This window comes from Abrus precatorius, unplaced genomic scaffold, assembly GCF_003935025.1.
Source record: "Abrus precatorius isolate BTA unplaced genomic scaffold, Abrus_2018 Scaffold8, whole genome shotgun sequence".
Classification (NCBI taxonomy): Eukaryota; Viridiplantae; Streptophyta; class Magnoliopsida; order Fabales; family Fabaceae; genus Abrus; species Abrus precatorius.
The window spans coordinates 19,143,748-19,215,836 of NW_020874428.1; the positions used below are offsets into that span (position 1 = coordinate 19,143,748).

A 72,089-nucleotide genomic window follows, 5' to 3' on the forward strand; every position below is an offset into this window, starting at 1 on the left:
AAATATTTATAAAATTAAAACTTAAAAAAAATTGTTAAAAATGAGAAACAAGATAAAAAAAATGACAAATCAGAAAATAAAAAAAAACATCAATAATTTTCTTTTCAAATGAAATAAATAATTTTTAAAGTTGAAATAATTCTTGCAGAATTAATTAGAAAGTAACAGTTTTAATCAACGGACGTCGTAGGATGCTAATACGTTCTCTAAGCGTAAACGACTCTCAAGCCCAAGCATGGTTTCAAAGATTATTTTATTAAAAGTTTCTCCAATATTTTTTTTCTTTAATAAACTTTGGTGGCGACTTCTTGTCATTGCCGTCCCGTCGTGCCCCCGTTTGCGACAAAAATGTTTTATTTAAATAAATTATATATATATATATATATATGCTTCATATTTAATTATAAAAAATATGAATGTATGTATTATAGATAATATTTCTATTTCCACGTCAAAATCAACAAAGATCTATGTCAATATTGATATACCAGAAGTTACTCATTTTATAGATTCATTCAGGTATTAAAATTATGTAAAATCTCTCTGTTATGTTATTTATTGCTAATTTTTTACTTTTTATCTTTACTATATTTTTAATTATTCATTATCACTTTATTGTAGGGATTTTAATGATGTACATATTGCTGACAATGTTGATAATACAAGATCTACCATTCTTTTTAAGTTAGAAAATTTTAAAAATATATCTGAAATTTTGATAATAGCAAAATCAAAGAGTGATATGGTAAAGTTAATTTTTTTTATACTTTGTTTCTCTTAATAAAATTTTTAACTAATTTTTTAATTAATTTTCAGAATGCCATAATTAGTTGTATTGCAACTGTGAACGATATATTGCTTAAAAATAGTTGGTATTATATTTTTTGCCCCTATTGCGAGAAGAAAGTTTCTTTCACAATTACAAATTTTAAATGTGAATCATGTTATAAAGATGTTGATTATCCAATGACAAGGTAATTAATTTATCACTATATATTCTAATTTTTAAATTTTCATGTTAAAATAAATTGAATTATATATTATTACCTTGATTTATATAAATTACATATTTCGTCTTGAGTTTGATGTTAAAAATTCTACAGATTCAACTATATTTGTTTTATTTGATGAAGTTGTTGAACAATTAGCACAAGTAAAGTTAAAAGATCTTATTGCAACATCCGAAAGTGTAAGCAAAAGTGTTAAGGTCTAACTTATTAAAAAATTTAATCAAATGATTGATTATATCAATAAAATATATTAAAATATATAACTATTTTTATGTGATAATTTTTTTAAGGGTGATGGTAAAGGGTTAGAGTTGCCTCCACAACTTTCAAAAATTATTGACACTTCACATATTTTTCAAATAAAAATGAGTACTTACTCTAAAAGTCGTGGAAGACAAAGTTTCACGACAAATAAAATTGTGAAGCCGATAGTAAAGGTAATATAGAAGATTAAATTAGAGTTTCATTACTTTTATCTTTAATGTTTATAGATATGATGATAAACAACTTTATTTTCATTGTCTAATATTTACATATTGAGAAAGAAAAAGGTTTAGACAATACAAATGCAATAACAAAAGAAAATGACTTGGCAATAAGTTGTTCATATATCTCCAACTGTGGAAACACTAAATTTACAAAAAAGAAGGAGAAAATTAATGTATACATTATAAATTTATAATGTATTATTCAAATTCTTAGATCATACAGTAATTTATATTTGATATTTTCTTTTAGGTTGCAACTTGAGGAACACGAAGCAAAAAATGGTGAATATAAGGCAAGAATGGAAGATTTCGAAGATTGAACCATTTTTATTGAAATATTGAATAAGTACTTTTAATATTGTGTACAATCTGAAAAGTAAAATATCACCACATATTTACGTCTTTTTATAAAATTATTTTATTATATATCTCTCTCTTGTTTTATTATGTATTGATTTTTGTTCTTAAACAAATCTTATATGTGACTTATATAAATTTTATATTATATCAACATCTGTAATTTTAATTGATATAAAAATTAATTTTTATAATAAATACAATCATTCTTTTGTTTTAGTTTTTACCTAAATCTTAATTGAAAATTTTTTAACAACTCTTTTTTTCTCTTATACTATTATTTTGTTTTTTTTATAAATAATTTCATAAGAATTGATATATCATAATTATGTATAACCTATTAACCGTAGACAATATTTTATTTATATTTTATATATAATAATTATGATGACAAATTTAATTTTTTTGAATTAAAAATTAACAACATTTATCCTTAATGATTTTGTTGCAATGTTTCTTTTTATAAAATATTATAATAAGAATGATAAATTCAAAATTTTCCAATTAAAACTAATTAATTATAACAATTAAACTAAATTAAACATTATTAAAAATCGTAACAATGAAAATAAATTTAATTTAATTTTTAAATCTTTAGGTAAATATTCCATTTCGATATTTAAAACTTTTATATCGTAATGAATGAATAAGTAAAGAAAATGTATCGTTTTAACTCTGAATTAAGTTTAAATATTATATTTAATTTTTATATATATACCATTTGTTTGAAAAGTTAACGAATATTTCTCTTTACATACTTTTAAAATTTCTTGAGTACGAAGTCTAAATCTTCACAACTATCAAAAGACTTTCAATATGAAAAAGATAGAGTTTAGTGTTTAAAATGTTAAAGAAGTATTTTTTATATTAACATATGAAAATATATTTATTTATTAAAATTTCATATTCTAACTATATGATTATTTAAAATTTTCAGATTAGAATATATGTTCTAATGCTTTTGAAAATTTTCCTGAGAGCATTCGATTGCGAATACAGAGAACAATGCTTCCTAATGAAAAAATTCAGTCATTTTATGGACTTACAATTAGTTCCCAAAATATAAATCAAAATATGGGTACTATACATAAAAATATGAAATCAATATAAATATTTTTTTATTAATATAATTATTTATTATGTTATATTCTTAAAATTATATATTTTTTAATTTTAAAAAATAATTAAATCAGGTTCACTGAATATTGACCTTTTTTTGTAGGACCAAGTATTGTATCAGGTAATGTTTAAATTACAAGAACATTCTAACGTAGCATCACTAAATTATACATATTTTAATTTTACAACACTATTCCAATATGTATGATATTGTTTGTAAATAAATTTATTTATATAACAATACAAAAAATAATATATTTTAATTTGCATATATTATCGTATAATTTTTTTTATGTATTTATACTGAAATTTTTATTATTGTCATTTTTAATAAAATTATGATAGTAGTAATTTATTTATTTATAAAATAAAATATTTGTTAATATCATCATTAAAATATTTTAACAAAAATAATTACAGAAAGCAATATTTGTGCTAAAATACTTATTTCGCGGATAGTTTACAGCAAGTGACTCCAAGTGGCATTTTTTTTTAAGAAGAAAATAATTTCCAATAAAAGTATGTTATGCAATGACAATAAAAAAAGTCAAAGACAATCGTTAAATTATGTTAAATTATATTTGTCAAAATCTGTATTTAGTCATGGTCAATTATATGTTGCATTGTCTAGAGTAACATCATCAAAATGAATAAAAATCTTTATTATTGAAGAGGATGACAAATATATATGATATACAAAAGATGTTGTATATAAAGAAATATTTCATAATCTTTCACAATGTAATTATATTTAATATAATAAATTTTTTATTATATTTAAATTATATATTTTATATTTTAAAATAAATTAATTTAATAAAAATAAAACAAACTCGTGCAATGCACAGACATATTTACTAATTTTGATGTATATTTCAATATTTCAATTTATGATATGATGATTAATACAATAATTGAATACTTTCTCTAAAATTAACTAAATTTAACGGTTATAATTATTTCACGTATATAAGATAATAGAATGCTCTCTTATTTTTTAGAATAGTGTAATTTACCTTATTATATATGCTTTACTTAAATACAAGTGTTATTTTCTATCTTAATAATAATAAAAAATTAAACCAAATTCAAATCTAACAAGATAAAATAATAAATATAAATTATAATATACTCCAAATATTTATAAACAAACATACAAATTCAATTAAATTAAAATTAAAATAACAATTTGTGATCAACAAAATAATAAATTTATGAGTGCAAAATATAAAGACTAGAATATAATTTAGTTTTTCATTTAAAATTTAATATATTTAATAGTACGTGGGTATGGAATAAAGTGGGTAATAATGTACTCATACCTGCATTCGGTCCTGTAATGTGCGAATATACATCCAAAGCTATAAACTATTTAATATTTGGAAGGCAAATTTTGTTTATAATAATTTTAATATATTATTATTATTATTATTTATACTTTATTAAAAATTATTGTATTTTTATATTCTTATATTTTTAAAAAAATTAAAAAAATATTATAACAAAAGATAAAATAACATATAAATGAAATAAATAAAAATTTAACAAAATACAAGCGTAGTAATAAATTTAGAAAATAGAAACATTATATGGCATTATTATAAAATAAAAACAAAAATAAAAATCTCATATAACATTTTAGTTAAATAATTTAATTAATAGATAGATTATCCCTCTTGTTTTTTCGTTAGTATTCAAAGTTTGTTTTCTTCATGAAGAATGAAGTCTCAAACCTGGGCCGGACACAATAATGGTAACAGTAAGCAAACCATTACAGCAGGCTGGAGTGAGGCAAGTATCCATTGAAATGTGAAATAGAAGTTGACGTAATTTTTGAGTGTTTAAAAATAAGAAAAGCTTATTTAATGATTAACCAACCTCAACAAATATGAATGATTTCGTGAATCTAACGCTACAATATACATCAATAACATATTTGATTTTTACATCCAAATCATATTTAACGTATTTTAAAACACAAGGTGTAAAACATAAATTCTAACATACCTGTGCCTAAACCAAGTTCACATTTTGAAAAGTGCAGATATAAAATGATGTTAAATTATATTTTAATATAAAAAATATAATATGATGAGATATAAATCGAAAAATGGGGTAGAAATAACAAAATCCCTACCGTGAATGTGTGACTGGAATCCAACTGAACAACCTGGAACTGAATCTCCGATGATGTCCCCTTTCCCTCCCTCTTTCCCCATTACCACTCATAATCCTACTAATACCCGTCATCTCTGAAACACTCCTCAAATTCCTCACATCATCATTCTCTCGTGCCTTCCACATGATCCTCTCCGACGTCAAATACAACACATCACACGGCTGAACATCGCTCCACCGTTGATTCCCCTTGTGGACCTCACCTTGCGGCACTACATTGATGCGATGCTCTAACCTGTGTGAATGCGATAATTCCCCGCTTGTCATTCCCTTAAACGACGTCGTTCCCGCTTCCTCCTCTCCCCTATGCAAAACAATCTCCGACAACCCTACGTCGTCGTTTTCTTTCCCAATTCCCCTTTCCACGTCCAATTCTTCCTCCCCCGCGCTTTCCACCAAAACGACGTCGTTCGCCTCCACCTTGTGGCGACAGAGCGGACACGTGGAGTGCAAATCCAGCCACGTGTCCACGCACTCTACGTGGAAAGCGTGCTTGCACTTGGGTAACAGCCTCAAAAACTCAGGGTCCTCGAAGCGCGTGAGACACACCGCGCAATCGAGACCGTCCTTTTGTCCCCTCAGCGATTCGAATTGGAATATCGGCAACGATTCCACGATGGCTCGTTCGATGCCGGAGTTCTTCCTCTCGTGCGTGGGTCGAGAATTGGGGGAAAATGTGAAGGTGTTGCCGCCACTGCAGTGCTTGATGTAGAGAAGCAGAAGGAAGGTGAGACAAAACGTGGCCGTTAAAACGCCAACGATAATGGCCGTGCTTGGCGTTAACGACACTGAACGAGACTTTGCTTCTGTTGAATTAACCGGCGGTGACGCGGCACTTCCATCGTATTCCAAACTTGAAAACGGAAGGGATGCGGTGTTAGTTTTGACGAAATCGGGGTCGGTGTTTGCGACGGTTAGAATGAAGGTGGTCGTGGTGACGACGAAGAAGAAGAAAATGGAAAATGTGACTGTTTGGAATGGCTTGAAAGAACATGCACCACCCATGTCATGTCTTATTTATTTTCTGTTTTTGGTTTTAGGGTTAAACAAAGTAATTAGTGAGTATGAACAAAAATGAATTTCATCATGTGGAAAAGGGCACGGTGAGGGAGAAGCTATATTGGGAGAGATTCTATGGTGGAAAATATCTATGCATAATAAGAGTAAGACTAAGACAAGTCCCTTTATAGTTACCCAATATAATTAATTATTACAATTGCCAAATACACGTTTATATTATTAAAATGAATATGTATGCATTTATAACTCAATTAAGTGTTTATTTAATTTTTTAAAATAATAACTTATTTTGATAAATTATTCTAAAAATTTTATTTAAAAAAGTTAAAAATACTTATAAAATTTATAAGTTATTGTTAAAATTATAAGTTATAAAAGCTATAAGGTTGGAAAAGTTATGGCTAAAACTGTCCTAAACTATTGGAATGATTATTTTACTTATATAATAAAATTATAAACATAAAAATATGGAATTGTACAACACTTTTAGGTTTAAATTAAACAAATTAATTAAATTTTATGAAAAGATGAATTATAACAAGATTGTGAGATATAATATATAATTAGACATAATTAAGATATTTATGCTTAGAGACTTATATCTCAAATTATTTTTAACTTTTAAAGTTTTGTTTAGTAAAATTAGCTAAAAACTTATAAAGTATAATCAGAATTAAAAACTTATAATTTTACAAGTAATTGAATGAAAATTGTTAATGAATATGCATATTATATTAATGCAATATTATAATTATAAGTTAAATACTACTTCAATAAAATTTCAAAAGTTAAATTTAAAAAATTATAAACTCCTTTTATTTTAATGTTTTTAAACAATTTTTTATTAGCTTATTTTCAAAAAAAATATAAATTATAATTTATGTTACTAAACATAGAATAAAATGTTTCTCATCATATAAGACATTCTTTTTCTTTATCATCCCGTCAAATTTTCAATCTAACTTTTTTAAATTTTTTTTATAAACAAAACATATATTATTAGAGAGTTCAAGGGGAACTCAAAACCCATATGCACAGATAAAAAATCTAACACTTACTTCATAAAATAAAAAACAAAAACATACTTATATAAAGTTAAGACGAATGCAATTTATAGGGTTTAAATACCAATCAGCTAGCAAAATAGCTTCTCCCTTATTAACTAGTGATAGTCATTTCTAGGACATCAAAATAATAGAATCTAGGACTTCCCTCTCATCCAAAACACCATTAGAAAACACAATTCTATTTCTATATAACCACAAAAATCACACTGCATTTACCCAAATAATTAATAAACAAATATCTTCTCTTTTACTACAACCAACACCAACTCAAGAAAGTAAGTGAGTCGATAAATTTGAAAGCAAAACTAGTGAGAATCCAAGCTAAAGCATAGTAAAGTATCATATTTGAGATAAAACTAAGCATGTTATAAATAAATGAGTTAGAACTTCCTCCAAACCATGACAAAAACAACAAGTTATATCATCAATTTGAACACCATGATCAATCAACAAACCTTTACAAATAAGTGCATTCAACAACAATTGTCAATTAAATACTAGACACTTAAGAGGGACCTTCCATTTTCATAGTTTTTGTAAGGCATCTGCCATACACTGATCTACACTATTAGGACCACCAAACAGTTTAAATAGCCATGAATACGCAGATTGCACTGAATAACAACCTGAAGAATCTGCCTTCTATACCCATTTATCTTCTTGTACTACCTTAATAAAGACTCTATCCACAAGTTTCAACAAAAGATCAAAGCTTGAGATCTCATGTTGAAAGAGTCCTCTTCACCAACTAACATCCCAAACACACATAGTGCCATCATAAAAATCATTCTCCAATACACAAGATTCAACATTCCTCGCGTTTGCAAACAATCACGGAAAATGCCTCACACAATCGCACCCCACCTACCCACTTATCTTTCCAAAAAAGAGTGTGCAAACCTGCACCCACACTCCTATCCAACTTCTCATCTAGCCACGAATTCCCTTGATGAATAACCTCCAGCAAATCATGCCACCACAAAGAACATCTGTTGTGGACTGATAGATGCTGAATAGAAGAAGCTAATCTGTCATACCTAACTTCCAACACCTGCACCCACAATGAACTAGAACAATTAATGCCTCGCCACAACCATTTACCAAGAAGCGCTCAGTTAAACCACTAGACTTTCTTAATTCCCAAGCCACCATTCTTCCGCGGTCTACAAACTGTGTCCTATTTCACCTAGGAGATTTTAGATCCATCATTAACACATTTCCATAAAAAATTTCGTTGGATAGTGATAATTTCCTTTATCACCGACTTCAGTGTCTTAAAAAAGGATAACAAGTGCAATGACATAGAATTAAGAACAACATTAATCAAAGTCACCCTGCCTCCAATCGATACATACCTATTCTTCTATGACGTCAATCTCTTTTTAAGAGCCTCTAACACACCTTTGCATGTACTAGGCTTCCTTGGGTTAACACCTAACTGTATCCCGAGATACTTTAATGGGAAGCTACGAATCTTACAATATAGGAACTTCGCAATCAAGTTTTCAAAGTCATCGTTAGTGTTAATCCCCAATACACAACTTTTATGAAAATTAATTTTCATACCTGACATTAACTCAAAGCTACGCAATACTGCTTTTAAAGTTCACAAGTTTTGAATTGAAGCCTCTCTCATAATTAGTGGGTCATTTGCAAACTGCAGCAAAGAAATATCTTGTCCCCTTACTCCAATCTTCACACCAGAGAATAGCTCACAAGCGATTGCCTTCCACATAAGAACTCTTAACCCTTGCGTTGTTACAAGAAAAAGAAAAGGGGCAAGAGGATCCCCTTGTTTTAGGTCCCACTCAATATGAACCTCCAATGTAGGACAACCATTAATCAAAGTTGATAGGCTACCCCCCACACACAAACTTCTATCCAACTGACCCATTTTTATGAAAATCCAAAGCTATGTAACATAAACAAAAGATATCTCCACTCCACCAAATTGTAAGCCTTCTCATAATATAGCTTTAACACAAAACACCTCTTGTTATGCCTTCGCACATAATCAACTGCCTCATTACCCACAAGCACACTATCTAACATGTTTCTTTCCAGGATAAAGGCTGATTGTTATTCTAAAATTATTCAATCCAGAACTCCTTTCAACCTATTTGCCAAAAGCTTGGAAACAATCTTATAAAGGCAACCTAGCAATGAGATAAGCCAAAAATCAGATATCTGTTGTGGGCAAGACACTTTTGGCATAAGTGCTAGAAAGTATGATAATAGAGACCTAGGTAGTTTCCTATTTCTAAAAAATTCAGTAGCATACCCATCACTTTTTCCTTGATCACTCCCCAAAACCTTTTAATGAACATAAAATTAAAATCATCATGCCCCAGACTTTTATCCCCCTCACACTTTAAAATCATCCTCCGAAAAAGTATTAACAAGCCTCTCATTCTGCAGAACAGAGACTCTCGATAAATCATTAACATCAATAGTAGGTCGAAGCCAACCTCTACTATTAAAATGATCCGCAAAATAAGACACCACACCTACTTTAATCTCATCAATATCTTCAACATATCTCTCCCCAATTTGAAGCGCATGTATATTATTTCGTCGTCTCCTCTCGTTAACACACAAATGAAAGAACTTTGTATTTAAATCACCTTCTTTCTCCCATTGCACTCGAGCTTTTTGGGAATTGAGACTCTCCCTATTCTTCTTAACCTTCCAAATATCACCCACCATTATCTGTTGACGCTCCTTCTCCACATTGGAAAGTTCCATCACATAATTTTTATCATTAATTAAGCTCAACTCAATTGTCAAATCATAAATCACCTTATCAATATTTCCAAACACTTCAATATTCCATTTTTTCAATGCAATCTTAACATTCATTAACCTCTGGCGAGCTCTCTAGACAACTCATGGAAGGGTAATATCTCTTTTCCACTCTTCCTCCACCATCTACACAACTCCCTTATGAGTCAGCCAACAGTTGTTAAATCGAAATGGCTTCGGGCCCCAATTAACCACTTTGTGCTTAAGAATAATAGGACAATGATCAGACACATCTCTGCTCAGAACCTGAATAAAACCATCTCCCCAGTAATCAAGCTAGGAACTAGAAACAAGGACTCTATCTAGCCTACTCATCATAGAAGCATCCCCCTTATCCATGTAAATTTCTTAGTCACAAGTGGAAGATCTACAAGTTCTATTTCCTGAATGAAAGAATTGAAGCCATTTATTTCAGAGATACTATGGTCTGCCTGACAACCCTTCCTCTCTTTCACCTATCTCACAGCATTAAAGTCACTTAATATACACCACAGAAATTTGTCAAATTCCCTTCTTGTCATGAGCAAATTGTTCGAAGGGTAAGTGTACCCATCGAGAAGTAATAAAAGGTTTTTAAATTAAGTTCTCGAAATATCGTCCCACAAGGATTGATTTTCAATTACTAAGAATTTCCTAATTCAATTGTTTAAGCTTCAAAGATACGAGATTAATTAAAAACAAGAATTTATAAAATCAATTATAAAACTAAGAGCAAAGAATACAATGCACGTCTTGATTAAACTTATCATAGAGAAATCAAATTCAGATTTAAACATCAAAATTCTATAAATTCATGAACAATAGTTCCCATAACCCTAGCTATGGACTTAATTATTAATGCTAAAGAAAAGAACTAAAACAATCATAAACAAAGTCATAATAAAAAGAAATAGCAAATTAGAGTATGAGATGTGTTCTCGGTCTTCAAGTACGATCGCTTGAAACTCCAAGTCTCCCCAAACATGTGCCAAGGATCCCGTGCAAGAGAGACGAGATCAAATGTATTCCCGAGCCAAAGCCAAGATAAAAACTGGGTCTTTTCAATGGTGCCTCCGGTCTTCCTTTTAATAGGGTTTGAAAATCCTATAAACTCTTTATAATTGGGCTTTCCACAGATGAGCACGGTCGTGCAAGGCCTTAAGCATGATTATGCATGGGCTCAAAGCACCCCGTGCTTGTTGGAAGGGTCTGGGCGTGCTGGCTGCTGTGAAGCTCTAATCTTCTATCAATTTGGGCCCAGAATGCACCAAAAATCCACTTGAGACCTCTTTATACCAAACTGCACAATTAATATATAAATTAGTGTAAAACTCAAATAAAATAAAGGTCAAATATGAATATATGGGCTGTAAAAGAGGGTATAATTACAGATTTATCACAAATCATCCCATAACTTTCTCTTCTCACTTAGTCTACACGATGCATAGACATTCACCACAATACATAGGTTTCCAGTAGCCAATACCTGCAAGCAAACACCTAGGAATCCAGTACAAGAAAAGGAGAAAAGTATTTTACCTTTAGAAGTATCCCAAAGTGAAAGCATACCCCCGCTTTTGCCAATAGAGGGCAAGGCAATCCAATCAAAATCCACAGAACCCCACAGACAAGCACATAAATTATGATTACATGTCTCAAGTTTTGTTTCCTGAATAGCCAAAAACTCCAGACCTTCAGAGCGAACAATTTCACAACCTTCTTTCGCTTGACTTCACTCCCTAGTCCTCGACAATTAAATGAGGCAATCTTTATTTAAAATCAAACTAAACTCCATGTTCTTTTGCAATCGTTCTGTCGCGTACCTCCATCTCAATTAATTTCTCTCGAACATGTTCATTGTTCCCATATACGACCAAACCAACCTTCTTGCCAATGTCTAGTAATCTCACTGCCACTACCTCATCGTCATAATCTGTAGTAGTAATTCACTCTCCCACATCCACTGAAGGATCAGACGGATGCGAGTGGTATGAGCTCTCGGAAGTATGAGCTGAGATTTCATCAGCTAGCAATACTTGTCTTCTAAATTGCGATGACATTGACGCTTCTCTACTATGATCCCTAAGGTTTTTTTTAGGGGGTTCTATGAAAACTGCGCTCTTGTATCTCTTCCCACCTTCATTATGTCAACTACTTTTCACAGAGTGTGCCCTTCGAAGGGATTCACGTACATTGACTCTCTCTTTCCCAATTTTGGATTGAAAGGGGTTGACTTGCGTTGTCCCAATTTTCTCCTTACCGCTTGACTCTGGATTCTCCCAAATCAATGCGTCTAATCCAAATGGGTTTGATAAATTCAACCAAACAACCATTACCTCCGATATCACCTTATAGCACACCCTCCTCATCACTAGAATATTTATCCAACGCTTCTAACTCTATTGAACCAACCACAGAGGAGTCATTGTCGTCCTCAGAAGAGTTAGCCATGCCTTCCTCTCTTTTGGCTACAACGTCACAGGTATGCTCTTCGAGCATGACTATTGAGTAGAAACGATCATTGACTTTCACTTTAATGTTTTGCTTGATAAGCTCAGCAATGGTAGTACTTAATTGTATCCTCCCATAATCCAATCGTTGCCTTTCTGCCGTGACTTGGTCTATCTGGATAAAATTACCAAGCGAGAAAACCAACTTACGGAAGAATAATTCACCCTAAGCATACAAAGGGACCCTATAACAACGTACCCAATTCACCCTCCGTGCAACTACCATACTTGGGTGCCACTCCCATAGATCATAAAACTATTTCTCCCACCACAATTTGTTGAACGATACTGTATCCTCTAAATCTACCCCCGCATCAGATTCCACCTACACCATGTCATCACCTATGGTTGTGAGATTAATATCCAACAAACCTTCTCGTAGTAGAGCCCCTCGCATATTTTTCAAATCCTGTTTTCTATGAAGGCATTCGACCATAGTACCTTTACACTCCTCAATCCGCCCCTCATCCACCTCAAACTCAAAGTGAGCCCAAGGTTTCTTCTTTTCCATCCACTTTTGTTCCATGTGTGTCCCAACTAGACAAGGTGCTTTAAGCTTGTCTGCATACGTATTCCCTGACGTCTTTGTCACCCCTGTGACAAAGGAGTGTCTCATTCCATTGCTCTCCACAGACACCTTTGTACCTATAATTTTCTCCCTTGCATGTCTCGTCAAGTTGATAGACAAACGCATCCTGCCAATGACAACGGATCTAAGCTTAGCCTCCAAACTCTTGGCATCCTCCACATCCACAAAACGCACAAAACCAAAGTGACGTCCTAGTTTGTCACTCTTTTGAGATATGAAAACATCAACCACCTTCTCCACCATTGAAACACTTGCCACAAGGCCGAAACACCAGTGACAAGTGAAAAATTCATGAAAAATTAAGATGTGGAATTGTTGAGAACTTTTCCAAGATGCCCACCAAATTTATCCCCTCCCCTAGACCTCTGTTCCACCATTGTGTTCTTCAACTCCTTTATTGTGTTTCAATTTTTTCAGCGATTCAGATCTTAGGGTTTTTTATTTTTCGCAGAAGAGGCCATAACCAATAGCGAAGACTATAACAAGTTCAATTGGCACCGATTCTTGCAATCCGTTCTTGTCTCCTTTGATTGGATCTTCGTTGCTCAACAAAGTTGAAGGAGTGGGTGATGCAGGTGGAGCCTGGGGTTTTGATTACGTTCGTGTGTTGCCACATGGCAGGAACGATTTGTGAATGTAGAATTCAATCTAACTTTTTTTAATTATGGCATGAATTCTTGCATTCTAAATATATGTTGAGCAGAAAAATAATGACTTGCAGAAAAAAATAGAAACAATTTCTCATCTAGCAAGACCATCATCTAAAAACTTTTAATGATTTTACAGTTGTGTTCTATTTGCTACAAAAGATGTATGACTCACACACTCTTGTTTTCAAACCAATTATTTCAAGTAAAATATCTTTTATGAATAATAATGTCAAAGTCATTCTATCAAATAAACAACATGAAATAAATAAATAATGACTTAAAGAAAAAAAAATAGAAACCATTTCTCATCCAGCAAGATCATCATCTAAAGACTTTTAATGATTTTACAGTTGTGTTCTATTTGCTACAAAAGATGTATGACTCACACACTCTTGTTTTCAAACCAATTATTTCAAGTAAAATATCTTTTATGAATAATAATGTCAAAGTCATTCTATCAAATAAACAACATGAAATAAATAAATTCAACTGTTAATCATTATTTTAATATCGTACAAATAAATAGCAAGATATTTCTAGCTTCCAAAAGTAGAAAAATAAAGAAGAGAAAGAAAAATAGACAAAAATCTACAAGTTTGATTTTTATATTAATTGTGCTATATTTTTTTTTATATGCTTGATACCTATTTATATTTAAATTAGAAGTAACACAATTCATGTTTTATAAATTTTACCATAATATAAATTTCTAGTAACTTTACCCGTATGATAATGTTATAAATTAACTATTATATTCAACATAGTAATAGTGAAATTTAAAGTAGATTAATTTTTAAAAAAAATTATTTTATTTTTCGTGTTTATTATTTTTTTAGCATATTTACTACCTAAATTAGATTTGATAATAACCTCAAGATGTTGGGTGAGTGGTATTGTCTTGCGTTGGTCACATGCTGTAAAAAATAATTTGTGTCGGTAATAGATTTTTAATAAATTGGAATCTCTAATGATTTTACAATTTTATTAAAATATCAAAAATTTATATTATTATTTCCTAATAAATTTTTATAAATAATTATATTGTTTTAAAAATTATTTAAATATAAGTTTATGTTTATTATACAATAAATATATAATTTTCAATCATGGATTTTTGATAAAACATTGTAACTCTACAAAATATTTATAAATTATTTTTTATATTTTTTTCTAAAATAAATTTTAAGAAAGAAGAAAAATGAGAAAAAATTAATGAGTAATATGATGAAAATTAAAAAAAAAAAAACGAATAAAAGGATAAAATATATCAAATATGATAGATAATGGTAGAATCAAAAGTCATGTAATCTAAACAATTATAAAAAGTATAATAGAAATGATGGAAAAATTCCTTTTATATATAATATAAATATAAATTATAATAAAACATATACACATATTAATAAATCATAAAATTGTTAGTTTTACAGAATAAATTTTTAATTAATATTTTTTTTAACACAAGGAGCTAAACGCTCCACAAAACAAATATCAAGATCTCATTTTAGAAGTGAGCAATCTTAGATAATACAAATTCAGGAAAGATCACAAACATGACATCCAAGATTGAGAAGAAACCAACAATAAAATGCCTCTTTTTAAAATCACAAAAAACTTGTTGCAAAAGAGCAGTATGGTGCATAAATGAATTCTTGAAGATAATGACATTTTTGTTCTTCCAGAGATGCCATATAACAATACCAAAAAGCCTATTCTACTCAGAAAAATTATTATTGCCATGATTATGCAGATTCTGATGTAGACAGATAGAAAGGTTATTACTAAAAAAAATAATTCAATACTAAGATAAAATAAGGTGTTTCCAAACCTGATAGCAAAATAACAATTTCTAAGCACATGTATGATAGTTTCAAGAGCATTATTACATCTAAAGCATAAGGGAGAGCTGGACATATGTCTCCTGAACCTTTCATCATTGGTCAAAAGTCTACAATGAGCAACTTTTCATAGAAAAAGAGTGATTTTGAGAGACTCATCCCGTTTTTAAATCAACTTAAATAGGGAGTTACTAGACTAGGAACTATGATTATTGGCAGATATCAGATTATAAGCAAATTTAATAGAGAATATTCTATTCTCATTGAGTTCTCCAAAAAACTGAGTCTTGAGCTCAGGTATATTAGGGAGATTTAGGGAAAAGATAGAGTCACAGATTGGAGAGGGAAGCATATATTTAATCTTATTTCGATCTCACTCACCTTGAGTAGTAAAAAGGATCACAGGGAGGTCTAAGTCATAGTTTGGAATAGGTTAAAGGGCAAAATTGGACAAGTTTGAAACATAAAGGATCCTATTGTCAGCCTAGAATTTGGTAGTGAGCCCATTACTAATAATCTAACCCAACCCTTGAGAGAAAAAATGTCAAACAGAACACATGCCTTTAGATGAGATGAGTGATTAAGATTACCTAAACTAGGATTCTTCTCAAGAAAAAAATTATACTTGCAAGTGATGACTTGCACCCAAAGAGGGAGAATTTATCATTCTCCAACACAACTTCATTAAATAGGCTTGATTTAACATTTGAAGATCCCTAAAACCTAGACCACCATCATATTTTGTCCTAAACAACTATGTGACATTTCTTGCTTCCAAGGGAACTCTATATAAACTGCCTATAGATTTTGTTAATTTCATGACATACACTTTTAGGATCAACATGACTTGCATTAGGTAAGAAAGGATGCTCATAAGACAAGACTAAGCTGAAACAATTCTACTAGTCATGGATAATGAATTAATTTTCCAATGGAAAATATTTTTCCTGACCTTGTCTATGATGAAAGAAAAATCTTGCTAATAGGGAAACCAAGATATTTTCCACAGTCTTTAGTAGAATTAATACCCAAACAATTGCTAATTTGCTAAACAAGACCAAGATCAGAATTTCTAGAGAAAAATATGGAAGACTTATCATAATTGATTTTCATACCGGAGGGAGAACAAAACTCATCTAAAACAGTTCTAATGATATTAGCATGATGCATATTAGCTTTAGCCACTAAAACAATGTAATTAATAAAGAAATGAGAGACTTAAGGTCTAGAGCTATTGAAAGAGAAAGGAGTCCAATTAGTAGACATTATTCTATCTTTTATTAAGTGAGTTAATCTTTCTATACACAATACAAAAGATAGAGAGAAATGAGATAACCTTACTTAAGATCTCTTAAAGGATAAAAATGATTCAGTTTGACTATTATTTTAATTTAAATATATAGAGATAGAAAAAATACAATAATAAATGAGATTAATTATATTAAAATTAAAACTATTTTTTTAACAATATCTACGTAAAGCATAACGCACCATTCATCTTTTAAAGTATACTACATTACAAAAATACATTTAAGCCACTCAAGACATAATACACCATTTATCTTTTAAATATCTTTGTTATAAGTTTTAAGCTAACATAGTTGATAATCATTTTCAAAAATTAGTTATTAATAAGGTTTTCAATCATTGCACAAGAAATAAATATCTAAATACTCATTTATATTATAATGAACTTAACTATAACATATTTTTTTAAGAAATATTTTTAAAATATATTTTGAACTAAAATGGGAGAAAAATATAATTTAAATATCTCACAAAAAGTAGAATTTTCTCAAATTTTTTATAAAAATATATCAATATATTTTCATTAGAAATTTTAATAAAATATTTATTTAATATTTTTTAACTAATAGATCCAAAATTTATATAAGCTCGGTTGTGCACGTTCCAGTGAAAAGGCATTATTGGTTACATAAATTATCTATTTGGGTGGGGTTGGTATGTACGCTGACTATAGTTACCGTTAGTTTCATTGACATTGTTCATAGCACGTGACACGCGCGTGATCACATTCTACATTTGAATTCGGACTTGAGCGCCGTTTCCTCAAATCCACTTTAATCTAACCCAACACGTCCACATTCAAAATCACGACACTTACCCTCCCTTCTCTGTTCAAAACGCAGAACCCTTCGTTCTGTTCTTCTCATTCCCTTCTCTCTCTCACACACCATTGCTACCTTTGTTCCTTTCACAGGTAAGCTACCTCACACTTCAAATCCCCTTCCATCGTAACCTTGCTAGCTTCAACACTCGACGCTTTTTCACAATCAATTACGGTTATGCTGGGGTGAAAAAAATTGAGTTTCGAAATGAAATGAAACTCTAAACGACGTTCTTCGAGTTAATTTTCGCGTTTTCGATTGGGTTATAGGGTTTCCAATTCCAATTGGTTAGAGATGGAACACTCCGATTCAACGCAGTGCGTGCGAGTTGCTGTTAACATTCGTCCTCTGATTACGTCTGAACTTTTGCTTGGTTGCACAGACTGCATCTCTGTTGTTCCTGGTGAACCTCAGGTGCGTTTTCTTTTGGATTTGAATTCACTTTTTCTTTTTGCATTTGGTGTTAGCTGCTATTACACACTCAGTCAATTCATATGATCTATGCGTGTGTGAGGTTTAAGTTTTGATTTAGATTTAGTGAATATTATAAGCTTGAATTTTTATAAGCATACCTGAAATTGACGAGTGATTTTTTTTGTTGGGTGCTTTGTAGGTGCAAATTGGGTCTCACGCTTTCACCTATGATTATGTCTACGGTAGTACGGGGTCGCCTTCGTCTGCAATATACGATGATTGTGTAGCTCCTCTTGTCGATGCGCTCTTCCATGGCTATAATGCAACGGTTCTTGCCTATGGCCAGGTATAATTTTCACATGTGTTATTGATCCTGATGATTGGGAAAAAAATTATTTCAGAATTTTTGTCTTGTTTTGTTATGTTTAGTCTGCATTTCAGTAGTTGGTAACTGGGTTTTTGTTCTCAGACTGGATCTGGGAAGACATACACCATGGGTACCAATTACACCGGAGAGGAAAATTCCGGTGGAATTATACCCAAGGTGATGGAGACAATATTCAAGAGGGTTCAGGTTATGAAGGAATCCTCAGAGTTTTTGATTCGAGTATCTTTTATCGAGGTAAATAATAGATTTAATGAATTTGTTCTGTAATTGAGATCAGACTCTTGAAACATTGAAGTTTGAATTGCCAAAATAATGACAGATATTCAAGGAAGAGGTATTTGACTTACTTGATCCCAATTCATCTAGAGGAGATGTGGCTTCTACTGCAAAGCCTGCTGTGCCCACCAGAGTTCCCATACAAATTAGAGAAACGGTGAATGGAGGAATAACATTGGCTGGTGTGACTGAGGCTGAAGTTAAGACAAAAGAAGAAATGTCATCTTATCTTTCTCGAGGTTCATTGTCTCGTGCCACTGGGAGCACAAACATGAACAGTCAATCAAGGTAAACTGCTATAGTTAAGTCTGAGGCATTATTTATTTTATGAATAATTTCTAAATGTTTGATTTGATAAAATTGACTCTAGTATAAAATAATGCATATTACAATTTACACATGATGCATTTTTTCCTCCTGCTTAGACTGCAACTTACATCATAGTATGATGACCGTGTGGTTTATGTGCTTTGTCTAGTCGTTCACATGCTATATTCACAATCACAATGGAGCAAAAGAATGGTGATGATGTCTTGTGTGCAAAACTACATTTGGTGGACCTTGCTGGTTCTGAACGTGCAAAAAGAACTGGTGCAGATGGCATGCGTTTGAAAGAAGGTATTCCTGTTGTTTGTGATTGTAATACGCCATAATTTTAAGAATAGCAATAGAACAGATTTAAGATAAAAATATGTTCTCTAGTATGTCATATTTGTCACAAATCTCAATAGAATTCTGAAAATCTTACATTTTATAAATGCAGTTTTTTAAGGAATTTAATAATAATTTAGTCTTTTCATTGTCAAGGCATTCATATCAACAAGGGTTTATTAGCTCTTGGAAATGTAATAAGTGCACTGGGGGATGAACGAAAGCGGAAAGAAGGTGGCCATGTGCCGTATCGTGATAGCAAATTAACACGCCTACTGCAGGTTCGCACAGTATTTGTTTCAACATTACATCTACTTCCCTTGAGCAGCTCCGTATATAATGTGTATGATTTTTTCAATGACGTGCTCTGAGGCTTCCTTGACTCATGCATTATAGGGAAAGGGAGTGTGCGTATTCTTTTTGTTTGAACATACCATTAAAGCTTTTGAATTGAGTGTTTGAGGGATTTGTATTGCTCCAATCTTGAAACTTGTTTTAAAAAGCCATTGTTACTGAAAAATGTGAAGATAAAGTTTAAGATGTTGTGTTTACTTTTGACATATCTACATAATGACATGCAATTGGTTAATGAATATGTAGGATTCTCTTGGAGGAAACAGCAAAACTGTGATGATAGGTACATTACTTCCTCGGTTGTTGATGTTATTCTTTAAAATTTTTATACTTGTTAATATCAAATGTATCATTTAAATATTGAATCTGTTTGGAATGCTGCAGCATGTGTCAGTCCTGCTGATACAAATGCTGAAGAGACATTGAACACTTTAAAGTATGCGAACCGTGCTCGCAACATTCAGAACAAGGCTATCGTAAGTGCTCTGTATTTGTGTTCTCAATGTTTCTTTTTGTCCTTTTTTTTTTAAATTTTGAGCAGTTGTTTATGTTATATTTGGTGATTTTAAATTTTCTTGTTTTAGATTAATCGTGATCCAGTAGGAGCTCAGCTACAGAGAATGCGAAGTCAGATTGAGCAATTACAGTCTGAGCTTCTATTTTATAAAGGTGATGCTGGTGGGCCATTTGAGGAACTCCAGGTACATCATTATTTTAGGATGTTTCTGAAGTTGATCCCTCATTACCGGTCTTAAGTTTCTAATGTCCCTTGTTTTTTTAGATTCTTAAACACAAAATAACCTTACTAGAAGCAAGCAATGCAGAGCTACAGCGGGAACTTAAAGAACGTCGAGTAACTTGTGAGAGTTTAGCACAACGTGCTTGTGATGCTCAGGTTTTTCTTAAATCCTTTATGTTCTCAATTCTAATAAACTGGTGGGCGATTACCAAAAAAACAAAGTTGCTAGTTACCTTACAATATCGTGGTGTGTTATTTGCATTGAAGTTGCCGGGTCTCACCCAAGGTGTTGAATTTTTAGGTAGAAAAGGACCAACTGATTATGAAAATAGAATCGGTTCGAAATGGTAAATCTTGGGATGAAATTGACTCAAATTCAAATCAGGTTTGAACTCATCAAGTCATTACTAATGCGTAATTACAATTTCCTACTGAAGCAATCCATCAGTGATTAATGGTCTGAATTTGTTTCTAGGATTATGACCTGGTGAAATCTTATGTGTCAAAGATCCAAGATCTGGAAAGTGAATTGCTGCGTCTGAGAAATTCGAATCTGAAATCTAGCCAATCTGTTGACTGGGTTGATTCAGATGATAGTGGATTCCAATCAAAGAATGGTTTATTTGCATGTGGTAACGAGTATTCTGATAGCGATGCCAAATCTGTGGACATAACAGGTATGGAAGTTGTTATGTATTATTGAACAATGTGCTGATGTTCATATTATTCTTGACAAATTTGTGATGGTTGAGACAAGTACATCAAATTAATTTGATGACAAATTCGTTTCGCAAATCTACACTTCAGCAGTATTTTAGGCTTCTTAATATCCAAAAGTTTGTATTTCATTTTCTGCTATCACTTTGAATTGATATGAATTCCTAAATATCAATAGATAATTTTTTAACATTGTGGAACTTGCTATGCAGAGGACGCGGAAGATCATGCAAAGGAAATGGAGCACTCTTCTCTTCAAGAAAAGTTGGATAAGGAGCTCAAAGAATTGGATAAGAAACTTGAACAAAAAGAGGTAAAAGTTGCCGGATCTAGTTTATAATCACAAAAATTCTGAATATTTTGTTATGTTTTTGTTTGCCAATATCTTTATCAAATTAAACAAGTTGGCAACATATTGGATACACATTTTATTACAGGTTTAGTGTTGATTTTGGAAATGTTTTTAATGCCTAATCTTTTATTCTTAATTTTTTGTTGAAGGCGGAAATGAAGCTGTTTAATAATGCTGATACTTCAGTTCTTAAGCATCATTATGAAAAGAAACTTCTTGAGTTAGAACAAGAGAAGAAATTTTTGCAGGTATTTAATCTGTGCTATCGTGAATGGCATTTAAAATGTTACAATTGTAACTCCGTTCCTTTTTATATTATTCGTAGAAAGAAATTGAGGAACTTAGGTGCAATCTTGCAAATATTTCATCCACCTCTGGTGATGGCGCTCAAAAGTTAAAGGAAGAATATCTTCAAAAATTAAATGCTCTGGAAGCACAGGTGAACGAATTTATTGGAATGTCTTAACTCTTAATGGCCACTCAATTTGTTAACCTGGTTATTTGTTTTCCAGGTCTCTGAACTAAAGAAGAAACAAGAAGCTCAGGCTCAACTGTTGAGACAAAAACAGAAAAGTGACGAGGCAGCGAAAAGACTTCAGGATGAGATCCAGAGAATTAAATCTCAAAAGGTGCCATGGTCCTCTTAATGAAACTTGTACCGTCAAGCAGAAGGCAGAGTTTCTTTTATTTTTTCCATAGGATTATCATTGATAATTTATTTTCTTTAGGTTCAACTGCAACATAAGATTAAGCAGGAATCAGAACAATTTAGGTTATGGAAAGCTTCACGCGAAAAAGAAGTTCTCCAGGTAAATGCAGATAGAAAATTTATTTAAAATTTTTCAATAAAAAATTACCCTTTTTATTTTATTACTGCATTCTGTAATTGTGCAGAGTGAAATCTTTCTAGTGGTGTTCATTTTTCCTTTTTTTTTTTTTTTTCCAATATCATATCCCTGTGCATATGAGGAATGATCTCTTGTGTTTAACACAGAATTGATTAGTTAGGGAAACTGCTAATACATATTTTAAGTAATTTCCAGCTTAAAAAAGAAGGAAGAAGGAATGAATATGAGATGCATAAGCTGCTAGCGTTGAATCAGAGGCAAAAGATGGTAAGTAGATGTTAAAAATCACTTGCTATTGTGGTTTTATTTTGGATGCTGGTAATTCCCATTATTCATGGGTTCATTGCATTGCAGGTATTGCAAAGGAAGACAGAAGAAGCTTCCTTGGCTACAAAAAGGCTAAAAGAACTTTTGGAATCTCGAAAGGCTTCGTCACGTGAAACTACAGGTTAGGAGATTAACTGTGGCACGCAGCTTTACCTATTTTGTGAACTTGTTAATAACTGGCAGTTCTTTCCTTTTTTTCTTATACCCCGGTGCTGCAGGCGGGAATGGTCCTGGAATTCAGGTACTTCTATTTCTCTGTTTGTGAATCACGAGTATTTAAGTTGTTGATGAACGATCGGCGTTGCTAAATATTCTATACATTTTAGTGGATGTCTTCGGTGTTTTAATTGCTCCTTCTTGATATATGTGTTTCTATTTGAAGGCTTTGATGCAGGCAATAGAGCATGAGCTTGAAGTCACAGTCCGAGTACACGAAGTTCGTTCAGCGTATGAGCGTCAAATGGAAGAGTATGTTCTTTTTTTTACATGGTTAAATTTTAGTATCTGATATTACTTACAAATTAACCCTCTTATAAGTGCTTTGTTAGATTTTAAAATTTCTGCAGATATCAGTTAATTATGAAAGGGATCAAAATATTTTTAAAGGAACTAATTTATAAATGTGTTAAATATATGAATTAATTATACATTTTAACCAATTATGATTCTTAAAAATATTAAACACCTAACTTAGTTGATAAAAAACATGTATTATAATTTAATTTTATTTTCATATAACACTTAATTTTTGACTAATGCAAATTTTACTTAATTTCATATTTATATCTTTTATTCTATCTTTATAAGAATAAATAAACTATTAATTTTAATATTTTTATTTTTAATATATATCAATTTATATATAATATATTTTGTATATGATATATCAATTTTTAATAAATTTTTCAAAATGATTATTTTGTAAGAGATAAAATATTTATTATATTTAAAATATAAAATTTATTCGTTATTTAAAACTTTAAAAAATCAATTTTATTATATAAATTTTTTTATAAATTTTTATCGTTATATAAATAAACAACTTATTATATTAATTATAATTATAATTTTTTTATTAATCTTTGTAATTTTTATTAATTTTTATATTTACTAAATCAATAAATATATATGATTTTAAATTATAAATTTATTTATGATTTAGACATATGAGATTTCAATTTTCTAAAAAATCATAATTCTTTTATTTAGTATTTTATTTTTAGTTTTTCTTATAATTTCACCAAAAATATTTTTATTTTAGTTAAAGTATACATTTATCTCTAATCATATATGGATTAAATTTTATACTTAAAAAACTAATAAAGTCTCTCTAAGAATGTTTTCTTATATTTTAATATTTGTTGTAATAACACTATTAATGAGTACTAAAACATAAACTATATGAATGAATCAATTTAATAAAATACTTTTACATGAATTAAAATATAATTTTTCTTAAAATATAAACACACTTCGTAAATGAATATCAACTCTGAGAATTAAATATATAATTTTTTATTATTTTTTTACATTTAGATTCTTCACGGACCTTTAGATTGAGTGACTTTTTTTCTGATTAAATCAACGAGCGCACAAGTTTGAAAAATATGAAGGCCAGGGCTTTTGAAAACCAGTTGCCTGTTAATATATGTAAGAATTTCATCTCATAAATTTTTATATTTTAGTTTTAAACTTAATTTTACTTTTTATTCTTAAACTTTACTAATTATATTTAATTTTGGTCGCTTTAGTTTTACTTGCTCGTATATAATTTTTTAATTGTTCAAATTAAATCTTTTGTTTCAAAAATTTACTCTATAATATATATATATATATATATATATATTTATTTATTTATTTATTAATTCTAATAAAAATATATTTTTGTTGATTATTGGATGGAATTTTTGAAATAAAAGACTTAATTTAAATAATTAAAAATATAGAAAAATTAAATGCGAGCCACTAATTATAGAAACTAAATTCACGTATAAGGAATAAAAGTCCAGTTTATTAAGCCTTGTATTTATTTTGTTTTGTTTGCAAAGTTTGCTTTTATATTTCCTTTATGATTCAAAGCTCAAACTCAACAAAGAGAAAATATGAACCAATTTACTAATTATCCGGGCATATATGTCTTGATAATATCGAACGGTGGATGTTATCATCACTGTTAATAGTTTCGCTCACGAACTATTCATTTCAGGAGGGCTAAAATGGCCAAGGAGATTGCCAGATTGAAGGAAGAAGCAGAGACGATGAAGCTAAACAATACAAGGTGAAAAAGCCTTGCAGTTAATTATTGTACAATGTTGTATTTTTTGTTTGCAATTTATGATTGATACATCTTGACTGATTCCTAATATAGGGATGGCCTCGCGTCAATGTCTCCGGGTGCAAGAAATTCAAGGATATTTGCCCTTGAAAACATGCTTTCTACTTCTTCTACAACACTAGTGTCAATGGCATCTCAGTTGTCAGAGGCAGAAGAGCGGGAACGGGTTTTCAGTGGCAAGGGACGTTGGAACCAAGTCCGGTCCCTTGCTGATGCCAAGAATTTGATGAATCATTTATTCAATCTAGCATCTTCCTCCAGGTATAGCCTATTTACTAGTCAATTTATTGTCTGTGATTGAAGTTAACTTGCCTTTAAAAGTTATTAATTAGAGATATTCTTCTGAAATAAAAAAGCTGTTAATCTCAAGTAAAAACCATAAGTTGCCTTTGTAATGGTATGGCTGAATTTTTTCTCTGCCTTTCTATATTTCAGGTGTTTATTGCGAGATAAAGAAGTTACCTGCAGAGAGAAGGACACAGAAATAAGAGATCTAAAAGAAAAAGTAGTTAGGCTGAGTTGTTCAATTCGACAGATGGAAATGCAGAAGGCTGAACTTATTCATCAGTTGAAGTTGCAGGTTAGTATGTTTGGTTGAGAGCTCCGTTTCATCCAGATTAAGCTTGAAAAATAAATTTTGTAATGCAACTTAGGATTTACCAATATGCGAAAACCCGAATTTTTCTCCGTTCCGAATTTAGGTTGCACTTTATAAAATTGAAGAAATATCTGTCCTTAATTCTTGTAACTTCGATTCTCCAATTAATAGGTAAATTCTTCTCTTTCTGTTTTTATAACCATATTATTTTAACTTTATGACAGAGTGCAAAGAGATACTTGGAATCTGTGGGAGATTCGGCATATTCTGACGTAAATGTTGGAGGACATAAGTATGGCTTGCGCAAGGTGGTAGGTCTCTCGCATATCACTAAATCCCTTTTTTCTGGGGTCGATATAGTTAATGACCAATTGGTTATCATTTAGGAACACCGGAGATCTTCCATTTTACTGGAGGATATGGATTTATCAGTATCAGATACAGAATCAGATGATTATTATGTTCCAGATGCAACTGATGATGAATGGCCAACAGAAAAAATACACGTTAAGAAAAGAACATCTAAAAGTAGACATTTAAGCGTGGAAAATAATCAGTCAACTGTCAGTTCAGAAGATGTCAAAGATAATTCAACAGAAGGACTTGAAGGTGCATCCGGGGAAACTGCATCAGATATCTGCTGCTCCTGTAGTAAATCTTCATCTTGCAAGACAAACAAATGCAAGTGCAGGGCTCTGGGCAACAGTTGTGGGAGTTCTTGTGGTTGCCTAGCATCCAAGTGTGCCAACAGAGCATCAGTCTCAAATGAAGGGACCAGTAATGATTCTAGCACTGAGGAAGCAGACAAGGATCGCCTCCTTGCTGCTCAAGGTGCTGAGTTGCTTCAGGGTGCACTGGTTGAGGGGCCTGCTGAGGCCCACAGTGTTCATGGGCCAAGAAAACCTCTCTCTGATATTGGCAATACACTGGTGCGTGAGTCATACTTTGAAAATTCAACTATTTCCTTAAAACATATAATAAAACTTATCTATCTCTGCATTAAGAAAACTCGTCTAATTAATTGTATCATCAATTTGTTTTTTATGTCTTTGCATGTGAACTGGATGTAATTCAAAATTCAAATTACTGCAGATCGCATTAATCCACATCAATTTCTTCAGGCATTTTTTTAATGTCATCCGCGTCGCTGGGTCTACGACGATCTTCTAACTATTGTTGTTTCTTTTTGCAGGCCAAATCAAATGCCCAGAAAGCTAATCAAAGAAAGAAATGGCGGAAGTCCACAATAGTTCTTGTTTCAGACCCGCCACCTTCCTCGCAGTCAGATAACTCTGAAGTCTCAAAGAAAGAAAGTAACAGCATTAGTGAAGCGAATGTATTTATGAACATACCACAGAAAATGCACTGGAGTAGACCTGAAAATGTTTCAGTTGCCCCGAAGGTAGAGAAAAGTTTAACTGAGACAGATATACCTTTGAGAATACCACGGGCTATGCGAAAACAAGTATCATCAAATGTTGGTGGCCTTCCACTGGGAGACAGGAATGCTAGTAATAAGCCAGATGAATCTGTCAACAAGAAGGATTCTGAAGTGGTTGAAGCTAGAAGTCCGGTCCAACCAAAAAAAATATTTGAGAAAGAGAACAATGGACGTTAATCTTGAATCCGTTTTTTACTTCTTACCCTTTTAAGGGAAAAACCAAAACCCAGAGTTTAAGACGCATGCCATTACCATAAACTTATGGTGTATCTGTTGAAGATTGAAGAGCCCCGTGGTGTGTATATCGGGTGACTAGACGTGTATCAATCAAAATGATTTTCGTTTGTCTTCAGTAGACAAATAGATTATTTGGCTTCCTTTCTTGCTTATTAGACTGTTTGTGCAAGCGATTCTATGCTGATGATCATCAAATTATCTCGGCATTATCCTTTAGTGTAATCACTTTGTATCAATGATCACATGAGTCGAGTTATTCACTTCGAAAAATCCTTGACCTTATTGATTCCATGCTGTTGGTTGCTTTTTTTTGCGGATTCTTATGATATTCCGTGTTTTATCTGTGCGCATAAATCTATGGTATAAATGCCACTATATGACATTGCGTAGAGTTATAATTAAAAATCTCAGGAATATATAGTTAGTTCCGTTGGCGGAATGCAAAAATAGCACGACACTAATTCGACGATAACAGTTGTACCACTTCCTTGCATCATTTCCGTCAAACATTTTTTTAAAAAAATTTGTTAATTAACCAGTAAAGTTAAAATAGTTGGATTCGGAACTTGTTGGTGCCAAACTCTTTCGAATATCAGTTGGAACTATAAAAATTTGACATTATAATATTATACATTATTTTTATAAAATAAAATCTTTAAAAACATTTTAAACAAAAAAAAGACAAATAAATGTCCTATCTAAACTCGTAATTAACGTGTCTTGAGATTAAACCATGCTTATTATGATTTTTTCTTTTGTGTGAGAGCATTAAATACGTAACTTTAATACTGAGATCATACTTACTGACCACTATAATAGTAAAGAAAGAAGACTTAGGGGCTTATTCATGTACATACTTAGATAAAGGTAATTATGATTGTTACAATTGTCATAAATTAAGTAATTTTAATACTAAATGTGTATATATAGTTATTTTGAAATGTAGTAATCTAACGAGCATTTTAAAATATTTGTATTTAATTGTCATTAACATGCATCCGATTCTTAACAATTAAGCACATCTAACTATTGAATTTAAAAATTAAGAAAAAATTTATTTAAAAATGAGATTATGTTAATATTCAAAAGTGAATACACTTTTATTTGGTCACTTTAAAGATAAAATTACTTTTAATAAATCTTGTCCAAAAATTAATTTTTAAATCAGAATTTCGTAACTTATAAATAAATTACAAAATTGAGACTACTTAAGGGTGTTTATTGAATACCATGACGTTGATGGTAAGTTTTCAAGCCATATAGTGATAAATGTGCAATAATGCAATGTTTGTAATGAAATAAACACGTGGCTAGATGAATTAGTTCGTTGGCATAGAAGAATCATTATTAAATGACATGCTTGTAACTTGGTCTTGAGATATTTAGAATTAAAGCAGAGAAAAATAAACCTTGAGCAGGACATCCCTTTAAGTAACGAAGAACTCGAAGAGCAGCCATGTGATGATGATCTAAAGGATTGGACATGAATTGACTTAGTTAATGTACAGAATAGGCAATATCTGGGCGAGTAATTGTGAGATATAAAAGCCTCCCAACCAAGCGTCTATAACTGGCAGCATCAGGGAATGGTTGACCTTGATCAGCTTGGAGCTTAACTGAAGGATCAAAAGGGATCTTGGCAGGTTTAGATCCAATTAAGCCACTGTCCTCTAGAAGTTCAAGAGCATATTTCCTTTGGTTCATGTGAATGCCAGATTTGGAGTGAGCAATTTCAAGGCCAAGAAAGTATCTGAGAGAACTTAGATCCTTGATTTTGAATTTATCGTCCAAAATTTGTTTAACATGAGAAATTTCATTCATATCATTGCCAGCTAAAACAATATCATCCACATAAACTAATAATGCAGTGAATGAATTAGAAGTGGACTTGGTAAATAAAGCATGATCTGCAGAAGATTGTTTGTAGTTAAGGGAAATAAGAGTAGTAGACAAAGTGCTGTGCCATTGTCTGCTAGCTTGCTTAAGACCATAGAGTGACTTATGCAACTTGCAAACCTTAGAGGAACCAGATGGAAGCAAATCAGGAGGAGGAATCATGTAAACTTCTTCATCTAGATTGCCATGAAGAAAGGCATTATTCACATCTAATTGTTCCAAAAACTAGTCTTTGACAGTTGCTAAAGCAAGTAAGACTCTCACAGTAGTGATCTTAGCAACAAGTGAATAAGTGTCAAAGAAATCAACTCCATCCAATTGTGTGTAACCCTTAGCCACTAATCTGGCTTTGTATCTTTCAATGGACCCATCAGCATGATATTTAACCTTGTAGACCCATTTGCAGCCAATAGGATTCTTACCACTTGGGAGATCAACAAGAGACCAAGTTTGGTTTTGCTGTAAAACTTGTAACTCAGTATTCATGGCCTTTTGTCAACAATCCAATTTAGATGCTTGAGTATATGAAGTTGGTTCAGGAATAGTAGTGACAGAGAGACAAAATTTTATACGAATTGTTACAATGAGTGTAGTCAAGAACAGAAGAAAGGGGATAAGGATGAATACCTGCAGAAGGAATCTTGGAACGGTTTGGAGCAATCACTGAATTACAGTGAAAATCTGCTAGGTAAGAAGGTTTGTGTCGGATTCTGGTGGAATGTCTTGTGGGTTGAGGTGAATGAATTTCTGAAAGAGGATTGAGAGCAACATTTTGTTCATGGGTCAGAGAAGAGGTGTTGTTTATTGGAGAATTATTAGGAGGTATGGGTGGAGAATATAAGGTTTCTGTGTTTGTGGTGGTCAATATGGGAGGTTGGTTTGTAGGATGAATGCTTGATAACCCTGTGAAAGGAAACACATTTTAATAAAGTATAACATTCCTTGAGATAAAAATTTGATGAGATTGGAGATCATATAGAACATAACCTTTGGTGCCTTCCTTATAACCTAAGAACACAGATTTTTTAGCTTTAGGTTGGAACTTGGTTCTGTGTGATTGGATTGTAGTAGCAAAGGCCAAACAACCAAAAACCTTTAGGTGAATCATGCTAGGTGGCTGAGCATACAATAATTCATATGGACACTATAATTTTAATAAAGGGGTAGGTAATCTGTTAATGATATGCACAGCTTGTTGTATAGCAAAATGCCAAAAAATTTGAGGAATATTAGCTTGATAGAAAATTGCTCTAGCCACATTCAAAATATGTTGATGTTTTCTTTCAACAATTCCATTTTGTTAGGGAGTTTTCACACAATTTCTTTGGTGAATTATGCCTTTTGAGGAAAAGAAGTCATGCAACAGAAATTTCACACCATTATCACTTCTAAAACACTTCAACTTGGTATTAAATTGTGTTTCAATATAAGAAATGAATTGTATTATACAGTTTCTGGTTTCAGTTTTTGTTTTCATTAGTATAATTCATGTAAATCGAGAATAATCATTAGCTAAAGTAAGAAAATATCTATGCTCGGATAGGGAAGGTACAGAATATGGTCCCCATATATCTCCATCTAGAATGTCAAAAATTTTATTTGAATGTGTTTCACTAGTATAATGTGGCAGTTTTCTTTGTCTAGAAAAATGACAAATATCATAGGGAGAAGTATTTATACAATGAGGAATGAAAGGAAATTGTCTAAGTATTACTTGCATAAGAGAATTTGAAACATGGCCTAGTCTATGGTGCCAAAGAGAGGTTTCTTTTGAGACAACAGTAGTCTGGTAGGCTGAAGCTGTTTGAGATTTATTTTTCTGTGGTAGAAGATTCATCACATATAATCCATGTTGCAGCCTAGCTGAACCAATCTTCTTCCTGGAAGTATTCTGCACAATTGTACAAGAGTTAGTGTCAAAAATCAAATGGCATTGCAGAGATTTGATCAATTGAGTGACAGATACCAGATTGACATGAAAATCTGGGACATACAAGACATCATGTAGGATCAATGAATCAGACAAAATGATAGTACCAGAAATGGAAGTGGTTACCTTAATGCCATTAGGTAAGGAAATGAGTATTAGTTGAATGTGCTTATATTTAGCAAAACTGTGAAAATTGAAAGTCATGTGGTCAGTGGCACCTGTATCCAGAAGCCACTTATTGAATTGTTTACCTTGAGAAATATTTGAAAGAGGATCATAAGGAGAAACAACTGAGTTAGCTGAGGAAGTATAGTAGACAGAAGGTGATGTGACTGAATTAGCTGAATGTGCAACACTTGATGCATTTGTTTTGGATTGTTCCAAAAGATCAAGAATACTGTGATACTGCTCTTCAATGAAATTAATCCCTAATCTTGGAGTCTCTTGATGGCTTGAAGTATCAACTGTATCAGAATCTAGAGGAAAAATGTTAGCATTAGCAAAATTAGCCATTCAAGCATTTTTGGATTGATAACTGGTGGAAAACCATGCTTGAAGTAGCATATATCAACTGTATGATTTGTTCTCTCACAATAGGTCCAGAACTAGGTTCATTGCTGACCTCTTCCTTGATAATTCCTTCCTCTGCCTCTGTTGGAATAACCACTTCTTCCTCTACCACAATTATAATTTCCATTATTCCTTGGCTGTGAATTTTGAGAGCTAGATACAGCCAGTGCCTTAAGGTCAGAAGCAGTGTCAGAAGGAGCAAGAACAATATTGAATTGTCTTTCTTGTTGTATCACTATATTAAAAACCTTGGTTATGTCAGGCAATGGATCTAATAACATTATCTGAGATCTAACTTGAACATATTGCTCATTCAATCCTTTAAGAAAATGAATTACATAATCTTGTTCCTTATATTTCTTCATAGATTCAACAACACCACAAAAGCAAGGAGTGGAGCATTTACAATCTAAAGTAGGTCTGAAATTGTCTATTTCTTCCCAAATGGTTCTCAATTCAGTATAAAACTCTAAAACTGATAGTGTACCTTGATTCAATTTGTAAAGTTCTTCTTGCAGATCTGCAACTCTGAATATGTCTCCTTGATAGAATCAGTTGTGAAGATCCTTCCATACATCTGAGGCCTTTTCTATCCAGAGAATTAATTTCAGGATTGATCATGCACAGATCTTTGAAGCCAAGAAAGGAGCATAGTGTTACATCTATCCCAAGGTTCATGAAGAGGATCACTCTGAAGTGGTTCTGGTAAGCTTCCATCGAGGATTTTCAATTTATTCTTCGATTTGATTGCAAGATTCATTGACTGAGGCCAAGCATGATAATTCTTGCCATCTAATGGAGGACTAACAAGGATCAATGCCGAATTTTCGTTGGAATGGAGATAATATGGATTCAAAGGATTTGTGTTGAAGTTTGCATAATCTGTCACAACCATGGAGAAGATGAAGATTTGTGAAGAAAAGGAAAAAAATAAGAAAGAGGATCGAATAAGTTCTATGATACCATCTTGAGATATTTGGAATTGAATAAATCAGATATTATTTCAGAAAAAAGAGTTACAGCATACAAGGAAAGCTAGAAATATATAGCTCTCTGGGAATAAAACTGACACAGAAAAAAAAAGAGGAGGAAAAATAACAACCCTTAATAACAATCCTTAACCGAAAAGCAACAAAATGCAACAACTATTTAAACTGAAAACCAACTTCAAGAATTAACACATATTAACACTTGAAAAAACATAAATGACTAATTTCATCAGCTGCTCTAAGCAAATGATGTAAGAAATAAAATTAAGCATTTGGCATAGCTTGTCAAAGTTAAGCACTTTGGGAAATTAAGAAAAAAGAAAAGGTTTAACTGAGTTGTAGAGCATGTAATGAAAGTACCCATATTGTTTAAACTCTATAATGCATTTTATCTGTTTTTCCATCTCCCTCTCTTTCTCCCTGCTTCTGGGGAACCTTGTTTGCCTCCTTCCTAGCTGATATCAATTGTATACCCTCCCTTCAATAACAAAAAATTTGTATCATTGCGTTCGTGTCTTATACATGGCTACTCGAATATGAGAGAATAACTCAATCCAATATTCAATGCTGTGGCGAATGGACTTTTCTATATCCAATTCACTTTGATGATACCGCAAGGTATATCTATAAGTTTAACCCTTTTTGCATCCCTCACGGGACAAATCTTTATTTGACAACAAGAGTACGATGGTTATATAACCCTCCTCAGTAGAATTTGTTAAGTGAAAATCCTTTGAATTAAAGGTTTCGTATTGTGTTTTGATAATATATAAACATACTAAAAATGTTATTAATTTACTTTATCACTTAAAGGAAAATTTGACTTGGTCTTATGAGTTTTTTTAATATAATAAAATATACTTATGACTTAGTCTTATGAGTTTATGTTAATCTTCAATGTGTAAATGAAAAAGATGGCTAAAATGATGAGAAACTTGAATTGCCTATAATAGTTTATCATCAAGAAAACCAACACTTATCTTAAATTTAAAGTAAAATAACATACAGATAAAATGTTCAAATTATCGCAAAAGTAATTTCAAAAGATAATGCACAAATAAAATTTTTTAGTTGCGTGACAACGATAAATTCAATAATTAATGTACGGAGGAATCAATATTTGAATATGGAAGAAAGAAAGTTTACAAATTCATGAGAAACTTTTTTCTTAGATATCTAAAGGATAAATTGGAAGCAAAGATGATCAGAACTCTCTAGATGCAGATTCAAAACTCAATTCAAAATTAGGAGTATCAAAATTGTTGATAAGAATAATGATATTTAAGGTGAGAAAGCAATCTACATTCTATAATAAGTTGAGAAAAAGAATATTGGAAATTAAAGTAATGCTACATGGAACGAATCCAATTAATCTATATGGAAAGGGAACTTATAAAGGCAAACTCCTAATGATGAAGTTTAAGACTAAAATGTAACTGATATGTCAATTGAGAAACATTAGACTTAAAAAACAATGCATCACATAGATTTTGAAGATACATAAAATGGTTGATTATACTGAACAGAAAATCGATCTAAGAAGATCATCATAATAAGATAATAGAGTTGCATCAAAGTATATTCATGAGAATTTTGTTGATAAAGAAGTGTATTCATAATAATGTTGAAGATTAGAAAACATATGTTCAAAAAGGTCAGTAAGAAATCGTGTACGTAGTCGTTTTTGCTCTTTTTTTTCTAAGAGTTTATTCACATTTCAGTAATTTTGAGGGTTATCATATAAAGATGAATCTTAAGTGATAGTGGGCTAGCAAATTGTGCTAATCATCATGAGCTTTTCATAGAAGTTAGGAGTGGTTGGACCAAAGACTACTCTCGGATTTTAACTTGAAGAGGCATAGTGAAATCTTTGGCAGGTTGGGTGAAAAGAATAATTAGATTTTAAATACCCTAGTGAGGTTGGGGAAAAAAAAATTACTAAGGTAACCTTTGGATTAGCAAATCTCTTTTGATGATAAAAATTAGATGTGGCCTATTTAGTTTTAGGGTGAACCAATAGAAATATCACATTTCAAGTTTTCTTTTTCCATTTTTTTACACTATTTGTAATCTTTTTCGTTTACCCAGCAAGTTTTCTATTTCTTGTTTGTTGCTTTTTACAATTAAGGATTGAATTATAATAAACTAAAAATTTAAAACCATAACCTTTTTCATATATGAATTCTATCTTTTCCTTTTAAGGCAGACTTTGTATTTATAAATCTCTAAATGTGTCTTGAAATGTCGTCTATTAAAAACTCCAAATTGATGTTACGAGATAGACATGTTTAATTAAAATGAAAAAGTATCAACCAAATCTTTCTTAACTATATTTTGAATATAATTTAATCACTTTTAATTATCTTTGAATCATTTTAATTTTTTTAACCACTTAATGGTTTAAATAACCATTTAAAAATTTTTCTTTAACAAATTTGAATCTAAGAGATAAGGAATAACTTTTCTTAGTTTGAGTGGATGTTACAATCATTCGTTTTAACTTTTTGTTAAATTAAGCATAAGAAAGTTTCTATTGAACTTGAAATTATGCTAAAATATTTTAATCTAAACAAAACAACATTCTTTTGGTTGTTTTTTTTCTTCTTCTTCATTTTAGAGCGGTTTGACTAATAGAAAATGATTTATAAGGTCTTATTTGTTATTTTGGATTTTTTTTTTCAAGTCTCTAGATATCTCCTCAAAGGATTGCAATTCATTTCCTTTTCCTTATTACATGTTATGTACATCTTCAAAAATGTATTCTTATCTTAAGAATCAATATCGCTAACCATCTCAACCAATCCATTATGAGTATATAAAATAAAAATGTCTCTCAACCGTTAGCTTTATTCTTGAATCATTGTTTATAAGATATGTTTGTATTTGCTTAAATTTTATGGACTAAGCAATTTTTTATTTGAAAAAAAATTCTCAGCAAGATTTGAAAGTATCAATTTTAAACACACGATTAATTAATCAAAACATAAATTGTCATTTATTGTCTTGTTCATTATAATAGTTATGTAGTTAGGATTACTTATTTCTACCTTTATTCTAAGCACATAAAACACGTCCTTGAAAAAATAAGATTTTTCCCACCACATTTCTCATTCCTAGTCAACTAGATAAGATATGTCTCTCGCAATACTACAACACGTCAGAAGAAAAAGTCTTCTTTCATACACTTAAATTCTAAAATATAATTTTACCCAAAGATCTGAACTCTTATAATTTGAATCAAACACTTGAGTTTCACAGGATCATAAAATATTGCCAAACACAAGCTCATTGTAGAAGGTAGACGCTGTGTTTTTCATTTTTTTTCCCCTAAAACATCATTTATGATTTTCTAGATTTGATTCATGAATAGAGAGTATGGGATTAGCATTTGTTAGTGACACATAACAAAGAAAATATAACCACTGTTTGGATTTGAGAATACTAAAATGTTTAAGGAAGCAAACATCACATGAGAGGTGCTGTTCCGCAGTTACTTCCTTGAAATGAATAAAGCATCTAATAATTAAGCGGCGCTGATTATGTTTGGCTGTGGACCCAAATTTAAAAAGTTGGATTGTGATATTTGCCAATTTTCAATAAAAATCAAGTTGCACGTACCACATGGCACATGTTAATTGGTTGGCCCAATAAGTTAAATACACAGCCATTGTGTATGCATCTTCATAATGAATGGTTAAGGAAGGGATTGATAAATGTTGAGGCAAAAACAATAATTATAATAATTGTGTCTAATGTAGAAATTTATGGACCTTGTGTTTTAGGTTGAGACAGAGATGTGATATGCACCAACACCAAAAGGTTAAGTTTTTGCCAGATTGGATGAGGGTGAGGGTGGAAGAAATTATTGGATAATTCGTCATCATCATTCTTTGTTCATAATCTCAGTCAATTATTATATGATGGGTAAACATATTTTTTTATTGAGGAGAAATTTTTTTAAATTTTATTACATTTATAGTATGATAATTTTCTAAAATCACAACCAAATACATGATAATCTCATGTCACCTAATAATATATCTGAGGGTTGAGAATTAATCAGCCTCAAATATCTTTTGTGGATGGGTTTTGTCTTAGGAGTTTTGACTTGGCCTTTTCTGAACTTGGCTTACAGGTAGCCACTTGATTGGCTCCAATAACACAGCACGAGTACAAACAAAGATTTCAGACCCTTGACTTGACCATGAAGATTTCAGACCTTTGCTCCTACGCTGTGACCAAACCCTACTTTTTCTCTTCTCTTACTTTGATTTTTCCCTCCCTCCCTACACATACATATACCTTGCTAATAAATAAGTAAATGATGTAAACAAAATTAAATTATTTGTACATTAAATATACAGTTTAAATTAATAAAATGAGATGAAGACAAATTTGGAAAAAAATAAAGATTATTAATTGTCATTATTTAAAATAATATAAAACAGACCATGATAAAATATATTCCTTTTTAGAGATATGAGATAAAACCGAATAGAATAATTTATTATTCACTGATTTTCAAACAAATTTGTCTATTTTCCAAACAATAAACTAACAATTCTAATCTACATTGATCCATCATCTCCTTTCGTTTATAATTAAATACTATAATATAGTCGTAATTCACATAAATGACTCCAAGCATAAATGCAATTGGAAGGGTATAACATACCTCCCATTTTTGGGAGTTTAATTTGGATCATCATCATCATAATCATATAATACTTTATCAAACTACTTTTATAACAAATTAACAATATAATATATGATTTAATAATAAAATTAAAAAAATAAATTTGATAGTAATTAACATAAAAGCTTTAAATTTTAATTTGATTAAAAATCACTTAAAAGAAGTAATTCTTATAACAACAATTTATTTAGAAATTATGATTAAAGAACAAAATAAAAAAAAAATTCAATGACATTAATTTGATATTAAAATATTAGAGATGGAGAACCATAAGCTTGAAATTCTAATGAAGTGGGTAACTTTAATTTGAAGGGATGTTCCTTGAACCATACAACCACGCAAATTTACTTCTCAGCAGCCAAACAGCACCACATCTCTGACTTCAGACCGCACACTTCAGCTTCGTCACAATTTCCTATACCCTTCGGGTTTCAATCCCATGCGCCTCTCCCCACGTGCTCCCTACTTCTCTAATTCTTTTTTTCTTTCACATATCATCAAATTATATTCACTTCATTATAATATTTATAAAACATTATGCTACTTTTTTTTTATTTGACGTTTGAAAGCTTATAAAAAATCAAAATTGGTTATTGCTTTAAATTTTATAAAATATATTTTTTATTTATTATTATCTTTACCAAATAAACATCAAATATTAAAGGTAAAATTATTTAAAAAATTTAATTATTTATTAATTTTATAAAAGGACAATAAAAAGCGAAAAAAATTAAAGTGTTTTTAAAATTAATCTTATTTCGAATTGATATTTAAATTAATGGAATAAATTGTAATTTCTATATTAATTTAAAAATTAAAAAATTTGAATGTAAATTATATTATTTTAAATTCACATTATAATAAAATTAATCAACTTCTATATATAAATTCTAATTACTTATCCTTAAATGATAGTATTTTTTAAAATATTGTTAAATGAAAGTGCTTTTAAAGATTTTTTTCCAATCATGTCAATTAATTTTTTAAGTTAATATTATTATAACTTTTTTTAATTTTTAGAAATTTATTTAATATAATAAAATATTTAATATTAATAATTATAATATTTATTAGCAAAAAATTTATCAAAATTTTATTTAATTTAAAAATGATTATATAATATATTTTAAATTATTTATTAAAATAATAATAATATAATTTAATAAGTAAACCGAAAAATTACCAGCCACAAAATTAAATTTGTACAAATTCAAATTTACAAAAGGGTAGAACTACTGTCAATTGCCACGTGCAATCCAACCATCGTTTCTTTCAATAGAACATCTCGCAGTGAATACTAACCCTTGCGTTGTTACGTTGTTCTCTTCAATCGTCTACGTGGCGATTGGTTACTTGCAACTCTTGTTTATGCCAAGTGACATTATTGGAACAGCTCGGATTGATCGAACGGTTCTCGAGCGATTCAGAATCATCCAACGGTATCTGGAAACCGTATAGAAATTGTGACTCTCTTTTCTCTTCCTTTCATCCTCCATTTTCCCTTCACAGCCCAAAAATTGTTCATGAAAACTTGAGTTCCGATTGAGAAATTTTGATAAATAGAGACTTTCTGAGTTTTTAACCTTTTCAAGGTATATACACTGCTTCATTAATGGCGCTTCTCTATTCATTTTTTTACTCTTTCCCCCCTTAAATAGCGGTTTCTAGTTGCTCTTCATGATTGAATGTTCGTGAAAAATTTGTACTTTGTAGACAAGCTTTGTCGTTTCAGGTTCTGGGTTTCTTTTATTTTACCTTATTTTATCTGATTTTGAAGTAAAGACATGCTTTTTTGTGCGTGTAAAAAAACGTTTAAATGTGTAAATTTTTTTGTGGTCTAAATAATGGAGGCTGTTACTGAAAAAGTGACTCAAGTTGTTAGCTTAGGATGGGATTTGGTTATCTTGATGGTTCCCACGTTGGGAATTTGTCTGTGTTGCCTATTTTAAGGTTTGCTATTTTTGTTTTTGTTTTTATTGGTTTTCTGCTTTGAATCTGTCACAGTTCGAATTATGTGTCAAGGTGGGTTCTATTCCTCTTGATTCTGGTTGTTGAGAAAATGGGTGTCTAAATTCAATGTACTAAGGAGTACTTTTTATGTTTTGGTTTTAATTTTGGGTATATATACAATTATACATTCAATGTAGAATACACTAATTTTAGGACAAATGTTTGTTGAGAATTTGTATTGGTCTTTGTTATGAGTACTAAATAGCTGTTTGGGAGAGCTGAAAACACGTGAATAACAGGCTATAAATTTCAAGTAGCACCAAACATTTTTGGTTTTGATTGCTACAACAACTTGTTTTTTGTGTGCTTTTCTACCGAAGGTTGTGGAGAAATTATTAAAGGGGAAAAGTGTTCTCTTTTCTGCTTTTCAAGGCTTTTGTTTTGCTGAGGTGCTTCTTTGAAACATTGGATTTCCTAAATTTCTGTCTTTCAACATTGTTTTCACTTCAATTTAGATTGTGTGCTAACTGATTTCTTCTTATTAGGCTTCCCAAACTAGAGGCTGCTACTTGTTCAAGAAGAGACTGTGCTCTTTTACATAGAAAGGGTTTTGCTGCAAGAACTTGACACGATTGTGTAAATGTCTGTGGCTTTTACCAATCTCTCATGGTGGTTATGGAGTGGAAAACATCAAGAGCCAAGAATCCCAAATGGGTCTTCTATGAATTCTTCAGCTGATTCAAATTTGTGGGAATCAGATGTATTGAGGTTTCCTTTGGTTCAGGCAAATGTGGGGTCCTCATCGAGAAGGGTGAAGCGCAAAAGGCATAGTAGGGAAGAGAGGAAGATAGATAGGGAATATGATGTTGTTCTGGTTCCATCTGATGGTGGATGTGTTTCTGGTTCTGAATCTGATGATTCTGACTGGTCAATTGGTTGGTTGGAGCCTCAAGGACCTGGTTTCCCAAGTGATGATGAAACAGATAACAGTTTTGCCGTGCTGGTTCCGTGCTATGGACGAGATTATGGTAGAATAGTGGAGGATCCAAAAAGCAATTTACTCAGTGCTGTTGGGAACTTTCCAGATAGTTATTCAGATGGTAAGAGCCTTTTTATTAATATCAACAATCACTGTGCTGTTTGAATGCATGGATTTAGATTGAACAATGAAGAGTGGTTAAAAATGTAAAAAAGCTGTTCTAAATGTTGGTTTCCTTTAATTTTTGTTGGGTTTGTGCACGTGATACTGATTCCAGTCAGAGCACAGTTTTAAGCATTGGTTCTTTACTTTTTTTACAATAACTTAATAGATTTCTCTTTTTACTCTTGAAAGTTCATTAGCCGATAAAGTCCAAAATAAATTTGTTAGTTAAAAAAGAAATTAGCCAGATATAATCCTTTGGTTATACTTAATCAGATGTTTTTTTTAAAGCTTATAATTTTGCATTTAGTGTTGTATCTAATTTAGTTTTTCTCTAGAGTAAGTTTCGTCATTTTGTTATAAATGAAGATTAAGTAGAGAATTCAACAATCTTGCTGCGTTTATATTTAAGGTCCATATGAGACAAATATGATTTGGGGTTGATAGGAATTTAACCATTTTTTCATTGATCTTTCTATGCTTTCTTGCCTTGTTTAGAATAGAATTTATCAGTTGAATATATAATTCTGCCTTTTCCTCCATGACCCTTGAGCCATTAGCTAGAATCAACAAACCTGTTATCAATAATGCATTACATTTTCTTCTAAATCCAATGGAGAGTTCACTTGGACATATATGTAGTATGATTGATATGTGATGTGAAGCTAATGTTCATGTGGACATTGTGCATGTATTTGCGGTTTTATGGAATTCAGATATTTGTTTTTCTACTGGTTGCTAGAAGTTTAAAATTTATGACCTTTTTTATCTGCAGAGAGCAAGAAATATGTGGAGAACTGGCTGTCTTCTCTTCGAAATACCTGATGCACAGCACACACAGTCATCATTGTGATCCTGCATTTTCCTGAGAAAAATCCTTTTTTGTGGTCTTGAGACAATAAACAATTGTATAATGTAAATATTGTAAAAAGGAAAATAGGCACTGTGATGTGATGTGAGAATATGATTGGTTAACATTGAGTCTTGGTTAATTCAAATCTATGAGGAGCAGATATGGTGAAGAATAAAGCAGTTTTGAAGATTTGTCACTATCTCAGAATGATGTACAAATGCTGTTCTGCTTTCTTCCTTGGAGAATCGAAAAACATTGTGGCGGAATTGAGAGCAGGACAAAGATGTGGATGAATGAATGCATGTTGAAGTGTGACTTTGGAACTTGCAATTCGTTGATGTAAATATTTATATGGATATGGGAATTGGTTCAATGTTCGATTATGTACTCAAATTTGTACATAACTGTATATAAATTTTGTATAACATGGGTGTACTCTGTATATATTTATCTGTTTTTGGTTCATGGAGGTATAGTTAAATTATCACTTTTGTATAGGTTATCAAGATTTTATTTGGGTAAAAAACTTAATTCCTTATACTTCTAGAATAAATTAAAAAAACTTGTGGCAGTTATTAATTATTTTCATAAATTTATTGTATTAAAAAGCAAATAAATAATTCATTAAGACTAATAAATATAGTTGTATATTACAAATCAACTGTTATAAATGAGAATACTTGTGAAGTGAAATATTTGTAACTTTCTTTCATATTTAGTTATTTGTGTAATTTTTAAAATTAAGATTGACTGTTTTTTCCTTTTTTTTGGGTTGATTTTATTTTAAATTTTTTATAAATACTAATATTTACATTTATAAAAATTCTCACAATAAATAATGTACAAAAAAAATGCATGTATAAGTGATTTAAGAGTAAAGAAAATATTAATAAAATTAATAATTAATTATAATAAAATAATTTGATTTCTTGGTATGTGTATTTTCTTAACAGATAAATATGAATAAAATTAAAAATATATAATATTTAGATGCTTTTAAATGGTTGATTTGTATTTGATTATTATCTGTTATAAAATTGTATTTTATTATCTTTGGTTCTACTTATAAAAAATAATTATTAATATTTTCTTGTCCTGATTATAAAAAATAAAGACCAATTTTTAAATACGTTAATCGTTGAATTATTTTTATATCCTTATTTATTATGATATTTGTGTTAATAATGTGCTAATTATTATTTTATATAAATTGAAATTTGACTGTTTAATATATAATAGATTAATTTATACATTTATTATTTTGAGTATTTTAAAAATTTAAAATAAATATATGACTTATAATTAATTTTTATTAAATTTGGTAATTCAAATATTTATTTTTATTATAAAATTGGAGATAGTAATTATTAATCTACAAAATTGCACAGAATATTGACATATTTAATTATTTATGCTTATTTTTGTTACGATTTTTTAACGTATGTCCAATGCAACATGCTAAAAAATTTAATAAATAGTAATTTTATTAAAAATTATAACATCTAGTGTTATCAATACATTAAATTTAAGAATGTTACATGATTTTTAATAAAAATTTATTGTATATAAATTTTATTCATTATCAATACGAAGGATTTAAGAATATAATATGAATAGTAATTCTCTAATGATTAAACCGAAAAACTATGTGCATGGTTCGATTCATTACTCTTCCGTGTTGTTTGACTCAAATACCTCCTTCTTCTATATGTGCCTTTATTACTATTACTATTGATGTTAATCCTCCTTTCAAAATTTTGTTATCTGAAACACGCAATGAAAATAAACTATATTTCAGAGATCTTAAAATAGTATTATTTTATGTTTAGAGTGAAATTTAAAATTATTTAATGATACAAATTATTATGACGTGTTATCACATTTTAACTTTTTTATGACAATAATTAAAATTATTGATAACTTTTAATTTTAAGGACAAATATTTAAAATTTTAAATGCAAAGGACTAGGTTGAATGGTGTTACAAAACTAAAACAAATGTTACTTGAATATATTCACTCTTAAGGGTATGCATCATATTAAAATAAATAAGGAAAAAAGAAAAGAATTTTTATTTCTTATATTTAGAAAAAAAATATTAGTAATTGTTTATTATAGGTAGAATTGAAGGTAATATTTAATTGTTGCTACATATTTCAAAAAGAAATTCACACAAAATTTGTTGTAGTAAGTTAATATTGTGTAGTCTAAACTCTAAATAAATAACATAAAATTATTTCAGCGTAATTTATGATTTTCTTAAATGAGATATTTTACAAAGAAATAATTTTTTTGCTTCTATTAAAATGGATTAACAGAACATGAAAACAAAGGTACCCCCATATGGTTAAGAGCCAGCTTAGTGAAAACAAGCGATTCTATATCCAGACTTGACCTATTCACAAAATAATAATAAAAAAAAATAGATAATAAATTTCAGCAAAATAAAATAATCGAATTATTGCACTGTAAAAACTTATTATCCTTGCGTATATTCTCTTAAGGAAAGTGGTTAATCAAATTAATTTTCCATTTTTGGGTCGAAAGTTAGAACTAATTTGCTCGCTGTTACCTATCACAAAGGAAGAAAATAAGGCCAAGTGTTAATTGGTAACGTTAGTGTCTGTTTGCCAATTCATTGGAAGCTCACAGAATCGATGCTTATTAATTTAAAAAAAAAATATTTATCTAAATTGTTTTGTAAAATGTGTATATTAATGAAAGAAACAGAATGTTAATTGTTACAAAAAAGTAAGTTTTGGTTTTGGATGCTCCAATTATTCTTTTGATAGCTAAAGTTTGTTAAATTTCTTTTCTTAGGTTGCCAACAACTAAACCAACATTTGAGCACTCCAAAGGACCCAACACCATACACCTATGAACGAGGCGAAGTATCCTCCTCTCCATGTGTACGACATAAGAGGACATTTTGGTCAACTCGTGATTTTATTTTCCTCATAATTTCATTAATCACCATGATTATGAAAATCAATGCTTTTTCTCTGATCAGAGATTTTGTGGGCCATTATCTGCCTTTGTCACATTGTTGGTTTCAGTAATGATCATCAAGCTTTTGCCTCAATGGGCTGAATAATGTGCATTATTCATGATTGCTACCTAAGACGATAACAAAATGTTGCAAAGAGCAGCAAGCAATGCATATTCATGGTGGTGGGCAAGCCACATAAGAACAAAACAGTCCAAATGGCTGGACCAAAGCCTCCAAGGTACATCTGTTACATTATTGTTTTCCAACGTTATAAGTTCCATCAAAACACATTTTCATGGCCATTAGGTTCGTTGTTAACGTAAGACTTAGGAGGGATCAATTTTCGGGCCATTTTAGAATGACAGCGTTTTCATTTTTTGAATTTCTTAAATTAACAATTGGAAACTGTGGAAATTGTTCATTCGTTCCAAGCTGGCAGGCAATCAACATGCACAAAAAATATGCATTTCCTTCGTAATATAGTGGTTGCCTTTTCTTATTTATTCACCATTTTCAGAGCGGTGTATGATACATACATGACAAGATATAAAGTATAATCAATTAATGATTTTAGAGAAATAAATTCTTAAACTAATCCATGAGAATAGGTCTGAGACATTATAGTTTGTGAGATTTTAAAAAACCTTCGTTAGTCTTTGATATTACAAAATGTCATTTTTTATTTTTATTTCTCATTATAATTTTTACAGATAAGAAGACTAAATGAATTGTTTTATAAAATCAAGGACTAGGAGATTTGAACTAAAATGAATTAAGGAAAGCAAAATAATAAGAATGACCTGAAAATCATATATATACACATTGGTGGCATAAATTATATATATATATATATATAGTATAATAATAGCCAATCGTAGCTGTACCATTTTCATTGGTGCATAATCCCTTCCCATATGTTTCTAATGGCTGAAGTTCTTAACTGCATAATTATACTTTAACTTCTGGAATAACATCTACTTACAATGATGATGCTAATAAAAATTAACAGATATGGAGGAGAAGGTGAATGAGACCCTCCAAATCCTGCGTGATGAAGGAGACTCATTTGCTCAGAGGGCAGAAATGTACTACAAGAAGAGGCCAGAGTTAGTAAGCTTTGCGGAAGAAACCTTTAGAGCATACAGATCCTTAGCAGAGAGATATGATCATTTGTCAAGGGAACTCCAAAGTGCCAACCGCACTATTGCTAGTGTCTTCCCAGATCAAGTTCCATGCCAAATTGAAGAATATGATGAAGAAGAAAGTGAGTCAGGAACTAATTCATCATTTCAAGACCCCAACAATCAAACACATAATAAAGCAACCATTCCGAAAGTGCCCAAGACTCCAAAGAAGGATTTTAGAAGCCATTCCATGTTGCTATCTAGAAAGAGTCAACTTAGGAGGACTACTAGTTCAGCAAAATATATTCCAACTACTCCAACTTCAGGCCTTACAAAAGCTGAAGCATTATCAGAAATTGACAAGCTTCAGAAAGACATTTTGGCACTACAAACTGAGAAAGAGTTTGTGAGAAGTTTGTATGAACGTTCCTATGAGAAGTACTGGGAAATTGAGGACCAGATCACAGCAATGCAGAAAAAGGTTTGCACCTTGCAAGATGAGTTTGGTGTTGGTACAGTGATAGAAGATAATGATGCTAGAGCTTTGATGGCAGCCACAGCTCTAAAATCATGCCAAGAGACCCTTGCTAAGTTGCAAAAGATACAAGCACAATCATCTAAAGAAGCTAAAGTGGAGTATGAAAGGGTTAAGGAAGCTCATGAGATGTTTGAGACCCTTAGAGACCAATTCATTTCTAAATACACAAGTCAACAAGACCAATATGATGGGGACAAGTGTAAGAGTGTAGTGACAGAACACAAATGCATTGACGAAGATATGGTTTGCATGGAACAAGAGGAGCATGATGTGGTACAGTTGAGAGAGAAAATTAAGAAAAAGTTGGAGGAAGATTCAGGTAACTCACTCACTGTGACTGAAATGGCTGAGTGCATTGATGAGCTTGTAAATAAGGTTGTTACCTTGGAAACTGCTGTTTCATCTCAGACTGGTTTGGTAAAGAGACTAAGATCAGAAACAGATGAACTTCAGACAAATATGAAGAAGTTGGAAGAGGACAAGGAAATGCTCATAGAAGGTTCGGAAGTTACCAATAAGAAGCTAAAAGACTTGGAGGAGGAGTTGCAGAGAGTTAAACTGCTAAACAGAAGTGTCAAAACTCAAGACAACAGCCTCCAAACACACTTCACTGAAGCTAGTTGTAACATTGAGCACCTTTCTGGAAAATTGAATGACATGAAGCTAGATGTGGAAGATGAGAACTTAGTACTTTACAAGAAGAAGAAAGGGAACAAGTCAGAAAAACATGGTGATGAATTGTCTGTTGATAACTCAGAAGTCATGAAGGGTGTTAAGACAATAAGGGAAGATGATGATGCTAACAAGAAGTCCAGTTTGAGAACTATTACTTTTATGAATGAGGGGATTCAAAAGCTGGTTCATCAGGATAAGGATGATTTGTCTGACACAGTGAGCAATGTTGACATCGAATCACAGGATTTAGACCATGGTGAGGAAGAACAACCTAACTGGAGGCAGATGTTTATAAGTGGATTAGATGACAGAGAAAAGATTCTGTTGGAGGAATACACATCAGTTTTAAGGAACTATAAGGATGTCAGGGTGAAGCTCAACGATGTTGAAAAGAAAAATCGGGACAGCATTTTTGAGTTGACACTTCAGGTAAGCTATGTTCAATCTGTAATATTTACTTAAATTGTATAATCATTTTAAAAAATCTGATATTGATTACATATACTAAGTTTTATATCTATACACGGGAAAAGATGATATTTTAAAACAAAGAACGTATCAAATATTCCCGCAATGATTTTGTATGATTTTATTTTTACCAGTATGGTGTAAAAATTTGGATCCTCTGGTATTATTAAATAACATGACATGGCTTATTAGAGAGAGAAACAAAATTTTTATCAAATAATGACCCACCAATAAGCATGATTGGTTATAGGACCCATTAATTAAATTGGTAAAAATGTATCTTTCTTTTTCTAAAATGACTATTAAACAACATGAGAAGATCCAAATTTGTTCTTACTTTGGTTTTTGTAAAAAACTGTGCAAATATCATTCCTTTACAAAGCAAGGTTTCATATTACAATAATGGGTCTCACGTGTATTTTTTTATTGAGAAAAATATGAAAACTGATAAGGAACCATTGCAGGACTAATGATGCTCTCAGTAATAAAACAAAACAAAAAAAAAAAATTGTGTATTATTGCATAAATAATACAACAATTTCTCCTTAAAAACAGTAAATTATTTTGGTTTCAGTAAGTTGTATGCTCAATATTATGTAGTAGAGACAATGCCCTCCACTCCTACTAATCTACAATTTCCCGTGCAGCTAAGGGAGGTGAAGAATGCTCTTGCCACAAGGGATAAAGAGATACAGTTTTTACACCATAAGATGAACTGTCCAGACACAAACCCTGATGAAAGTCCCTACACTATGACAACAGAATACAAATACACACCCCGCGAAGCGCTTCTCGTTCAGGACTCAGACAATTCACCTTTGAATTTAGACGGCAATGCAGCCAGAACTCCTTTTGCAGAACAAGGTGACACAGGAAATATTCCCTTATCACCTGTGAACATAACACTAGAAAAGCTCATGGAAAATCAAGATAACAAGCGCCAAGACCTCTCAAACTTGGAGAAGAAATTCCGCTCAGACATTGATGACTTGCTAGAGGAGAATCTAGAGTTCTGGTTGAGGTTCAGCACCTCAGTTCATCAGATTCAAAAGTTCCAAAACTCCATTCAGGACTTAAAAGCTGAACTAAGAAGCATAAGGGAACACAACAACAAAAGGGGTGAAGGGCATTCACATTCTAGACACCAACCTATACAATCTCAACTTAGGCCAATATTTAGACACCTGAGAGAAATAAGAACTGAGTTATCACTTTGGCTTGAGCACAATGCAGTTTTGCAAGATGAATTGCATGGAAGGTATTCATCATTGTGTAACATTCAAGATGAGATAGCAAGGACTGCGAGTGCAGATTCTGGTGCTGATAAGGGAGAGCTAATCAGTAAGTATAGAGCTGCCAAGTTCCAGGGAGAGATTCTCAATATGAAACAGGAGAATAGCAAGATTGCAAGTGAGTTGCAAGCTGGCCTTAGCCTTGTGAAGGGATTGAAAAATGATGTTGAAAAGACACTCGATGAGCTAAATGAAGCTATTGAGATTAACGGTAATAATAATAATAATAATAATAACAGTAGTAGTAGTAGTAATGGTCGCGTGAAACACTCATCAAGTCGTGTTCGAATACCCTTGAGGTCTTTCTTGTTTGGAGTCAAGTTGAAGAAGCAACGACACCAATCTCCTTCACTATTTGCATGTGTCAACCCCGCACTGCACAAACAATACAGTGTTCATGATCATGCACCCGCCCCAATATAGATCAATTTCTATTGCCATATTAAATTGTACTTGTACTGCTGAACCCTAAATCATGTAGTTTGATTGTGATAATATATATATAACTTTTAAGTTATTGTGTTGTTTTTTATTTCAACATTGGTTTTGTGTGTTTGTGGTATGCACGTATTAGAAAAAGCAAATGATTGATTTCATGTCAACATTTGTCTCCTTTTTACATGTTTATTTTCATAAATATAAGATGCATGCATTTTAAAATTAGATTTAAATATATTTTTAGTTTATATATTTTGTGAGATTTTAATTTTACTTTCTAATTTTTTTAGTTCTTAATTTTTTTTAAATTCACCGGATGTTTTCATTCGTTGTTGTTGTGAAATTTTGAATACCCTACTTTACTAATAAATATTAAATTAAAAATCAACATCGTCTTTTATATATCTTATTTTTTGGGTTAAAAAATACCACTTTTTGTCACGTCAACTAATTTCTTAAATTCTAATTTTAACCCACCTTTATTATGTGTCTCTTATTCAATTTAAATCCCTTCAAACTTTTATCTAATGAAATTACAATTATACATTACATATTATGATCTTTTGATAATCTGAATCACTATATATTATTAGTGTTTATTTTACTAAAATTCTTCTATTATGAATTTTGATTATTGGTACATTTTTATGAATGATTTTATTTGTAATTTATTTCTAAATTAATAGGTAGAATTAGAATCAATTTTCAATTGTCACTTTCTTGTATTAAAAGCTTGTTAATAGGAATGAAAATGTGAATTTCACCTTTCAATTTTATAGCTTCTTAAATTTTTCTTAGTTTCAACATTTGGTAATCAAAGTTTTTTTTTTTTTAGAGACTTGGTAAAGTTAAAAATTCCACCAAACACAAAAAAATTTACATTGAGAATTGCAAATGCAATTTGATAACCTAGCCATAACAATACCAATTTTGAGGGTGAGAATTATTATCTATGAACAATTAGAAATGAGACTTTTCTTGATGCAAGTGATCTTTGGGAAATTGTTGAGGAGGATTATTAGGTTGCATAATTACTAGAAAATCTAGTGCTTAATTAAATCAAGTTTCATAAGGAAAGAAAATAGCAAAAGTCAAAGGCAAAATCTTACCTATTTCTTACTATTTTTCCAATGATCTTTACTAGAATTATAACTCTGAAGTTAACAAAGGTCATCTAGGATTTTCTTAAGTAAGAATATAAAGAAAATAAGAAAATCAAAGGGATGCAAGTGCTGAATTTGATTAAGAAGTTTGGGATGCAGCAGATGAAAGAGTCAGAAAATGTAAAAGAATGTTTTAACAAACTTCAAAGCATTGTCGATAAAGTGAAGTTGCTTGGAATTGAGTTTTCTAATATGAGAGTTGTTCAAATAATTATTGTGACTATTCTTGAGAAGTTTGAATTCATTATTTCCTCTTTGAAAAATTTCAAAATGTTGTCAATTATCACTTAAACAGAATTGTTATATGTTTAGCAAGAACAAGAAGAAAGGAGACTCATGATGGAGGAGGGCATGATTACAAGTGCATTACAGGCCAAACTAAATCTCAATCATGGCTACAAAAAAGAGAAAAAAAAAAGGCTCAAGGAAGCAACTTTGAGCAAGGAACAAAGGCAGCATTATGGAAATTAATCTCACTTCAAATGCTAGAAAAGGCCTAATATATGCTGCAACAAATGCAACTAGTTTGGTCATATTACAAAAATTTGTAAGAACAAAAGTCAGCCTCAAATTGAGGCTCAAGCGGTTGATCAACAAGAATAGGAAGAGCAGTTATTTGTAGCAACATATTTTGCCATCAACAACAACAGTGAAAATTGGTTACTTGACCATGGATGCACATATCATATGACCTATAATGAAGAATTGTTTATAAAGTTGGATTGAATAATTGTTTCAAAAGTAAGAATTGACAATGGAAAGTACATAATGAAAAGGCATGACACTGTTGCAATTTAAAGCTGCTCAAGTATAAAAATAATGACTAATGTGTTTTATATACTTGATATTAATTAAAATTCATTAAGTGTTGGCCAGTTACTTGAAAAAGACTACAAAATCTTGTTTGAAGACAAAATGTGTTTGATTAAAGATGCAAGTGGGTCAGATTTGTTCAAGGTCAAAATGAAAGGAAAAACCTTTTCTTTAGATCTAATGGAGGAAGTACAAGTTATTATTTCAAGTTTAGTTAATATCACTGAACTTTGGCACAAAAGAATAGGTCATTTTAACTATGATGTACTATTGAACATGAAGAAGCACAATATTGTGAAAGACTTGTCATCACTAGAAGATTAGTTTAATAGTTGTAATCTGTGACAATATGGAAAACAAACCAGGCTACCATTGTCATAAGCAAGTTGGAGAGCTTCATAGAAATTTCAATTGATTCACATAAGCCTTGTAGGACCTCAACCTGAATTGTCTTTAAAAGGAGTAGATATTATATATTGCCTTTATTGATGATTTTACAAAAATGTGTTGGATTGATTTTGTGAACTTTAAGTCTAAAGTTGCAGGAGTGTTTTGAAGGTTCAAGACTTGGATTGAAAATTAATCTAACAATAAAATTGAGGTTCTAAGGTCTAATAATAGAAAATAGTACACCTAAAAAAATTTAATTCTTTATGTGAGGAGGGTGGAATTAAGCACTAGGTTACTTTATAACAAAATAGAGTGAGTGAAAGGAAGAATAAAATAATAATATAAATGACTATATGTATAATGTAACACCTTAAATTTAATTTCTATTTAGTAATAATTTCAAAAATTAAAATAATCAATTTTCACAAAATACTTTAAAATAAGGAAAGAGTTACAAATTAATATCAAATGACTGCTACAAGACCTATTTCAGTTTCAACAATTTTCAAAATAAAAGCTAAGTCTTATAGCAATTCATCCATCCTTTCACTGAGTCCAGTGTTGATTGTCTCGATTACCTGAAAAATGAATGTAAGGGTGAGTACTCTACATTACCCAAAAACACACAATCAACGTAGAGTCTCACCTCCATAACATTTCAAATATATTAAACAAATACAATCACAAGCAACATTTCACATCCATAATTACAATTCATAAACCCATGCATATGCACGCCAGCCACACCCACACCCACTGTGGCATTGTGATCACAAATTTATACCATGAATGGTCGCCGGTTACCCCCGTTTCACGGATACCACGTGGACAGTTACAGGTCGCTCAGCAAAGGTAATGGTCAGAGGTCTAGTCAGGAAGAGAATGTGTAATCTGTCGTGCACCCGTTCCACAGTCGATGTCACCACCACTCCCTATTCCCCAAGGTATTTCTACCGTCCTCATCTCCCATACCCCCAGTGTATCGCTGAACCATTCACAGCACATTACAACGGTTCTAACACGCCCATTCACCCATATTTCATTCACGCATGTAGTAATCATGCTTACACACGGCACACAGCCTACAATTATCGTTCATATTACATGGCCCTTGGGCCCATATTTTCAAAATATTCATTCAAATATACGATAGAAGTGCCCCTACCCATTCACAACACTCGGCATACATGCCCTCATTCTATCACACAATGTCCACATATCACGGCACATGGCCCACATTACATTCCTCAGCAATTTCCTACCCACTAACTCAGTCATAACACAATATTCAGCAAAATAACAACAATTCATGCATAAAATAGTAGGATAAAGTCTCCCCTTACCTTAGATTGACGTCCCACACGTTAAATCAACCAAGAAGTGTTCCTCCTCATGGATTTCGTCCTAAAACACATTGAAGAACTCTATGAGAACCCAAGGAAACCCAAAAACAGAGAAAAATGGATGAGAAACAGAACCCTAACCATTAAAACTCACCTTCAAGCGTTCCCCATACAGATTCAACCTTCAATCAAGCTCCCGAACGGCTTTGGAGGCATTGATCGGTGAAATAGGGCTTTGGGTATGAAAGTATCGAAGGGAGAGGGAGAAAATAACTCTCCCCGAACCCTAACCCCTTTTAAATCCTTTTTTGGTCGCGACACTCTCGCTGCAGCGACATGCTCTCTCGCTACAGCGAAAAAACCAGAAAAAACTGCACTCTAGTTTATGCAGAATCTCGCTACAGTGAAACTGCACCCAGAAATGCACCCCAAACTGTTGCTCTCTCGTTACAGCGAGAAGGTGACAGTTTCAGTCTTTCCTCCCAGGGCTCTCTCGCTGCAGCAAGAACAACCCAGTATCACGCTCTGCACTTAGCCCATTTCAACCCTATCTAGTCATGCCTACACACATCCATATACTTAATACACATAAATATCATTATCAAGCGAATCAACACACGTGTATATATATATATATATATATATATATATATATGCATTTAAATTTATATAAATAATAACAATTAAATATTACCAAATTTCGGGGTGTTACATATAATGCATGAGAATGGACTTCCAAAGAAGGTACAGGTTGAAGCTACAAATACAACAATGTTTTAATTAATCATGCTTCCTACACAAGTAATATAAGGAAAAACTTATGAAACATTCTATGGCTATAAATCTTTTATTTAAAACTTTAAAATCTTTGGATGTGTTTGTTTTACTTATGTGCCAAAGGTGAAATGAGATAAGATGATTAAAAAGGAAAAAGCAAGAATATTCATGTGTTGTAGCACATGAAAATAAGCTTATAAAGTCTTCCAACGATAAACTAGTAAGATTATAATAAGTAAAGATGTTCATTTTGTTAAAGATAAATAACGAAGTAAGGAAAAAGATGAATGTAAGTAAGTTCCTAATTTTTCTTTAAAGAAAATAAAGAGGAAAATTTTGATGATCCACTTGTTAGAGGAACCAGATTACTTTGTGATATTTATGAAAAGTGTAATATTGTTGTCTTAAATTTTTCTGAATAAAAAAAAGATCCAAAATGCATTGTTGCAATGCAGAAGGAGCTTAAGATAATTGAGAAAAACCAAACTTAAAAATTTGTTCCTAAACTCTAACACAAATGTTATTGGTGTTAAATGGATGTTTACAACCCAAATACAACTCAAATTGTTCCATTAATAAGCATAAGGCCAGACTTGATTTCTCTAAAACATTTGTTTCAATTGCTTGGCTTCATACAATCAGATTAATTTTTACTTTTGTAGCACAAAAAGGATGGAAGGTGTTTTAGCTTGATGTAAAATATGCTTTTCTTAGTGGTTATTTGCAAGAAGAGATATATGTTGGACAACCTCAAGACTTTGCACTTAAAGGATAAGAAGACAAGGTCTATTTGTTAAAGAAAGTCTTGTATGGTTTAAAGTAAGCTTTGAGGGTTTAGTATAGTAGGATTGATAAGTACTTGTTGAATATTGGTTTCACAAAAAGTTTCAATGAGTCAATTATTTATATGTAATACTTGAATTCTTAGATTTAAATTGTTTCTTTGTATGTAGATGATATCTTGGTAACATGAAATGTTATTGCATTTGTTGACGAGTTCAAGCAAAATATGATGAAAGCCTTTAAAATGGTAGACTGGGGCGCTTTTTCTTGGCATGGAAGTCAAACAAGATAAGAAAGAAATTTTTATCAGTTAAAAGAAATATACAAAAGAAATTTTCAAGAAATTTCAAATGAAGATTTCTAACCCTATGGGTACTCTAATGTTTCAAAAGTTGAAGGTTTGGAAAAGAATGGTGCAAAAAAAGTTAATTAGACTAATTATATATGTCTTGTTGGTTGTCTCATATATCTTACAATAATAAAACCTGATATTTTGCAATTTACAAGTGCTCTTTTTAAATTTTTACACTATGCAAGTGAAGTGTATCTTTAAGCTACTAAACTGTGTTGAGATATGTCAAAAAAACTATTAGTTATGAAATTTGGTTCAAGTATGATCAATAATTTAATCTCCAATTATTTTCTAACATTGATTGGGAAGGTTCATTTGATGATATGAAAAGAACTTCTTGGCACAACGAATTGTTGAAGTAGATTTCATAGTTGTTATTGCATCTATTAATTAAGTCTTATGGCTTAGGAAAATTATAGCTAATCTACAAGTAGTTCAAACATATTCAACTAAAGTGTTTGTTGATAATCAAGCAACAATTGCAATTTCTAATGATTCAAATTTTCATGAAAAGAGACATCTTTACTAAAATGCTTCTAAAAGAACAATTCAAAAACTTGAGACAAACGTCAGAGTCAATAGCTATTGATGCAAGAAGAAGTTTGAAGAATTTGAATTAGTATCTCTTAAAGGTTGTTGTTAGTATGAATAAAAATGTGAGTCTTAGCTTTAAATTTTATACCATCTTAAATTTCTTTTAATTCTAACATAGACCAAAATGATTGGTCAATTTTTTTCATGTTGACATAAAAATTATGAATGTTATCGAATGTTAGTAAATTTAAACATAGATCAATCTCCATTAATATTGACTAAGCTTATTACTAATTGACTAATTATAAAATAAATTGATCAATCTCCATGAATTATCACAAATATGACTATAATTTTATTACAAGTTAATTAAAGATGACTCAAGTTCATCTTTTATTGTCTATCTAAACATATCAATTTTTTTCATTTTTGTTCCCTTAAAAATTTGAATAGATTCATACAAGAAACACTTGCACTTAAAATATGATTAGATATATAGGTCTAACTAATACAATATTCTAACTTTTATTTAAAAAAATTATACTATTGTTATTAAATAAAAAATCAACTCTATTCACAAAAATTAAATAAATAAAGAATTAACTTTTCTAAGAGTTTAAATGATATACTTAAAGTTTCTGAGTTAAGGATGAAAGAAAAGAAGATGTTATAGAAAAAAGTGAAGTAAAATACGAAACAAAGATTTTATTATTTAAAAATTTTAAAAGTTTTAAAAAATAATATTTTTAATATATTTTAAAATAATATTATTTTATGTGTAAAATAAACAGTTATATGTTATTTAATGTAATAAATTATTATTATATTATTAAATTTTAATATCTTTTAATAATAATAACTAACACAATTTGCAATTGTTAATTTTAAAAACCAAAATCTTAAATTTTTGAAAACCAACTTTAATAAAATTATTTACTTGTTTATCTCAAAATAATTTCTCCAGTTGGACTTCTTCCTGTTCCTGAATTGACAACAAATATTTGAAGTTCATCTATTTCACAAATATTATACCACATCTCAAAAGTTGAATAATACTGTAGTGAAATAAATACTTTATTTAGTATTACATTTTCGTAAATACATGTAATTCTACACAATTCAGACTAACTTTTGAGTTTAAAGTATGCATATGAAGTCTATTAACAAAAATCCAAATATACAATAAATAATTAAAATTTCATTCAATTTTACACTTTATTAAAAGGTTCACAGGATATTAAAAAAAATAACAAAATCTTCTTACACCAGTATAAGTCTAACAACTCGTATACTTAATTTGAACTTTTCATTTATCTTAAATATAACCATTAAAATAATAAATTATAATCCGTTAGACTTAAGTTAAATAAAAAAACTCAAATTAAATAGAAAATCCTTCCTTTAAAAAAAATTATTGAAAAAAATATGTCTATTTTATCCATTATAAAAATTGCAAAGCAAAAATCTAATACATTCAGGATAATTTTGTATTTATTAATTATCATCTCAATGCATCTTTTTTCATGAGATCTAAGATGCCAGATAAAGTTCAAAATGATGAAGTAGGTAATTCTAATCTTGGGCAACAATCTAATAAATTATCCAAAGGAAAATTATCGTTTAAGAATATTCATTAATTCAAATTAACTCCAGAAGCCTGACAATCAACCGAAACCAAATTAACCAGTTCAATTTAGTGTAGATAATTAATTTATTTTGCATTAAACTTGATACAATATATTATTGATTTGATTTTCTAGTTAATGAATTTTCAACTCGAGACCTAAACCATTAAGCCAACCAAGATTTTTATTTTTAATTATTATTTGATCAATTTTAATTTGCGTCCTCTAAATTCAATTTATTTTTTGATTTGATGTTTTAATTTTTTATTTAACTTAATCTGTGTCATTAACTCAATTTTAAGTTCAAGTTATATTTTGGGTTAATATTTTCCTCTGGCATTACTTCATCTCGTTTTCAGAATGAGTATTCACTATTTTGAACTAGAGTTTTGCTTACTTTATATGTCATGTGCACTTTATTATCAAACTATCATTCAAAATTTTCATACCACACTAGAAAATTCGTTAACTGCCCATAAATCATTCCTAACGAATTACTCATCCTTGTTGTTTTTTTTTTCAATACTTAAAAATTAAAAAGTCATCTTCATTGACCAAATCTCATCCATGTCTCATTGTCATTATTGATTATTTTTATTATAAATTATATTTACAACAAAAATTAAAAAAATCTGTTGAATTATCCAAAGTGGAAAAACAAAACTAAAAGGAAAAATATAAATAAATTAGAAGACTAAATTGAATTAAGAAAAGAGTTAAAAAACTGAATTAGAAGTTAATTAAATTTAAAAAATTAAATTGAATAAAAGAAGTTAGATGATGAAATCAACTCAAACTTAAAAGATGAACATAATTTAATCTTATTATTTCTAAACATTCAAAGCTTTGAATTTTTTCAATTTAGTTGTTACATTTTTCATCCTCTTCTAACTTTTCTTCATTCATTCTTACGCTTCATTTTTAATGCCCAAACTATCACCAATTAGTGAAATTTGCAAGCAAAACCATAATTGATTGCTAGTGCAATGTAATATGAATATTTGGAATGAAATTAGTTTCTATCTAGATCAAAGATGATCATGAAATTAATATTTCGTCATACTGAAGTACGAAGCTCAAAATTCTTAATTAAAAAAAATCAATAAGAGTAATAAAGAGTTTATAAAAATATTAAAAAGAACTCAAAACCCCTTGTTAGTATAACTGACTTAATTTAAATTGACTAATATAATTTTCTCTTCCCTCGTTTCTTCCTCCCTCCTCCAACTCCATACAAATTCGCAGACTAAATCGAATCCTAGAAACATATTGTAACTAAAATAAATGGGATAAATTTAAAATAATGCCTTGTAAGTTAAGAAAACATTTTATGTTCTTTTTACACATAAAATAATTATTATTGTTAATTTTATATTAAATATGTATAAAAAATAATAAAGATTATTAATTTATTTAAAAAAATAATTATCTTTTAATCTCTTAGATATTAAAAAAATCACAACCATCAATTTGAAAAAAAAAAAAACATAACAACATCCTCTCAAATATACAAATATCATAACAAACTTCTAAATTTAATCATGTAAAAATGAATATTAAAACAATCATCTAAAAGATTAACTCTCTTAAAAATGGATTCTCTCGTGTGACTATTGCAAAATTGTCTCCCGTCATTGACATCCAAAATTTTGATGAAACCTGACTTTTTAATATTGAAAAAGAGAAATTTCAAATGGGTTAAAATTTCAGGATTCATTCCATCTTTCTTTAGCTCTTCTAAGCGTGACATCATTTGCAATTATAAAATCAATCCTGTTGAGATTTCGTATAGACTAAATAAATATTTGTGTTCCATTAAAGCGTTGAAATAGTAAGCCTATGCTATTAAGAATATCAAATTTTAAGATGAAGCCGCGATATCACCATTTAAATATACACAATTTTCTTCAACTAGACTTATTTCATCAATGGAGCGCTTATTCATTACCAATTCCTACAACTAAATAATACAAGTCAATTGGAAATAAGCTACTGTGACCTATACTTCTTGAATGATCTATGAGGTTACCTATCAGTCCCCTAAAAATAATCCTAGTCCAAATATCATGACAAGAGAGAACATTAAGACACGAAAATATAAGAAAACCACACAAATGTCCAAAAAAAATATTTGTTTTCGCAAGGAAACCTGTTTCAGCCTCCATCATCAGTGTCCCAAACTCCGTGATAGAACCAATCTTGAACATATCACATAGCAAGTATGTCACAACCCCTACAGATGAATAATCAGAACATTTACCAGACATCTCTAAGGTAACGTCCATCCATCTGGAGTTTTTTCACTATAGCCTCTGCCTTTGAAGAGTCCACATTGTCCTGAAATAAATTCAGAAGCATGGTCGTAGACATAGTTTGATTAATATATTGTGTATTAACTGTATATGACTTTGCACACAAACATAATTCAAAGAGCCAATTGACTATACTAAATATAAATTAAATGTAGAGAGAGACAATAAGAAAGTTAGATGAAATCAGCGGATGAATTATAAGAACAGGGTAAACAACAACTTAGGTGGCTCAGTTCACCTCCCTGACCTACTCTGTGAAAGCTAAAATAAAGGCTAAACTAGAATGAAGTGGGGCGCCGGGGACCCCCACAAATGCCCGTGGGTCGTGAAATTATCAGTGAGGATAAAATAAAGTTCCAAAAGACAAGATTTTTGTAGGTAATTTTTAAAGCACTTCCAGCCTATAAAAAGGCACTGCAAAGCAAAATGGACACATAAGGTGAAGCCGTGAAGGAGTAATAATTTATTTTCAAAACAAAATGCCTGTTTCAACTAAATAATGTGTTTTTAACAAAATATGTTATTTGTATTCAAGTTTTCCTGGCATTAAAATCATCCCCAATTCTAATCTCTGCCAGCAAACAGTACGGAATTCCTACAGTAAAATCATAAATATAAATATTGCATTCTTGAGCATATCCTTTTGAACTCTTTTTAGCACACTCTTCAACACACTTTATGTGATTGGTCCATTTTTAAAAAATAAAAGCATGTATTTTATAAATTAACCACTTTTTTAAATTAATTTGACTATTTAAACAATTGACCAACCACAAGAAGTGTGTTAAAAAGTGTTTTGTTAGGATTCCTATCCATCTGAATCACAGGCACAAAAGCACACATGCCCGCACACCCATCGTTTTAGTAGCATGCACGAATCATACACACACACGTGTATATATATATATATATATATATATATATATAGAGAGAGAGAGAGAGAGATGTATTAAATGAGTTTTTTTTTTACAAAAATGAGAGAAATAAATCTTGACCAGTCAATCACATATAAATGGCTAAGATTGAAACATAAAAAGTCATGTGACCTTTTAAAACAATCATGTGGTTATATGGTCAAGATTTTCTCATCTCATAAAAAAAATCTCACTAGATACCCTATATAAAGTTGTCAGTCATGTCAAAATTAATACTCCATATTTATGATAAGGAAAACTTCCAAGCATTAGGGTTGGTGGAAGGGAGCAATGAAGAAAGACAATACCACCTGCTGCTGGACAATGGTATGAAGAGTCCGATGAACATCTCTGGCCATACCCTTAGCATCACCACAGACATAAAGATAACCTCCCTGAGAAATTAAACTCCACACATTTGCTGCCTGCATACAGAAAATTGATGCAATAAAAAAGTTATCCATTGTGCATTTGTTGCCTAGTAGGCTTCTAATGACACTTACTTTATCCATCATCTTGTGTTGAACATACTCCTTTTCAGGTCCCTCTCTAGAGAATGCGACAATCAACTCTGACAGAGCACCTTGTTCCACAAAATTCTTCAGCTCACCCTCATAAATAAAATCCTATAAGCCAAAAATAATTGGAGAATCAGTGATCATTCTGAAACTCCATTGTTTTAAAAGTCCAACAAGCAATTTTTTTACCATTTGACGATTCCTACATCCAAAGAAGAGTAATGCAGGACCAAGTTGAACGCCATCCTCTTTGAGGGCCAATCTTTCCTGAGTAAATCAAAGATAAAACAAGAATTAACAAGCAGAGGCTTACCATAAATCAAGTTTATGGATTAGCACGTATTGTTTTATTCATGAATGGGGCTTTCTTGGGAATATAGAAATTTATCATTAATTTAGGTAACCTAGGTTTTTACAATTAACTGGGACTTAAATTGGGGCTTCTAATTATCATAGAATGATAGAATAAATGGGGTTTTCATATTTTAGGTCATTCTTGTGGTTGATTTTACATACTTTCAATTTGATTCCAATTTTTTCCTCCGCCTATCCTTCACTTTCTATTCTATACCTCCACCCTACCCCACTTCAGTCAATATTGTGCAGTAAATAGAAATATGATTTCCATAATAACTTGAAAACTACACACATCTGTAAAATGTTCACATACCTGTAAAAATCCCCTGAAGGGTGCCAAGCCAGTACCAGGACCAACCATAACAATAGGAATGGAATGATCAGCTGGTAACTTGAAATTTGATGTTCTAATAAAAATAGGAGCTGAACTACAGTCACGACTTTTGTCTAAAGGAATGGCATTCTGATCATTTATATGAGAGAAATTTAAGTTAGATATAACAAAGCTTGATCAGTAATTGCATTCTCTCAGGAGGGGAGAATTCACACAAAGATGAGAACAAAAGGGACCAAGTTGAAACAAGAATTAGAAAGCAGATGTTTCCATCAAAACTTGCTACCTTCATCCAGGTTGAACATACTCCTTTATGAATTCTTCCAGTAGGAGTTGGACCATACACCAAGGCACAAGTTACATGTACCCTTTTTGGGGCATACCTAGACAACCAAAACTAAGTAGCATTATTTTGTGGCCACTTCTCATATATAACTTCATTCAGATATTTTAGGTAGTATAAGATAATCACCTAGGTGAGGATGAAATAGAATAATAACGAGGCTGTAAGTGAGGGGCTACTGCAGCAAAAAAAACACCAAGGGGTGGTTTTGCTGATGGAAACTCAGCCATTACCTCAAGGAGACTTCTCTGACTTCCAACCACCCATTTGGAGTACTCATCCTGGCAAACCAAAATTTTCAAATTATCATTAGCAGAGGGAAATGGAAAAATGAAAAATCTGTAAAATCAGAAACAGTATAATTATTAGCAATTTTTTTCACCTTCCCCTGAGGAGATGAGAGGAATGTTAATCTATCTGCTTCATTAGGTTCAGATGTATGAGCAGCCAGAGCGACCAAAGCAGACTGCAAGAGAAGCACAGTTAATTATTTCTTCCTTTATTTAAAAAAAATCCTATTGAAACATGCTGTTATAACAAGTAAAACCATTTATATTCTGCATAAAAAGAAAAGAAAAAGATATGGTAAACATTGTTCATGAAGATCATATAGAAACCTTGCGTGGGGGATTCAAGAGGTCTGCATAATGTGCTAAAGCAAATCGCAGTGTGCAAGGGCCAGGGAAAGGAGGTGGCAGAGAACCTCCTAGAGGAGTACCATCTTCATTATCAGCATGAAGAGAGAATAGAAAATCTAAATCCTGACCCAACAACTTCCCAGCTTCTTCAACAGTTTCTTCAGAATTTTCAGCAAAAACACCCACATGGTCACCAGTTTCATATCTGGGACAGATCAAACAAAACCAACACCTGATTACTTAACAAATGATTGGGACAGCATATGCTTGACATATCAGGAAAGATCAAACTAAAGTCATCAATAACTTCATAATAAGCTCCTCAAACACAAGGTTGAATTTCAAATACCCCGAGTAGTTTCACTAACTTAATATCTGAGTTTTTCTCACATATAAATACTGTTAATAACAAATTTCTCAGACAACCCCCTCTTAAAATTTTACATTTTTTCCAGCCACTGCTTTGATGTTGAGGCATAAAAGAGAAAAAAGTGGCGAATTGATGTGGTTTTTCTCTTATTCTCTTTTTACCAAAATAAATTTTACCATTTTATCCACCAATAGCAAATAATATGCATTTGGGATTTGTTATTTGCATATATCTCTGCATTATCTTTACACTTCTAGTGTGTTGGAATGTGTTTTTCTTGTTTAATTATCTAGAAAAGAAGTGGTGTAAGAATTATACAAAAATTGGCTTATTACTTTTTTGTCCCTGAAAAATGTGCCAATTTGGTTTTGGTCTCTAGAAAAAAGAAAAAAAACAATCCTTTTGATTCCCTGCTTGTTGAAACACCTACTTCTCATTAACTCTACCCCAACAGAAAACCAAACACACTAATTTTCCTTCTTAATCCTCATCCTCCCATCCCCCCTAGGCCTCCTTCCCCTTGTGCATAATCAGAATTTTTAAGCACAAAACCATTAGCAAACTTGAGGAGATGAAAGAGCTGCTCAGTTTGCAGGCAATGTGTCTCTTTTTGCTCAAAATTTCAGCAAAGTCTTTATTGGAGGAACAGAGGTTTCAGATGGACAGTGGGAGGAAGAAATGGGGAAGATGAAAGTGATATACGGCACTGTTTGCCACATCATCATTTAATAAAGCTCATCTACGAGTGAGGATTAAAGAGATGCATTTTAACAAAATAAGGGATAAAAAGAGAAGGGGAGAATCTAGGGTCCCAAACCAAAATTGACATTTTCTAAGGACAAAAATAAAATTGAAGTCTAAAAGTTATGTGTAAATAACATTATTATATGCATTTTAAGACTGTAAATTGTAATAAAGAAACAATGTCTTCAATTCTTCACCAACTTCTTTATGAATACAAATTAGTTATACACCATAATATGAAGCTGTCTATCAAAACCTAACACTGAACAAGTTAAGCTTAAATAAAGGAAATGAAAGGGTTAAAACTGTGAAAGAGGCTTAATTTCACCACATAGTAGTGATTGGTTTGGGAGAGTGTACAACAGAAAGAAGTGGAAGCTTATAGGCGGGAAACTCACAAAATAGCCAATTGAAGTGGTTATGACAGCTGCAATTTTGTATTAGTTACTGTTATAAATAGTCATGTGATGGATTAGTGGGGTAGTTATGTTCTTGTCACAGGTAATTGGGAAGATTTGGAGAGTGGGATTCTCTCAAATAAACTCCAGTTCTCTCTAATTCACTATCATTCTGGTACTGATTTGGGAATTAGGGTTCTCTTAATAAAATCAGAAGTTCTTTCAGTAATTTTGTACCAGTTCTATCAAGTAGGTGTAAACCAAAAGTAATTCTTGAAAAAATAGGAAAAGGTAGAAGCTATAACACTCATAATCAAAAGATGAATTATACTTGGTTATTACCTTCAGAACTACTTTCATGCAAAAATAATACTAGAATAGCATTTTAAAATCCTTTTAGAAAAATTCCATTCCAAATATATCCAACTAAAACTAAATTGTCACTACAGTAATCATATGATACCTTAAAAATAAATATATAAAATCTCAAAAAAAATCCAAAATTTTAAAAAATAAACATGAAAGGATAGAACACAATGGTTATTGTCCAATGCTATTGTTTGATGTTTCTCTTGGGACCTAACCCTGTTTTTGTCTGCTAGTTTAAAGAAAAAAAAATGTTCATTGTCAGGAAACTCAGTCCAACTTACATTATGCCAGTCCCTGATATGTCAAACTCCAAATGTATGCAAGAGCGATCAGACTCAGGTTTGTGAAGCTCTCTCTGAACAGCAACATTAACTCTTCAAGAAAAAATATAACAATTTCATTGTAGCCTGTTTAGTAGACAAAAACAACAGCCATAAATCAACATGCACAACTTCAAGTACCTGCAAGGATGATGAATATCAAACACAGCATTCCCATTTGCCACATTTAAGTGATTATCAATGCATGATGTGAAAGTGGGGTCATGAATAACCAGTCGATATTCAGGAATAGCAGCCTTATAAGGAGTAGAGACGGTATGCACATCATCCTCATCTCGAAGCAACTGATCCAACTCAGGCCACAGAGATTCCTTCCTGAAAGGAAAAGCAAAAAACATTTCAAATGGAAAGAAAAACAGTAGCCACATACTGCATTTTATACGTTTTTATATATTTCCCAGTGAATATTATGCATAGCAAGTCTATACTTACCAAGCAACAAAATCATCTTCAATGGATTGATCATCATCCCCAAGCCCCAATGGAACAAGACGCTTTGCACCTGTTCCAAACATTACCCTACATATAAGAAGATATCTATGCAAAGTCGAAAACTACTTTAACACCATTGAAGTCTTATGTAAACCTTAAAATACAGATTCATGTTTTTGCTTCCCATAAATCTAACTTCTTTGCTTGTAAATTTTAAACAAACTCTAGCAACACACGTTTCTCCTGGACTCTTAAAATAATAATAAAAAAAACCATATTTGTATAATTAAATTCCATCAACAAAATATAAGTAAAGGCTGGTGAGTGAGTTTAGGTAAATCTGGCAATATATATATACATGAAACAAGATTTTCCAACAAATATGTTATAGTATTGTCTACAAGTTTCAAATGTTTCCTGTCCAAATGAAATTCTATCCATTAGATTTCTAGGAAGGCATACCGCCATACTAAAAGCTTTGGATCTAACAGGTTAAAGCAGCAGTCCATGCTAAGCAAATGAAACAAAATTGTAGTAAATAAATGGTTTTTGGGAAAGTGAAAGATGTAGCAAAACAAAAATTTTTGCGACAAATGACAGCAATGAATAAACATATCAAGCCCTTCAACAGTTCCCAGTTAATAACAAAATCAACAGCACCATGTAATAAAAAGGAGAAGATATATCAATTTGATATTTATAAATGACAAAAAAATACAGATGATAAGATAACAGACCTTGTTCACTAAGTTCTTCATCAACTATTTTACCTATCTGTTTCAAAAGCACATCATCAGATGATGGACTGTTTTGTCAGCGAAACAAAATCAAAATCATCCAAAATTTACCTTATTAAAATGTTCGTATTGCCTGTTACCTAAGCCAAAAACACCATATGTGAGCTGACCAAGCCAAGTACCCCTCTCATCTTTACCCTAAAATTATGTCCCCAGAACATATAATTCTTTAAGTAAAGCCGTTTGAGAGAGAGAGAGAGAAAGTAAAATTAAATCTAGTATTTTCTAATTAGAGCAATGTAATTCTACAAACCTCAGTAAACCATTTGTAGAACCTTGCAGCATTGTCAGTTGGTTCTCCATCTCCATACCTGCCATATCAGGTCCAAATGCATCAAATACAGCATAGATTTCAAAATAGAATGAATAATTTTCAACCACTTTCATGGGCATAAATCTTACGTTGCCAACATAAAAAATGCAAGTGTCTCTTTCTTCAGCTTCTCCTCATATTGATCATCATCCATTGCATAGTCATCCTAGTTCAATTTATATACATCAAATACTTAAGCCAAATCTAGTAAGCTTCGTTTTACAGTGTGGGGTCCTAATTCCTATAAAATAACTCCACATGCAACTAGTCGGGAAGACTTTCTGAAAGTCCTCCAAACAAAAATATTTAAAAAGTGACACACTTTGCCCACTAAAACCATAATAGAGTGATTGCCAAAATTTCATCCATGTCAAACTTACCAGGTCAACAACTTTGATAGCTGCTTTTTCATACCTTGCCTTGATCTCCTCTGCCAAAGCCTACAATAAAAATACAAAGAGCAAACAAAAACAGTGGTTATATAACACATGCATGATTGAATGTAGGTATAAATACAAATTGCTTTAAGGAAAACAACAAAATCACTCTTTAAAAATCAGGGCAACCATTTCAAGCCATTAGGAAACAGGGACATTAACTTCGTCTTTACAAAAAAACTTATTATGCCATAATTATTTTCTAGCAGAAATTAGCACATGCTGCAATTAGCCAGCTAAAATTATACAGTATCCTTCTTGGTTACAAAATAAACATAAATTCCTTCTTTAGTTTGAGCAAAAGCATTTTCTACAAGAAAAGTTCAGATAGTAACTTGGCCTAGCCCAACCTAAATCGAGAATCATTGTCTAAAGAACAAGTGGCCCCAGTCCAGTATCTGAATCACTTTAATTCGACAATAAAAAAACGATTCTCAAAGGAAAACACACACACACACACACACAGAGAAAAAGAAAATTTCCCGGAACAACTTCTAGTCTTTTGCAAAGTAAAAAGGAAAAACAACGATCCGGCATATTCAACGCATCTAAAATCAATTCACCGACACATTTCCAACAAAACAGAAAAACAACGAGCTAAAGTCACCTAAAAAAACCGTTAAAATTCAATGAAATCACACATACCTTAGCAAAGCCCTCAGCAGTACCAGTTTGAGTTCCAAAGAAGATAGTAACCTTAGTCTTCCCGTCACCAACGTCTTCTTCTTCTTCTTCTTCCTTCACCAGCAACTTAGGCACTGTAAGTGGCTTCGGCTCCTTGCTCCGATCCGAAGACTTCTTCCACACGAACACCAGAATCCCAATCACCAACGCCACAGAAGTGGTCACAATCACCAGCAACGAATCCGAAACGGAAACGCCAACCACCGACTCAACGGTGCGCGCCAAGTCGGAATTCGAAGCCATCGTGTTCGCAAGCGTTAACGGCGAAAGAATCGAAGTCAAATAGTTCGGAATTGAAAGTCAAAATTATAATGTGAAGTGCTGAAGTTTATATATCAGTGAGTTTTCTTTGTTTTATGCGCACTCCTCTTGCTCTCTCTATATATATGTATATGTATGGATATTAGTTTCGGCGTGTGAGAGAGAGCTCGAGGGAGCCCTAAGAGAAAGCGAGTGGTGGTGGTGGTTGAGCGCGACGGGGAGAGAGAGAGAGAGAGAGCTCGAGGGAGCCCTAAGAGAAAGCGAGTGGTGGTGGTGGTTGAGCGCGACGGGGAGAGAGAGAGAGAGAGAGGGAGGGAGGGAATGGTGAGAAGCGAAACTGGTGCGTTCTGTGTCTCGCGAGGACCCACGCGACTTTTGGGACGCTTTCCATTTTTTTATTGTTTGTTAATTTTAAAAAATTAATTGAGCTCTTTTCCGAGGTAGAGGGGATGCGTGGCCTCCTTGTTTGGTTTCTTTGCTTTTAGTTTTTATATCTATATTACAATATAATATAACATAATATTATATTATATGAGGAGATATTTATTCTGGATTTTTTATTTAATTTATATTTAATGACTTTTTTAGTTCCCAAAATGTATGAATTCTTTTGTTGAAAGAATGTAATTATTATACTATAATTGTTATTTTAAAAAAATGCAATTTTAGTTCCCAAAATTTGTAACAAACCATTTCTTTCAACAAAAGAATTCATACATTTTATATGATAAAATATACTTTTTAAGAAAATTATAATTCCTTTTCTTATTTTTATATTATTTTTTACTTTTATTTTACTGATTAATAATGCAAATTTGAAACTAATACAATTTTAAATATAATGCTAATAGTATAATAATTAACTTAAAAAATTTCATCAATAAAAAAATAAAAATTTTAAAGATAATTTTGAACCTTTTTTAAAAATATTAAAAATAGTAATACAAAAAAAAAAGAGACACATCTAATTTTATGTGAAATTAATACATTATAAATAAAATAAAATAAAATTGATATACAACAAAAACAATGTAATTAGTGATAAAGATTTTGTAAGAATATTGTGATTTTTTGCTGTCATATATTATTAAAAATTGATTATCATGTTTAATCAAGCAAAAGTTTAGAATAAAAATAAGGAAAGATGTCAAAAATTGATTCAATGATATTATTTTAATTATAATAAAATAGTGTAAATGAGTTGTTAATATGGTACAAATATCAAAGAAGAATGAAAAAATTCATACGTGTATTAATTATAAAGACTTAAATAATCAATGTTGTTACTTTAAAAAGTGAATATGATTCAAAGAAAGTAAAATTGATACTTTTATAGAGCAAGAATAATGTGATTAAATAATAAAGATATTGCACAAATATCATGATATTTTTTATTAATCATATCAAGACATGTCAAGTCTTAATACGCATACAGTAAAACATAACTTATTGTGGAAACTTAAATATTATCCAATCATGCAAAAGTTTAAAAGAATGAAACCTAAAGTGTTTTTAAAGATAAGAAAAAATGTAAAAAAATAATTTGACACTAATGTTTTAGTTGTGGCAAAATACTCTAAATGAGTTGCTAATATAAAACTGGTATCAAGAAGGATAGAAAAGTTTGGATGTGCATTATTATCAAAAATTGAATAAGATTATCCTAAAGACAATTTCTTGTTACTCCGTATCATATATTAGTGAACAACATAGCTAAACATGTTTTCTTCTCTTTTATAGATATTTTTTAAGACATAATCAAATTAAAATGATTGAAGAAGTCATAAAAAAAATTTCATTTATCATACCTTGGAGACTTTTGAGTATAAATTCATGTTATTTGACTTAAAAAATATTGGGACGATATATCAAAAACTCATGATAACTTTGTTTCATGACATAATATATCAAAAAATAAAGATTTATGTGAATGACATAATAACAAAATCCAAATTTAAAATGTATCACATCATCCACTTGCAAAAATTCTTTAACTGAATGAGAAAATTCAACCTAAAACGTGATTTAACTAAATGTACTTTATGCATAAAATTAAAAAAAAACTACATGTTATTAAAAATAAATTGATATTTATTGATTTAGTTTTTAAAACTAATAAAAAAATTATTTTAATTTTTAAAATTATAAACACATGTTGATTTAGTCTTAAAAATAGTTTATAAAATCATTAAAAAATAATTGTTTTAGTCTATAAAAGTATAGACATTTATTAATATAGTCTCTAAAATTATGAAATATTATTTTATTTATAAAACTATTATAAATAAATCATGATCATTTAAATTTTAAAATATTTATTATTTTAGTCTCTAAAATTATGACAATATTTTTAGTTTATAAAATTATTAAAAAATCTTAGTCTTTATTGTTAATTCACATAAAATTTGTCAAACATGTTTAATGTGATACTTTGAGCGTAACTATAGTATTTATGTAATTATTTATGTTATTATAATATTAGCTTTATCATATATTAAAAAAAGGTGTTGTTAATCTAAGATTTTTTTTTTGCAAAAATTATTTACATGCAAAATTATTACTTTAAATTTAATTTTTTATTTATTATTTTTGTATAATATTAAGGATGATTTTATAATTTTTATTTTATACAAAAATATTAAGACTATCTATTAATAAATTTTACGTTATGTATACATGTCAGTAATATTTAATCTGTTAGATTAAATATGTTGTTATATGAATTTAATAAAGACTAATGAGATGCATAAAATAGACTATTTTAATAATTTTAAAGACTATTTTATTAAAATTTTAAATTAATGAGTGCTTATAATTTTAAAAATTAAAATAATACACTTTTTAAGAAAATATTTTATTAAATATGCATAAATTTTAGCTTCTTTTTAATATATGACTTAAATTGAATTTTGATCAAAGTGTTTCAATTCCTTAACTATTTATAATTTTATAAAACTTTGTTGATAAATGTAAATTTTTATTCTTTAAATATAAAATAATTTCTCTATTTATTTTATCTTTTTGCAGTGACTACTTTTCTCTATTTATTTTATTTTTATATTAATGTAAATATAAAAAAAATTATATTTAATTTAAATTTAATAAATTATAATTTATTATTTTATTAATATTAAATTTAAAATAAAAAACTTAAATTAAGTGTAGAAATTTTTAAACTTTTTTCAAATATAAGAAGATACTTATCTGTATATCCTGTCCCTGTTTTCATTGGAGTGACGATAGAAAAGAAGAAAACCATTGCTTTCACGCGTCATGATTAGAATCAAAGCTTTTACTGCCATTTATTCGTTGCTTTTGGTTTTGATTCGCTCATTATTGCCATCTTTATCAGAAAAAAATTAGAAAATCTGATCAAGTCTTCAGTAGGTGACAAGCAGAAAATGGTGTTCCCCTGTTTAGTAGTGCACGAAGGATCTTGACTGCAGATGTAAAAGTGAGTTTCAATAGGCTAAACATTTGGTTCGCGGTGGATTACGAATGAGATGCATTGTAAATACACTATTCATAAGTTATTTGAATTTTTGTATCTAATTTATCTAACCAAGGTTCATGCATCTTTATTTTAAATTAATTTATCATTATTATTACTATTAAAATGTTAAATAAAGAAAATATGTTTTATTTTTAATAAAAATGTATAAGTTTACTCATATTATCTATTAAATAACAATAAATGTATTTTTGGTCGGAATTATTATAAATAAATGTTGATATTCCCAAAAAGTTTAAAAGAGGTCAAACCACTTTGTTATATTCAAACTTAAGGACACAAACTTTTGAACTATAAATTCAGTCTTATAGATAAGATATTTCATTTATATTAAATATGTATAGAATAAATTGAGAATTTTTTTAATTTTATTTTTCTATTCTCTATTCTCTTTTTTATTTTAATTTTATGTTAATTTTATAATAATTTCTAATTTTATGATATATTTTAAAAATTTTATAGAAAATTTTATAACTTTTCTCAATTTAATTAACCAACCTATGAATCAATTAAGCAAACAACATGTATTTTTATTTTTGTCCAAAAGAAAATATTTTTTTAACTCACCGCAAAGATGAGTGAACTTGAGTAAGTCAAATTGATTCATTTGAGAACTCTAAATTTAACAAATAACATTTTTTATTTATAGTAAAAAAATATAAGAAAAAATTTAAATGTAATTAATTACTTTTAATAAGAAGTTATAATTTACAGTAGTTTACGGAGACATTATTCATTTTTGTATCATAGGCAAATTCTTTTCAAACACTTTCAGGTATTTTTCATTTATTATTGTTGCAATTAGTAATTTTTTTCTTTAAAATTTAGACCTTTATAATATCTTTTTTGCATGCTAAAAAAATTATGATCAAAATAATTAAATAGAACTTTAATTTTATTTTATATTTTTTAAAATTATTCAAATTAAGTCTTACATCTTAAAAATTTATCTAATAACTGTAAAATATAATCAAAATATAAAATATCATTAATTTATATTATTTATAATTAAATAAAATTAAAAAAACATGTTATTATATTTTATATATTTTATTTATTATTTGTATTTAAGTATTATATATATATATTATCAAATTATAAAATTTAATGATATGTCGCATTTTTTTAATTATTGAATAAAATTTTAAGATAAAAATTTAATTTAAATAATTAAAAAATATAAATAATTAATATTATGTATAAATTAAAATATAATTAAGCCTCAAATAAAAATAATGTACCCATATAACGAAAACAATAACGTGTAAATACAGT

General features: G+C 30.5%; 5 protein-coding genes across 8 annotated transcripts; 3 read left to right on the top strand and 2 right to left on the bottom strand.

Annotated features, from left to right (window-relative positions):
* Positions 1–277: 277 nt before the first annotated feature.
* On the bottom strand, positions 278–6,183 carry LOC113847776 (RING-H2 finger protein ATL43-like; the record flags this gene model as incomplete). The annotated part of the gene is made up of 2 exons (XM_027477049.1): positions 5,573–6,183; positions 278–292 (listed from the first exon to the last, which is right to left on the bottom strand). Coding segments are annotated over exons 1-2 (600 nt in total), but the record flags the coding sequence as incomplete, so codon positions are not given.
* Positions 6,184–18,030: 11,847 nt separating this feature from the next.
* LOC113874386 (kinesin-like protein KIN-4C) lies at positions 18,031–27,486 on the top strand. The gene is made up of 27 exons (XM_027512609.1): positions 18,031–18,150; positions 18,350–18,496; positions 18,620–18,772; positions 18,858–19,102; positions 19,293–19,432; positions 19,622–19,746; positions 20,066–20,102; positions 20,204–20,295; positions 20,404–20,520; positions 20,601–20,714; positions 20,860–20,943; positions 21,034–21,235; positions 21,488–21,588; positions 21,777–21,875; positions 21,953–22,066; positions 22,140–22,256; positions 22,356–22,436; positions 22,671–22,742; positions 22,830–22,923; positions 23,021–23,043; positions 23,185–23,270; positions 25,009–25,080; positions 25,171–25,398; positions 25,573–25,717; positions 25,960–26,046; positions 26,122–26,664; positions 26,928–27,486. Exons 1-27 carry the CDS (start codon positions 18,031–18,033, stop codon positions 27,351–27,353), a joined length of 3,864 nt encoding a protein of 1,287 aa, XP_027368410.1. The 3' UTR covers positions 27,354–27,486.
* An 11,495-nt stretch (positions 27,487–38,981) lies between these two features.
* LOC113847451 lies at positions 38,982–41,909 on the top strand. The gene is made up of 3 exons (XM_027476572.1): positions 38,982–39,086; positions 39,990–40,544; positions 41,361–41,909. The coding sequence occupies exons 2-3, from the start codon at positions 40,085–40,087 to the stop codon at positions 41,408–41,410; spliced, it is 510 nt and encodes a 169-aa protein (XP_027332373.1). The 5' UTR covers positions 38,982–39,086; positions 39,990–40,084; the 3' UTR covers positions 41,411–41,909.
* Positions 41,910–45,437: 3,528 nt separating this feature from the next.
* On the top strand, positions 45,438–48,946 carry LOC113848513 (protein NETWORKED 2A-like). The gene is made up of 2 exons (XM_027478074.1): positions 45,438–47,192; positions 47,879–48,946. The coding sequence occupies exons 1-2, from the start codon at positions 45,438–45,440 to the stop codon at positions 48,944–48,946; spliced, it is 2,823 nt and encodes a 940-aa protein (XP_027333875.1).
* Positions 48,947–58,603: 9,657 nt separating this feature from the next.
* LOC113848438 (NADPH--cytochrome P450 reductase) lies at positions 58,604–67,694 on the bottom strand. 4 transcript variants are annotated; one of them, XM_027477949.1, is made up of 18 exons: positions 67,004–67,533; positions 66,314–66,361; positions 66,011–66,087; positions 65,858–65,919; positions 65,660–65,739; positions 65,549–65,585; positions 64,812–64,881; positions 64,500–64,694; positions 64,320–64,412; positions 62,137–62,362; positions 61,902–61,985; positions 61,649–61,800; positions 61,463–61,559; positions 61,156–61,305; positions 60,675–60,752; positions 60,471–60,593; positions 60,279–60,392; positions 58,604–59,078 (listed from the first exon to the last, which is right to left on the bottom strand). In XM_027477949.1, exons 1-18 carry the CDS (start codon positions 67,283–67,285, stop codon positions 58,998–59,000), a joined length of 2,049 nt encoding a protein of 682 aa, XP_027333750.1. In that variant the 5' UTR covers positions 67,286–67,533; the 3' UTR covers positions 58,604–58,997. The 4 variants fall into 4 exon arrangements, with proteins under 4 accessions (XP_027333750.1, XP_027333751.1, XP_027333749.1 ...); XM_027477948.1 differs by having other exon boundaries at positions 58,606–59,078; positions 66,302–66,361; XM_027477947.1 differs by having other exon boundaries at positions 58,634–59,078; positions 65,660–65,746; positions 65,862–65,919; positions 66,302–66,361; positions 67,004–67,694.
* Positions 67,695–72,089: the final 4,395 nt, after the last annotated feature.

What these genes read in the sequence shown, in the direction of transcription:
- LOC113874386 (XM_027512609.1), top strand. Translation starts at nt 18,031, where the DNA reads ATGGAACACTCCGATTCAACGCAGTGCGTGCGAGTTGCTGTTAACATT. An exon ending in TAAATGCTCTGGAAGCACAG is followed by an intron (nt 22,067 to 22,139) that starts GTGAACGAATTT and finishes TTTGTTTTCCAG; the next exon opens with GTCTCTGAACTAAAGAAGAA. An exon ending in TGAATCAGAGGCAAAAGATG is followed by an intron (nt 22,743 to 22,829) that starts GTAAGTAGATGT and finishes ATTGCATTGCAG; the next exon opens with GTATTGCAAAGGAAGACAGA.
- LOC113847451 (XM_027476572.1), top strand. Translation starts at nt 40,085, where the DNA reads ATGTCTGTGGCTTTTACCAATCTCTCATGGTGGTTATGGAGTGGAAAA. An exon ending in TCCAGATAGTTATTCAGATG is followed by an intron (nt 40,545 to 41,360) that starts GTAAGAGCCTTT and finishes TTTTATCTGCAG; the next exon opens with AGAGCAAGAAATATGTGGAG.
- LOC113848513 (XM_027478074.1), top strand. Translation starts at nt 45,438, where the DNA reads ATGGAGGAGAAGGTGAATGAGACCCTCCAAATCCTGCGTGATGAAGGA. An exon ending in TTTTTGAGTTGACACTTCAG is followed by an intron (nt 47,193 to 47,878) that starts GTAAGCTATGTT and finishes TTTCCCGTGCAG; the next exon opens with CTAAGGGAGGTGAAGAATGC.
- LOC113848438 (XM_027477947.1), bottom strand. Translation starts at nt 67,285, where the DNA reads ATGGCTTCGAATTCCGACTTGGCGCGCACCGTTGAGTCGGTGGTTGGC. An exon ending in AATACGAACATTTTAATAAG is followed by an intron (nt 65,586 to 65,659) that starts GTAAATTTTGGA and finishes CTTTTGAAACAG; the next exon opens with ATAGGTAAAATAGTTGATGA. An exon ending in TCTATTTCATCCTCACCTAG is followed by an intron (nt 61,560 to 61,648) that starts GTGATTATCTTA and finishes TTGGTTGTCTAG; the next exon opens with GTATGCCCCAAAAAGGGTAC.